At 38.7% G+C, this 72,089-nt stretch overlaps 1 protein-coding gene across 1 annotated transcript; it reads right to left on the bottom strand.

The window, feature by feature from the left end:
• Window positions 1–42,107: 42,107 nt before the first annotated feature.
• Window positions 42,108–68,541, bottom strand: ZNF644 (zinc finger protein 644). The gene is made up of 5 exons (XM_015823997.1): window positions 66,505–68,541; window positions 65,528–66,074; window positions 64,741–65,346; window positions 45,841–45,943; window positions 42,108–43,725 (listed from the first exon to the last, which is right to left on the bottom strand). The coding sequence occupies exons 1-5, from the start codon at window positions 68,506–68,508 to the stop codon at window positions 43,533–43,535; spliced, it is 3,453 nt and encodes a 1,150-aa protein (XP_015679483.1). The 5' UTR covers window positions 68,509–68,541; the 3' UTR covers window positions 42,108–43,532.
• Between the last annotated feature and the right edge of the window lie 3,548 nt (window positions 68,542–72,089).

Below are 72,089 nucleotides of genomic sequence, written 5' to 3'. Positions count from 1 at the left end.
GTGGTCTCAGCCTTCTGGCTTCCAGAATAAGGGAAAAAGCAGTAAAAGTGCTAGAGAAGCAGACAACGATGGCCTCAGCATGCCTTAGTCAAGTCAATGAACCTTTATACTGCTATCATATCTAGCCACAGGCCCAGCTGTCTATGAGACCTCTATCAGAGGTAGAGGTTAGACATCAAATTTGAAGTGTTCAATGGATTAGAAAACACTAGAGCATTAAAAGTATTATAATAATGTACCATAGACACATACCATTAAAGGAAATTTCAAGAACTGCTATGTATTGCCAAAGTGATAAAGATGCATTTCACGATAATAGAGAAAATTATGGCCAGATGTACAGTATCTGCTTCTAGATGCTATTATATTTTAATAAAGGACTTTAAGAGCTCTGGGTCTCGTCTCTCAGGGTCCTTTTTTATTAAATTGGATTTGCACTTCAAATTGAGTATGTCTCTACAGTAGGACAGATGGCCCCCTTAAGCTGAAGTATCTATGTATCTATATCAATTTTGCTATCTATAGCTATATTGAACAAATACATTTTCCTTCAATCAGTACTATAGAATGTGTACTTCCCGTTACAAATATAATGCATAGCGGTAATTCCTTTAAAATGGTGGTTTAAAAATTATCAGATAATTTTCAGTTTAAAATATATGTATACACGATAGCATTTTTTAAAACCACGTACAATATGTTACATTGCTTTTTTGGATTGTGGGCGATGTGCGGACTTAAGAGAATTTTTCCAAGTTCAATGTAAGATATGGTTGTTAGTTGCCAACAAGCTCATGGTTTAGGGATGGAATTATATTATCAATATACGCTTATATGATAGGTGATCTACTTGAATGAAACATTCGTGAGAATTTCTTCAGCAGTTGTCCCATAGATATCCAATGTGAGAGCTGACTCTTTGAAACAGGAAAATCTACCCTGTGTACAATATTTATTTATTCTGTGTTTGCTTCTACTTAGCATTAGAGATTATTGCAATCAGTATTAAAGATGATTGCCTTGATTCATCATTAGCTGAGTTCAGTTGCGTATCAATAACCTCAGAAGAAGCTGTACAACTCCAGACACATCTGTCACATTCACTAGATATGATTTGGAATCAACAAGATAGCGCCTTTTGACCGAGATGCATGGTTTTTAAAAATTGAAATACAATTCTGCAGGCATGATTAAATTACTCATATAGGGTAGTTTGTGCTTTTTTACAGGGCAATGCACTTTATTTGATGCTGACCTTGTAATTCATGCATTACAGTCAATACAAAATGTGACTGCTAGGATGTAACCAAGAGTAATCAATATAATTTTGATCCTGGAAAAAAAAGGTCTGTGTTCATTTCCAGGATCAATTCAGTACTGATGTTGACATAAAATTCTAAACAGGTTTGGACTAGTTTATAGCCTATATATGCCTGCCCATGTTTTTATGATCTGAGGTACAGGGTGTATTTTAATGTCTTATCGTGAGTGTGTGTAGATATATAGATATATAGGACAACATGTGATACAACCATAGCTATAGGCATCTTTCCAACATAGAATGCCATCCTCCAGGTAAAGTTACAGGTGTCAATTCTACTGACATTTGGCAAAGTGAATACAAAGCAGTCATCCCACTAGTAATTTTTGGTGCCCGTTGTAAAAAGTGAAGGGCGGATGTTCCCCATTTCCCTGATAGTAGTTTTAAAGGTTACATATATTTGTTTGTTTAATAAGTAATTGCTTCTTTCGCAAAAATGTGTACTGCTGCAGTAATGGAAGTTGTAAAATTTATAATAATTGTAAGAAAAAATGTGGGTGGCTCTATATCAGAATTCCCCAATGTTTCTGGCTTTGCAGACCAGCGGGGGGGAGGGAGAGGGGATGGTTCCGCGCGAACAGTCAGCCGTTTCCGTGGCCCAGTTGCAAACCCCTCATGACCCACTAGTGGGCTATAGCCCTCTGGTTGGGGACCCCTGCTTTATATTGTGGTTATCTGCACTGCTACTACTATTTTTATTATTTTGAAAGGATGGGGTACAGATAATAGAAAACAATTTCACAAATCTTTACATTATGATCAATCTATATGTGATTAAAGAAACTTGCAATGTGTGTATATTCAATTTACAAACAAAGTGTGTCTGTGCATGTGTCTGTGCATGTGTGTGTGTATGTATGTGCGTGTGTGTATCTATATCTATATATCTCAAGTATTATTTATCACCCTATTTACCCCTTTTACTCCATTTAACACCCAGAAATTTAAGACTTGCCTACAATTAGCAATTCCTCGCCTCTTCTCCCTCTAGATTTCTGCAAACCAAACTCTTAATAAAGGCAATATTGTGTGTTGATTGTGGGCAAGGTTTTAAGTTCTGGGTGATAAATAGGCGACAAGCTTTCATTAGGAAAGCTTAATTACAGAAGCTTCTTAGAAGGGGAAAAAAGCTCTGTGGGCTAATATTTCTCAGGCAACTTCTCAGTCGAAAGGTGTTCTTTTATAGTTGCTGGCACGGACAAAAATAAATACCCTATTTCTCTCTCTCTCTCTCTCTCTCTCTCTCTCTCTCTCTTAAAAAAAGGAGAAATGGGTTTCTTTGTGAAGCCTCTTAATATAGATTTAGTAATGAAGTGAGTGGAAGATAAGCAGTGATTGGATTGGGCCAGGAAAGTGGGGAAAAAAACAATTTTCACACTTTCACACATTTGCTGATTATTTCTTTGCATCCAGAGAGCTAGAACAGTTTTATTTATATCATGTCATTCCTGGCATAGATTTAAGGTCTGATCCAGCACTAAAAGAAAAAAGAAAAAAAGATCAAAGACATTGTTTCAGAAATTTTTTTTAGCAGGAAGAATTGCTCTCAGTTATGTTGAATCCAACTGTCTGAACCCATTCAGAAGTAAAAAAAGTCTTTGTTCATTCTTGTTTACATATAGACCTACATTACGTGCTCTTTTATATATTCCTTTGCTGCCTGGTGGGTATGTGATCTGAGTCCACATAAAAAAATGTTTCATATAATCTGATCTAATAATCTTATTCATGACACATGCAAATCAACCCTTGACATTGCATTGTTAAGTGATAAATATCTATATGTGAATCAGCCACGGTTGTCTGTGAACCATTTGAATTTCCTATTTAGTACACAGACTTCAATTCATTTATTTTAAGCTTAGCCTTACTACCTATAGAGGGAATAATTTTAGGACTGGGGCCTGGATTTCTGAAAGTTTTAACAAAGCCTTCTTTGTTTGTTAAATTTATTTGCTGTGGGGATATTCTAGGAATGCTGGGTTTAGCAAGACTACTAATCAAGAGAAATTCATACTAATTCACTGTAACTTAGTCCCAAGCATTAAGATTGCAATTAATAGTTTACATGAAAAGTGGCACTCCCATTTGACTTAACTATTGTCATGGAATGTGGATCCTGTAATAGAGACAGAGGTATTTTGTTTAATCTTCTCTGTTATTTTCTATATCACACACTGAAATTGTTACAGTTACAGATCTTAAGTAGTCTAGTACTTGCTGGGATAACCTATAAACTTCATTAAGAGGGAAACAGAAGGGCTGTCATAAAGTATCTGAAAACATGTTCATGTATATACAGGTATCCCAGGTATATTTCTTCATGTTGTATTTGTATAGTATTGTTGCATTGTATTATTGAACATTATTGTATTTAGATGCAGTGGATTTTGCATGGATTTCAACTTACCCAAGGGAGCTACATTTTTAATGCTTCTCATTAAATTTGATCAGCCAAGGTATTACAAAAAGGGTCTATATGTCATTCTCTTCCCTCTTCCTCTCAAAAGAGGTCAATTGGTCAGTTTCTGACCAAGATTGTCCCTAGCTAATGTCTTGTCTATCATCTTTAACTTTCTCCCATCTCAACATACAGCTATTCAATCTATGGAAAAAAATGGGTTGTTTTTGAAGATCATTCTAGTGGAGGTAAAATATACCCTGTTGACTTCTATTCAAATCTTCTGTTAGAGTTGGAGGAGTTGTTTGTACAGTACTCTATTCCACAAACCTCAAACTGTGTATTGCGATCCAAAAGTGAGTTGACAATTCAAGCCAGACTACTTGAAGCATTGTTATTCTCCCTCAAAAATCTGTTCCTAAGTTTGGAGTGAGGACATTCACTTATTGTGGAAAAAGGTCAGTAGTGGAACACTTGTTTCATACGGGGGGGTGGGGGTGGTCCTTGACTTATGACAAACCTCCCAAATGCTACTTAAAACCCAGATTTGAAATTCCAATGGCCACCCTACTCCATAGTCAAGTGATTTTGGGCACTCAAGCAAGTACTCTACATTTACAGCCATTTGCAGTGTCCCACAGTCATGTGACCACAATTCATGATATTTTTTTGCTGGAAGCTGATACTTCCCTTTTCTGGTAAAAAAAAACAAACAGACCTATTGTAGACAATGGATTTGCTTAATAACTGTGGCTTTCGCTTGACAACTGCAGTGATTCACTTAACTCAGTGGTTCTCAACCTATGGGGTCGCGACCCCATTTGGGGTCGATCGACCATTTCACGGGGGTCGCCAAGCAAGGCTGTCCGCCATTTTTTTCCCTTTTCCGGCGGGTGCCTTACCTCCCTTGAGCTGGGCCAGCTGGTGGTCGGCCTGCTCCATCTCCGCCGCTTGCCAGCTACGCCTCGGCCGGCGCAGGGGGTGGAACCTCGCATGCGCAGCGCTCCTGGGCAGGGAAAGTCCTCGACTTACGACTGGTTGGGTAGTCCTCGACTTACGACCGGTTTAGTCCTCGACTTATGACCGGTTTAGTCCTCGACTTACGACCGGTTTAGTCCTCGACTTACGACCGGTTGGGGTCGCGGCATTAAAAAGGTTGAGAACCACTGACTTAACAATTGCTGCAAAGACGGTTGCAACATGTAGCATGATCAATAATGATCCACTTAACAACCGGCGTGACTTATGACTGTGATTCCGGACTCAATTTCGATTGTATGTTGAGGTCCGCCTGTAGGCAATAAAAGCCAAATTTGATCGTTGAGGTATTCAGTCTGAGAATGAATCTCTTATCCGTTTGAGATTCTAGAGCAGGGGTCTTCAAACTTGGCAACTTTCAGACTTGTGGACTTCAACTCCCAGAATTCCTCAGCCAGGAATTGAAGTCCACAAGTCTTAACGTTGTCAAGTTTGAAGACCCCTGCTCTAGAGAGTTACTGCCCTTCAAAATGGACAATAATGGACTACAGGTTCTAAAGCAGTTCCTATGTTTCTGACGAATGAAAATCCAGAGCCTTCTGTTACGGTCTTTTCAGCAACATGATGAAAGCCTACTATTACAGCTTCTCTAGCAACATGACCCATTGTGAATAGCAGCTAAGTAAGGATAGGCACTTGATAACACAATCGGCACTTGCACACTCTTTTTAAAAAAAAAAAAAAAAATTATTAATTTTTTCAAATAAACATATAAACAAATAATACAAATATGGTGCATTTCATTAGAAAAACAAACACATAAAAAGCCTACTCATTAGGTATTCAGAAATAATCGGCGGTCCCCCCCCCTGCATCCACACTCCCTCCACCTTCCTACCTACTTCCCTCTTCCTTCCTCCCCCTCTTAACCACAACCTCTCCTCTTTCCTCCTTCCCAACTATCCTACACATCCCATCACCTTCTTTTCCACCACCTCGAATGCAGTTTAGGGGTACTAGCCGATCATCTCCTCTTCTTAAAGACAAACGTTTACATTTCATTTATAAATACACCAATTTTTTTTATAATTCTACCCCTTCATCCCCTTCCCCCCTCCCCCCCCCTGGACTTCCCAGAACTGAGTACAGGGATAAGTACATAACATCCCAAGTCTAAATTAAGCTATCCATTCATAATACAAACAAAATTAACATACTTTAACTCTAACATACAATAATAAACTTAAATATAATATATATATATATATTATATTAAATGTATAAAAAATATTAGAAAAAAAATTATTTATTCAAAAGCTATACGATAATTAATCACTTCATACTTGGCACTTGCACACTCTTGGTGGATCTCAAAAAAAAAAAAAAAAGCTAAGCAGAATTTAGCCTCTTTTAACTGGAGGTTAACAGAAAAGCCAGAGAGAGAGGCTACCCTGGGAAGCTTTTTAAAAAACAAACAAACAAACCAGGAGAAAGTAGTGGTGTATTGCTGTTAAGAACGGCCATATCGTAACCAGGAGCTGAGTTCAACTCAAGGGAGTCTTTATGTTTTATATACCTCTGGTTAGAAGTAAAGTCCACTGATTTCATTTGGACTTACTTTCCTCAGAAAGGATCTCATAAAACGCACTGAAATATCGTAGATTTAAGGCTGTCTTCCTGTACGGGAGTCTTGTCACATTTTGGTGGAAAAATAAACCTATCATGTTCTTCACCTTTATATCATATAAACAGGATCAGGGGGAAAAAAATTAAAATCTTAATATATGTGTTGTTATTACTGTCTTTGGCAACTCTTGAGGCTAGTTATCATAGCTGCGGCAATTAATTAGAAGTATTTCACAATTAGCTTGAATTATTCAAAACCAATTATCCGGCATGGCTATTCTTCAGTCAAGAATAGGAAAAAGGAGTAAGTCTTCCACTTTCGTGCGAATCCTGATCTTTCATCATTTATTTGAAATATTAAAAGTCTTAGGTTCATGTGAGGGAGCAACTCTTTCATTGAAATTATGGGCAAGAAGCATCATTAAGCAGCATCTTGAGAGGACCTGGGTGGTCACCATTTTTCTTTTTTTTTAATCAGTGCACATTTGGTGAAAATCTGTAATAAATGTCGGACTGTAAATTTGTGCAATATATTCAGCTAGTAACTAGAAGACCACGAATTCTTGTTTAGCCTTAGACAGGGGTAGGCAACCTTGGCTCTTTTATGACTCGTGGACTTCAACTCCCAGAATTCCTGAGCCAGCCATGCTGAGGGGAAAGGGAGAGATTTCCAAGCTGAGCCATGTTGGCTCAGGAATTCTGGGAGTTGAAGTCCACGAGTCATGAAGGGGCCAAGGTTGCCTACCCCTGGCCTTAGACATGAAAGCCAGCTGGATGAGTTTGGGGAAGTCATTTTCCCTGAGCCCACATCAGTGACAAGCTGGTCAGTCAATTCTTGTTGCAACCAATGGATCAACCCTCAGTTGATCTCGCCCCCACCCCCAAAAAACCAGAGCTGGCACTTGTGGCAAAAACCACTCTGAAGAAAAAAAAAAGATCCATAATAATAATAAACTAATAACAAATGTTAACATTGTTAATCAATTAACAGTACTAATATACCATTAATTTTAATTAGTTATTTCTAATATTAACTGATTTAATATATGTTAATATTAATAAATTAATAACAAAAATACATATCCTCAAATACAGATGGTACAAAGAAGCAGAAGCAGCAGTAGATCATATACTTAGCTCACACAAGGAGATTGCACAAACTGATTGAAATAAATAAAACAGCTACATAATACCAGCTCCAAAATATCCTAAAGGTGCTTTTTCAGGAGGGAACTGGACTTTCTTGTTTTTCTTTGAAGACGTTTCGCTTCTCATCCAAGAAGCTTCTTCAGCTCTGACTAGATGGTGGGGACTAGAGCTGAAGAAGCTTCTTGAATGAGAAGCAAAACGTCTTCAAAGAAAAACAGGAAAGTCAAGTTGTCTCCTGAAAAAGCACTTTTGGGACAACCGTGACCTGGATGACTGAGAATCTCCGTTGTTGTTAATTGCGAAGTCGTGTCCGACCCATCGCGACCCCATGGACAATGTTCCTCCAGGCCTTCCTGTCCTCTACCATCTTCTGGAGTCCATTTAAGTTCACGCCTACTGCTTCAGTGACTCCATCCAGCCACCTCATTCTCTGTCGTCCCCTTCTTCTATTGCCCTCGATCTTTCCCAGCATTAGGCCCTTCTCCAGTGAGTCCTTCCTTCTCATTAGGTGGCCAAAGTATTTGAGTTTCAACTTCAGGATCTGGCCTNCAGTCCAAGGGACTCGCAGGAGTCTTCTCCAGCACCATAGTTCAAAGGCCTCAATTCTTTGTCACTCAGCCTTTCTTATGGTCCAACTTTCACATCCATACATTGCAACTGGGAAAACCATGGCCTTGACTATACGCACTTTTGTTGGCAGGGTGATGTCTCTGCTTTTTAGTATGCTGTCTAGATTTGCCATAGCTTTTTTCCCCAGGAGCATCGCCAAAATAATTTACTGGAACTTCAGCAGCAGCCACAATTTGCTTACTGTATTTATTAAACACTTTGCAGTCTTTTCATCCTACCCCTACCAACAGTAAGTGCTTTTGGATCATCTATGATTTTCAGCGAAATCTCCCACTTTAATTTTCAGCGCACTATCAGAAAGCAACACTGATGTCATATTAAATGGGAGCGTAATTTATTTGGGCTTGTTAACATAGTTTGCACTGGTCCCAAGCCCTGCATTTGCAAAATCATGGCTTACGCCTAAGGATGCTGGGTGAACCCAGTCAATTACCACTGAGTTCTCACACCACAGTTGAACAAACTCTACTTTAGCATATGTAAACATAGAAAAGTATATTGTAATTAGGAAACCCGGGGCCAAAAACAACAACAACAACCCATTACATGAGTGTGAGTTACAACTTTTAGAGCTGCAAAACAAAGAACAATGGTAGGATTGAGGTTAAGGACTATAATATCTACGCTAAACGTATTTTAATATTTAATGTGACGATTCTGTCTTTTAAAATTATGCTTTCATCAGAAACAATGTCGGCATCTTGGAGTTTTTCTTTCCAGGCGTCTCCCTTCAGATGTCTTTTCCCTTTACTGCTGGAGACCTGGGATCTCCCCTGCTAATGCCTCTTGATCTGACTCTGTCGTGGCGGCTGTTTAAGGAGTCTTTGGAATGAACCGTTTCTTTTGTTTATGATCTGGCAAACGAGCCTTGCTAATCCTTATATTTTATTTCCCTAACATATGGAAAAGCTATTTATTCCAGCCAATCACAATAAAGTGAAAGAAAAAAAACCCCATTTTATGGAAAGGTATATATCACAAGTTTGTTCATCATTAAAGATATGATTACCACGGAAAAGCCTCCAAAAGTGGCACATTTATGATGCGGCGAACAGATGGGGACATCCATTTTCCTTGCAAATACTTTGGAAATTGCTCTACTGGTAGCCATATAAAAATGATATACAGATGCAGCAGCCACGGGACGGGACAAGAGGTCCAGATTTACACAGTAAAACCTTCCCAGGCACCCCGTCAGCTTTGATTGATCTGTCCTCTACAACGGAGAAACTTGTTGAGGTGGGGGAGGAAGCTGGCAAATAATTCAAGGCAAGAAGCTTTGCATGCCTCACCAGATTGGGCTCCTGGCTACAAATCCTTCCTTGCGAAAGGCAAGGGCTAATTTTTCTCTGACAAGAAGGTCAGGGTTCACGGTCTAAGAAAAAAAGGTGATGTGGGATGTGGCGCTCTCTGAATAGTAGGTGGGGTTGTTAGCGATGAAAGTTGAAACTCGGGTGCTCCGAGCAGCTTCAGTCAGTGGTGGGATTCAGCCGGTTCGCACCACTTCGGCAGAACTGGTAGCTATTTTTTTATTATTATTATTTAATTTTTATTTTTTCCAAACTCTCCCCCATACATATACCGTGATATTTATCAGATGTTAATATACATTCTTTTTACATTCTTATATATAAGATACTTTTAATAAAATGAAATAAATACATACACATGACTTTTGGTGTTGCTCGCCCAGTTCCCTTTTCACTGTATCCACACTCCTTCTTCTCTACCTTCTTTCTCCCTTTCTTCCCTACTTCCCTCTTCTTCCTCTCCTCTTCTCTTTCCTTCACCACTCTCCTCCCCTTTCTCCCCACTTCTCCTCTTCTCCTCCAACCTTCCTACTTCCTTCCCCCCTCCTTTACTCTTTTTTCTCTCCTCTCCTGGTAGCTAATTTTTTGTTGCCCAGGCCCAGAATGGACTTCTGGAAGTGGCATCCACACATAGAACTGGTTGTTCACGTATTTGAATCCCACCACTGGCTTCAGTCCAAGAAATTTGGCCACCTAGTGAAGACACACCTATCAAACACAGGAGACTTCTGAAGTTCAGGTAGACATTTATTTCCATACAAGCCAGCATCATCTACCACTTTCTATTGGCTTGTTGGATGCAGAACAGATCAAAGGGTGCTTCCACCTCTTTCTCACCCATAACTCCGTCAGAAGCTCTCGTGATCTGCCGTAATCTCTCTCAGAACCGCCTTTCCTCTTTCGTGAAGGGGTTAGTCTGCTTAAAAACAAGCAAATCAACTAGTAGGGCGAGGTCAGCCTAGAAAATCCGATGGCCTTGCCGTTCCTAGAATTCCCGGGCAGTTGTGACTTTGGCTGGCCTGTGAACCTGATTTGGAGGGAAAGGATTCTGGGAGCTGCAGAGTCAAGAAAAACATTGTCAATTCAGTATGGTTAAAAAAAAAATCTGGATGACCTCTAAATGGCAGCAAGGAGCTAGAGGTTTGGGGATAAATATCTACAGTCCAAATCAGGCACTCTAGTTTAGGGGCATGCACAAAATGTATTTTGTTTAGTGCATAGAGAAAACCAGGGTTGGCTTGGACATTTGGCCGGCTCGTTTGAATTGTGTTCAGTGATATGTGGGTCATTAAAACTTTGGTTTTAATGGCAATAATGGTTTCCCTTCCTCCTCAAAGTGATCTATATGCCAAACCTGCTGGCTAATCTGTTTTCCTCTTTCTTCCATGCTATTCTTGGGCCCCTACTCCATACCGTGTTTACTGCATCTTTCTTTGCCATTATCACTGTTCTCTGTCCATTTATCCCACTTACCCACCAACCCATTATACTTCTTTGCCACATTGCACCTTCCTTGCAACCCACACCCCATCAGTGCATCCATTTGACCTCCCTATCCTGCCTTTCCACCACTCGCCCCTTGGACACCTCTCACCCACTCTATTTTAGTGCTGCTACACACAACTGATTTTCTGTCCCCCTCTGTCTTCCCCATCCCAGAACATGCTTGCTCCAAATCCATGCATAAATTAGTCATGTCTGTCTGTCTGTCTGTCTGTCTGTCTGCCTGCCTGCCTGCCTGCCTGCCTGCCTGCCTGCCTGCCTGCCTATCTATCTATCTATCTATCTATCTATCTATCTATCTATCTATCTATCTATCTATCTATCTATCTATCTATCTATCTATCTATCTATCTATTTATCTATCATCTATCTATCATCTATCTATCTATCTACCTACCTACCTACCTACCTACCTACCTACACATACGCCCTGGATCTCAGCCCAAAAGAACTCCGTATGCTCTGATTTGGGTGCAGATGATTTGACACTTCCTGAATTGAGGCTTAGGATCCTGTAGGCACGGAACATTTTGTGCATTTCTAACCTAAATCAAATGTTGGTGCTTGACTTCAGCCCTTGGTTCCAGGCCTCATATCCCATCCACGCAGACATATATTGTCCATAAGTGCTATTTTATTGAAAATGAAAGGCTTTGGGGTGGGGAGGTTGGTTGGTTGATTGATTGATAGATTTGATTTGATCTATTGTATCTTCCATGTCTCAACGAGACCAACCAAAAAGACATTTCCTAAGTTGAGGAAGATACAAGGTGACCGAGGAAGGCTGGGCACTGGGACATAAGATCTCTCTTTTTCTGCATAAAGAAAAAACAAAGAGGTTCTTAGGGGGAACAATAAATACTAGCCCCTACACCTGTTTCCTTTCAGCCCACCTGTTCTCCCTGTCGCCTTTCTAGGTATACACAGATACAGAGCGAGCGGAGAGCTCTAACACCCCAACTGCCATTATCATATTGATGAAGTTCATCCGAGTGCAGTTTTGGGTTTAACGCAGGCAGATTGGGGAACGGGGAGCAAGGAAGGATCTAAGAAGAGCAGTGCATTCTTACCAGAGGGATGTTTCCCTGTTCCAGTTCATTGATGGAGTTGATTAAGTTTAAATGAAGCAGACACTGGATAAAAGTAAGGGTATTGACCACTGGTGCAACGCCGGGCTGTGCTTGAAAAGGCCTGATACATGCAGAAAAGCAAGATTTGCTAAATGCTCTAATCTTCAATCAAATCTTACATCAATACAGACAAAGTTTGGTAATGAGAGATTCAATGAAGCATGCGGGAGAAGGAATTAATCCTCTTGGTCTAAACTGGGTTCAACTTTGAAGCCTGCTCCGAAAGGCAAGGCAGTTATCTAAATGCTAAATAAGAAACTTATTGTACTTTTCAGGGCAGCCCTAATCTTTTGTCTATTTCATCTCCATGATTTGTATGCTCGTAGATGGCAAGTTGTCATGGTGATTATATCAAGGTACTCTGCAGCTCAGGGGCCTAAAAAAAAAAAAAAAAAAAAAGCAACTGAAGCACAGGAGGGAACAAGGGCTTCCCATCTGGCTAGCCTCTCAAGATCAGCTGTAGTGTATGTACTGTGAGGTTGGGGAGGGGGCTGGGGGGCTTGGGGGGTGGAAAAGCACTGCCTTCACTACTATAAGTCCCTCTTGTTCCCCAGGCTGCTTTAAGGAGGGCCATGTGCTAGAACAGTGGTTCTCAACCTTTTTAATGCCGCGACCCCCAACCGGTCGTAAGTCGAGGACTAAACCGGTCGTAAGTCAAGGACTAAACCGGTCGTAAGTCAAGGACTAAACCGGTCGTAAGTCAAGGACTAAACCGGTCGTAAGTCGAGGACTAAACCGGTCGTAAGTTGAGGACTACCCAACCGGTCGTAAGTTGAGGACTTTCCCTGCCCGGGAGCGCCGCGCATGCGTGGTTCTGCCCCCTGCGCCGGCCGAGGCGTAGCTGGCAAGCAGCAGAGACGGAGCAGGCTGACCACCAGCTGGCCCAGCTCAAGGGAGGTAAGGCACCTGCCGGAAAAGGGGGAAAAAAATGGCGGACAGCCTTGCTTGGCGACCCCCGTGAAATGGTCGATCGCCCCCAAATAGGGTCGCGACCCATAGGTTGAGAACCGCTGTGCTAGAAGGAACCATCCCACAAAGATCCTACTTCTCAACAGCTTTTCGTCCTCCCTATATGACAGAGTATAGAAAATCCTGACTCAGGATACAGCCGATTTCTAAGGATTCCAAGTGCTGGTCTCATCCTTTGACTTAAAGGAGTTGGGAGAAGCTCCCGGCCAGGCAAAGGAAAAGTGATCAAGTGGGGAGCTAGCATTGAGTGTTTGCAAAACCGCGAGAGACTTAGAATTGATCCCCCCTCAAGTTCCACAGGACCTTCTCGGTTTGATCCCAAGAGAAGTCAAGCAGTCTGGGGAGATTCTTGTACTACCTGTATAGGCAGAACACAATAAAGTAGTCAACTTGAGCCCTTTACACGTGGATCTGGTTGCTTGTGGCTGACAAAAGGTCTGGGTAGCTAACCTAAGATTGAGGGCCATGGGGAAGTATGTAATGCGTGAATGTGTAGAGCAGGGGGTGTCAAACTCAATTTCACTGAGGGCCGCATCAGCATTGCGGTTGCCCTGGGGGGGGCGGATAGGTGTGGCCAGAGTGGGTGCAGCCTACTGGGTGGGTGTGGATGGAGTGGGTGTGGCCTACTGGGTGGGCGTGGCCAGTTCTACATCATTCGTGTCAAGGGTGCCTATGGGGGCCTGGGCAGGAGTGGGACAGATCTGAGGGTCTCTGGCAGAAGGGGGTGGGACCGAGGCAAGTGCCAAGGCATGGTCCACCGGGGCAAGTGCCAAGATGGCCACCACAAAATTGTACATTGGCTCCCAGCTGGCTTGGGCCAGGGCCAAGGCAGCAGGGGCCGTTCCCTCACTGTTTCCAGGATGGCTTCGCGGGCCACATGAAACCACTTTGCGGGCCGCATCCGGCCCCCAGGCCTTGTGTTTGACATGTCTGATGTAGAGGCTACCTGTTGTTTGGTAAATGATGGCCATGCCGCCTGCTTCTTCTAGGACCCCTATTGCTAAAGATGGGCATGTCAGGAGATAGTGCTACTCTTTGAGAACAAGTTTGAAGGTTCATCTCCTGCTTAGACATAGCAAGGCAGGTGATTCAAAAAGCCTGCAATTTCCTTGTTCCTTAATTATTATTGTATTCTTTTTTTTTTTACTGTCACCAAAGGAAAATGTCCTTGTGAAATCTGATGCTTTGGGTGCTAAAATAATTCAGCTGGTTTTAAGTACAGTGTAACTTGACTAGGGTAAGAGAAACAAGGTGGTACTCTATATTTGGGCAACGAGAAATCCCAGGTGACATTTTAATAGTGAAATTGTTAAATCAACAGCTCATCCCACACTCAAGAGTCAGTTATGAAAACCCACGTTATTTTGATATATTTTCAATAACAAAGGGAAGGATTCTCTGCTGACTAAATGTTTTTAGATTTTTTTTAAATGCTGACTTTATTTTAATGAATAACTCAAGGCAGCGATCATACCTGATACTCCTTCTTCCTCCTATTTTTCTCACAACAACAACCCTGTGAGATGGGTTGGGCTGAGAGAGACTGATTGGCCCAGCTTTTTCATCCAATCATTGTGTCACCTGTTAGAGAGTTGAATGCAGCACAAGATCTTGTTAGCAAAGGTACTCCTAGGCCAGGGGTAGGCATACAAAGAGTGTGAAAAGAACACTGAATAACTAAGCAAGTCCAACTAAAAAGAATAAAACACTCATAAGTTTGTTGTTGTCTTGGATGCAGAGTGTGCACTTAGCCATCAATTAATTCTAGCAGGCATTCATTATATTTGAAGTTAGATTTGTTAAGAAATATATCAGATAGGAAAGCCTTGATTTTACTTAAGCTACATCTTGAAGACAGGAAAGTCCAAGAAAGATGGGGGTTAGTTTCCTTTTACTCTTTAAAACCAGAGGATGGTCTAAACCAGCATGGCTGGCTCAGGAATTCTGGGAGTTGAAGTCCACGAGTCATAAAAGAGCCAAGGTTGACTACCCCTGGTCTAAACCAACAACAGACCAGACATGGGAACTCTTTGAACTCTTTGCCTTTTGCCTTCATGGTCAAAGCAGGTCCTAGGTGCAAAAATATCGTGCAATCCCCTCAGTCACAGGCATTTCTGACAAGTGGTTTTTCTCAACATTGGCATCTCTGGGACTGCTCCATCTGATGACAGAGATTTGCCTAAATATCACAGGAGAAAATGGCCACAGCAAAGCTCAAGGGTAGGGATACAAGCTGGAATGAGAAAGCTCCTGAAGTTAACTTCTACATCAAATTAAGACTGTTTATGAAACCCCTCCAGAAAAGCCAAATAGCAATGTTCTAAAAATGTAAATAAGACTCCTAAAATCCACCAATGTTTCTTCAGCTTAATATGCATCATCTTTTTGGGTGAATCTTTGATCCGCCAACTATCATGTTGGTATCCACCATCAATTTTAATCAAACACGTCTGTCTTACAACATCTTAAATGCAAAGGGTGGATTTGCATGATTTAAAACCAGATTTAAGGGGGGGGAGGCAGAAAACCAGCCATGCTGAATGCACAATTTTCAATTATTTCCTTGAGAAAAATGAAAGGAGACTAGCTCTGCGAAAGGGACATGAGCATCACCAAAGAAAGCTGTTTCTTTACTGAGGTCATATTTGGTCAAATTTCAGATGCCACACTTTCCTTAACTTTGTACCTTCAAAACTAGAGTGGTAGCAATAGCACTTAGACTTATATACCACTTCACAGTGCTTCACAGCACTCTCTAAGTGGTTTACACAGTCAGCATATTGTCCCCAACAATCTGGATCCTTATTTTACCGATCTCGGGAGGATGGAAGGCTGAGTCAACCTTGAGCTGGTCAGGATCGAACTCCTGGCAGTGGGCAGAATTACTAAAACTCTGGGTACTCTAGATAGAATTGGCACATCACAATCCATTCTTGTGATTTGGGCAGACCAAGGAAGCCTAGACTAAAATGAAGTCACAGCCAGGGCAATGAATTGGGAAAGGAGATTTCCCCTCTGTTTGCTGAAATAAGCCTGGGATTCCTTTGGGGTCCAGTCTGCTCAAAGAGATTCCTTCCTACTCCAAGACCTCTGCTACTTGTGGAAATCTATATGAAATAAATGAAATTCCACATCCAAAGGAAAAAAGAGCTGACCAGAGAGCAACAAGAACTTGTGGGAGGTGGGGTTCCATCTTGTGGGTCTTCTGGGCTCTGATGGAGTCATCTGAGTGCACAAAAGTTGTGCCAAAGCTTTTATGTGTTTTACAAAAGTTGCCAAATTAAGGTGGGATTAAGGTTCCCTTCATCCAGGCTTTGGGAAAGCCGTTGCTTTAGACAGAGGCATGGATCGGAAAGCCTTGACAAAAGTTAATCAAAGAGGTGTGGTGGGGGGGAGAGGCAGAAAGAAAGTAACACGTATAACTCTTTATTAAAAGAGCAGCTTTTAGGGAGGCCCATAGCTGTGAACTTGAATAACAGGTTGAACTTTAAATTTGTTCATTAACAGGATTTGCCCCTCACTGAGAATGTTATTAGTTCCTTTAAAAGTCCCAGGGACAAAATGCAAAACCACAGTGAAAGCGTCTGGCAAAAAGTTAAACGCCTCCTAATTCTGCTCATGGTCTTGTGAACAAGTAAAGAAACAGATGGGGTGGGGGGTGATAAGGGGGACAGGTTCTGGGGTAAGGGCTCACCTCATCTGGAAGGGCCTCCCTGTTGAAATCTCATCTACATTCAAAAGTTGACCAAGAGACTGACGCAGAAAGAACCACCAGGCTTCTTCCAAAACAGGTGATCTCTTTCCCAGTTTCAGACAGACATATATGTATATGTAAGTAAATGGACAAAATCTGACTCAGGAATGTAGCTTCTTCTTTTGATAGTGGTAGGTGGACTCTGCAGAGAAAGATTGAAAGAGGGAATGTTCCCGCTCAAAACATTCTTTTCGGATCCTCCATCTTATAGTCATTTCACAGAAACGGAACAAAGAGTTTTGGGATTCGCTCTTTTAATTTACCCCCAGCCCTGCTCAGTAAATCTTTCAATCCTCTTCAAAAGTTGAAGTTCCCACAAGCCAACAACAATCTCCATCTTAATGCGAGTGATGTCATTTTCATTAAAATAGCATTTCAAATCCTGAATATCAGAAGGGAAACTACATAGCTTATGCTTATAGATTGTGTATTTTATCACAAACGCACACCATGCCGTTGTAGAGCTCTCCTTATGATACACTGAAGTATGTGTATTTCTCAATACAAGGATAACATACAGAGAGCAAACATGGCCGCTGTTAGGGAATGTATTTTGGGAATGAAGATATTTTGGGAGCATCAGGATATTTTCCTTTCTGGAGTAGCTTTTAGGGGTCGTTAATTAAGGCTGTAATTGGGAGTAGAATGTTGTATTTTTGTTTTGCTTAGGGAAAGGGTTTACTGTATTTTAATGCTATATTTTACACTTTTAATTACTCTTAACTGCCTCATGCCTTCAAGATGGAGTGCACAATAAAATCAGTGCAATGCTATAACTCTACTAACTTTAGCTATTATTTATTATTTATTACAGAAATATCTGTACTGCTCTTCCGCAGAAATTCCCAAGGCAGCTTCTATTTACCCCCCCTCCAAAAAGAAATTCAAACACAAACTACAAATCAAAACAACCAATACTGGAAAATATATATATAAAATTTTAAAAGCTAAATAAATAATAATAATAAAGAATCCGGAAAGCTAAAAGGCATGGAGAAATAAATAAAATAATATGCTTTATCCAATACTGGAAAAGCTACAAAGAAGGGACCACACAGACCTTCCCAAAGATAGAATTTTACTAGTGGGAGAAGAAGGCAGAGTATCCTGTTTCACTATCCACCACCCTCCATTGGCCAAGCTTTCAGTTAACTACCTTCCACTGACAATTTTGTTAGCCAGAACAGAACAGAGCAAGCGGTATTTATGCACTGTATGACCAATGAGGTTGTGCAGGATTTGCATCTAATATTTTTAAATGAGATGTAGATAGGTTGATCATCAAATCTGCAAAAGATGCTCAAGGATCAGTCCTTCTTATTTGGGGGGGAAGAAAGCTGCATTGGCACGGTGCGGATCCTACTAGCAAATGCTCCAGTGATTGAGAAGATCACGCTGCATTCTCTCAGGTTTTTTTTTTAATGACATCATCTTTTCTTCTTTACGTTTTTCTTTTTTCCACAGCAGGAGAAGCCCTGTCTTATTCCTCCCTTTAAAGTCCTGAGTGAAACACGGTGTCAGATCTCTGATCTCATCTGCATGTTTGTATCGTAAACTGGGCCACTTTCAGCTCTTCTTTCTTTTTCTGTCTCCTGTGCCGCATCACACAAACAGTCAATAAAACACGGGAGATGCAAAATAAAACAAACTCCACAGAAAGCTGGTGACTTTGTACTGATATGTTTGCCTGTGAACTCAGAACTGGCTTTATTCAGTGATTCCCTTCTTGGTGTGTGTAGGTGTGTGTGTGTGTCTGTGTGTTGTATCTGTCTTGTCATCTGCATCCTCCCTCAACGGGAACATACAAGCAGGTCACAATTAAATATACACATTTGGGTGTTGTTAGCAAGATGTCACCCTTGCATTCCATTCAGAGGGCAGCCTGGATGGATTATCCAGTCTCTTGTACTTTATTGAGCTTAAAGGAGAATTCAAACACTCCTTTGATATTCAGTTGCTTCTTGTGGCAGCGTCCTTTTGCCATGGTCTTCTTTTGCAACAGTATTACACTTCATTTTCCGTCTTCCGTTTGTTACTCTTGACAAATAAAAACAGTCATTCAACTTCCTGGGAATCTTTTCTTTCCTCATAAATAATTTTCTTTTCTTTTCCAAAGCAGCACAACTGGGAAGGGAGGGGCACATAAAAGTGCACCCAGATGGGAGGAAAGACAGCAGGATTCGGCGGTAGTCCTGGGTATCAATATTTTTAACCAGAGTATACAACTTGAAAGCAACTGGCAAATATAAAGAGATATAAACTCAGTTAATATCTAGAACTGGGCATAAGAGAGGAACATTTTTTAATGGGCTTGCTACCAAATTCCAATCTAAATGGAACTAAGTGTAACATATAATCTTTGATGAAAAATGCACCATCCATTGATACCAAAGATGGCGGGTGAGATTTGTACCTTGCATTGATTTTCCATATTACATCGGTTCGCAAAACCCATGGCGCTTCTGCTGGCATTCCATGACTTATTTTAGCACAGGGACAGTTCAGGTTCAATGTTATGTTTTTTTTTAACTTCACTGGTTGGATGAATCCGGATTCTCCCTTGCCATGGTGAACCCGAACCACTTCCGGGACCTGGGAAAATCCCTATTGATCTGGGTTGAATGCAACAACCTGTTAACAGAGGAGGAATGTCCGGAGCTAGGCAACCACACTGTAGTGCAGAGGTGTCCAACTTTGGCAACCTTAAGACTCGTGGACTTCAACTCCCAGAATTCCCCAGCCAGCCCTGGAGAATTCTGGGAATTGAAGTCCACAGGTCTTAAAGCCGCCAGGTTTGGAGACCCCTGCTGTAGTGCATAACCAAGACACTAAAAGAGAGAAGGGGGCTCTTTGTTGGGAAAACTGGAAGTGCAGGAGGAATTCTGGGCCAGATCACCCGGAAACTGACTCGTTAGTGCCTCAGCATGGGAATATTATCTTGTCATCGGCAGCCAAACTCCTCCCCTTCTGGAGACCATGCTCTGCGGGGGGGTGGGAGGGAGAGTGGAGAAGAAGAATCCGGATGATCCTTGAATATGGAAGCCGGAGGGGAATTTACATATGCAAGAGATCAGAGAGTGGAGTGTGGAGAGAAAGGCTGAATTATTTATTTAGAAGAGCCTGAATCATCTCTCCTTCTTTGCTCCAAAGGGAGGAGAAATGAAAATGCTCACTCACAATGTAAAAAGATTAAAAAAAAAAAAAGAGTAATTACAGAAAGGAATTTTAATACAGCAGCATCCAATTAAATCAATTAACTCCCATCAACCAACTTTTCTTAACATTCAGGCTTCTTTAAGCAACTTTCAGAAAGAAGTTGCCACGCTGTTGGCCTTAAACAGCCTTACATGGACATCGAGTCACACCAGCCAGCCCTATGGATGAGATGGAAAGGAAGACAAAATGGCTGGAAGAGGCTATTTTGCTTTCCCATGTACAGCTGACACCACAAGGCAGAGCATACTTGTGTCCTACTACGCTTTGCTTCCCGAGGACTGGAACAATAAGCCAAATTCTAAAAACTGTACATTGGCAAACAATTTTGAATAAAATGTTTCATTTCTGCTGCTGATAAAGAGGAAGGGGACACTATTATCAGCACTAAAACGCTAAAGTAGCAAAACAGGCTGTAAATTTTAACAGGTGTAGCCTTTTTGCTTTTGCTAGAGCTTTAGTAATCTATTTTAAAAAGCCGAAATAAATTGGGTGCTAAATGTAATTACAGTTCCAACTGTACAGAGAAAAATCACAATACATTTTAATACATTTTGAAATATATTTTAGAATGTTAACAGTGCACTGCCAGCTACTAAACAGAAGACCAGGGTATTGTTTTTTTAATGATCGGGGGGTTTTTTTTGAAAAAAAAAATGTTAAGTTTGGATCTAGCAAGTCCTTGGAGGAATGTAATGTTAAGTGCATCTGCACTAGCAATTTAAATGATAGTTTTCATTGTCATGGGTTTCCTTGGAGGAAACAAGGAGTTGCAGTTTTTTAAAGAAGGCTGAGAATTATTTGTTAAAACCCTTAGCAGATGTACAGACCTTGTTTCCCAGGATGATACAATAGCATCTCCTTTACATATCATGTCAGTGTGACATCTTATAATTATGGCATATCCAAATTATCTGAATTTCAGATGGTTAAATTTTTTTCAGATGTACCAAAAACCCTCTACAGAGTTTCCTGTAATATTTTTTTAAAACAAAAGCACGACAGAAGAGATGCAGGGAACTTTATAGCCTCCCAAATTAAATCAAATTCTGTTTAATTTCATTTCTTTCCTTGAGAAGCAGAAAAACGTTAAGAGCCAAAAGCTATGTTTTAAAATTTCAGTGGATGGGTTTTGTATTAAACATGGGGGGAGATCTTTTTAATCACATCTATATTCAATCCTGCAACAAAACTGTAGAAGGAAGAAGAGAGAAAATTTAGAAAAAGGGGAAAAATAATATTCGCTTTTGAGGGGCAAATTTGGGCATATGGCTGCCTTCTCCTATTTGATTCCCTCCCTCCCAGTAAGATTGCAAATCCCATCATCCCCAGACAACATTGTCTTTGGTACAAGGTTGGTAAAGGCAGCTGCAGGTATGCCTAGGATTGTCATAACTGGATGATTGGGATTCTATAATTTTTGACAAATCCAAGGCCATGTAAATTTGAGCATTAGTTATTTTCACAAAGAGATTTTTCTGAGGAAAATTAAAAGCGTTATGTTCCTTTTGCTCCTTTCCTAAAAAACAGGTCCTTCTTGTGCAGCTAGCTGATATTTTCCTTTTGTAAGAGTACATTGGATTGTTCTGAGGATATACAGAGTGCTAGCCTAGGTCTTAACATTATTTTGGAAAGGAAGGAAGGAAGGAAGGAAGGAAGGAAGGAAAGAAGGAAGGAAGGAAGGAAGGAAGGAAGGAAGGAAGGAAGGAAGGAAGGAAGGAAGGAAGGAAGGAAAAAGAGTGTTGACAAATTTCTCTTTCTATATCCCCAACAGAATTTAATAATATCCGCAGCTTTGCTAATTTTACTCGCTAAATGTATATTTCCACTAATTAATGTAACAAGAGAAAATAAGCGAACCCTCCCTCTCCTTCATTTATTCACATTTGCTCACCTATTCATTTATGCTAAGTTTGCAAACACTTTTATCTGTATTATCGTTTAGGTGCAAGCAGGTAATATAAAACTATGCCGACACAAAATGTCAGTGAATTAGTTTGAAGATGAAATTGAGGCAAGATATATTTCACGTGATGCGTGTGTCATGCAATGGACCTTTAAAATATACATCTGTGTTTACTACAACAGTGATGTCTTTTTCTCTTCTTCTGACAGGGAATTTCGGAAACTTCACTCAGATGTCCTGGCTTTCTTTTCTTCAAATACATTTCGTTATGCCTGTACAAAAATTGTGCAAAAAGGTTTGCATTTTCACCGTGGCAGATTTTATGAGTGCAGAATTCTAGGTAGACTGTATATATATATAGTTCCTTTTAACCTTAAGGGCATTTTCCTAAGAAGAAGAAGAAAAGAAAAAAAAATTCCTGAAACCAATGCCCTGGAGTTCTTGCATTTTAGAGAAGGATAATTTCTCATTAGCACAGCATGAATAATCAGTAGTGGAATTATGTGTTTTGGCAATTCATACTCATAACAGCAGTCTTTTGACTGAAGTAAATGTTAACACTAACCTCAGCAAGAGTTTGCCTGAATAAAAAATGAAGATAAGTGCTGATGGTATGCTCTGAATTATCTTTACGAGTTCAGGCATTTTTATATTTAGATACTATTTTAATGGGGTATATTCTGATTTAGTCATGTTTAGATGTCTATGGAGATTCTCAGTCATCCAGATCATGATTATCCCAAAAGTGCTTTTTCAAAAGGCAACTGGACTTTATTTTTTCTTGAAGAAGCTTGAAGCTTCTTGGATAAAAAGCAAAATGTCTTCCAGGAAAAACAAAGTCCAATTCAAAAGTCCAGACTTTTGAAAAAGCACCCTTGGGACAGTCATGTTTAGAATAACTCCACTGAAAACTGTGGATTTAGGTTAATTATGAATATATTGTTATTCCAATTTTGGTCAGACCAGCCACTCACATGATATGGAAGTCTTTCTTTGTATCACTCTCAATAATAACACTCAATCCAAGACTAGATTGATACAATACTATAATGGCAAACTATGGTTTGTTGAATAAGCCACAACTGATTGAATCTATCCCTTGTGTTGAACCATAAATCAGATTTATAATCCACAAAGGTTTGGTTCATGCCTTCTGAACCATAATCCAGTTTGTTTGATTTTAGATTAGTAAACTGTGTGAGCCTACCATTATTTCATAAGTGATCTTCACAACAGATTTGATTAGGTGTGTTGTGGAAGAAAGAGGTACAAGCTTCAATAAAAAACAAGGATGTGCTAATTAAGAAAAACTGTTATATGTTTCAATAATGATAAGTTAAATCTGATTTCTATAGAAAGTTCTTGCACACGTATTCTTTTTTCCTCATAATACAAGACCACTATCATTTCAGCTCTTTGCAAGACTGCCAAAGAAATACCTGATTTATTTATTCATCTCAAACTTTCAAACACTTTAGACAAAACTTTCTAAATTCAAACACATCCAGCATATTCCTCTACTATAAACATGGTGAACTAGGTTTACCTGAAAATTTGTGTATAATTTATGCACAAGTATATAGTTATATATAGGTATTATACACAGGTATAATTACCTGTGAATTTGTATATAATTTGAAGCAATATACTATGTGTTGTATCTATTTAAGAAAATCATTGATTTCTCACCAAGTCTTTGGAGATAAAAAATGGTGCATTTAATTAAATAAAAATATTAATTCTTCTGTATTAATAGCATACTCCTAAATATATTAGTTTATGTACAAAATATTTTTTACTTTATATGATAGAAGCATTAATTTCAGATGAAGTACATCTTGTGGCTTTTCATTTTACCATTAGATTACATGTATGGGTTTTATTAAATTGTTTGTATTTGATATGCACTAGCATCCTGAGATGTACTTTTAAAAAATATTACTTATAAAGAAATAAGATCTAGACAGAAACACAAACAATTCCTTTCTAAGTGTTTAAGGGGCTTACTAACCCACAATTAACTCTGCTCGTTTGTTCCCTCTTTGATCATTAAATAAAAGAGGACTTAAAAATTGAAGAGTGGCGATAGTGGGAGGAATCTCATTAGAATTTCTCTCTTGCTAATTTGAGATAGTCACTATCTCGTACAATCCTGGCTATTTATAAATAATCCAGAATATTACTAAATCAGAGTTTCAGCCTTACCCGTTCAAAACTCAATCCGGTGTTTGCAAAAGGATGCAAATAGAGCGCCCTCCTGTGGCCATCGTCGGTAGCTGAGAGTTGCTCGATAGGTCCATCCAGTTACAGCAGGAACGTGGTTGATTTAACAAAAGACAAGCAAGAAAAGACACAGCCGGCATTCTACAAGAATGAACTGTGATATCCTTTTGATGGCTGTAATTTATTCTGCATAGTCCCCGGACTGAAACGATCAATTAGCAGCCTGAAATGCACTGTGAAGTAAATTGTCACACTCCCTATTACAGGATGGTTATCATATATTTATAAGGTGCATTTTCTGCAATCAGAGCCAACAAGGAGAGTTGAGTGATAAAAGCAGTTCTTGGGGGGAAAGAGGAGGTGGGGGTGGGGGTGGGGGAAGAATCCTGGCATTGTAGAGGAAGATGAAATGTTTATGACAGTCTGATGTTGCGCTTTCTTTCTATGGATGTTACCTTTTATATTTAGGACTCAAAAGGAAAGTTAAAATGGCAGCCAAATTCTTGCCAGGTAGAGATTTAAGATATTTCAGTGGGGGGGGGGCGGAATTCTTGATGAAGAAATCTGATTTTTCTTTGAGAAAGAACATACCTTTAAAAAACAAACTTTTGATGATCAATCTAATCTTTCCAAAGGTTGGGTGGGCTATGGATGATGGGATTTGTAATCCGACATATCTGAAAGATATCAGTATGGAGAGGTGGGAAATTACTGCATTTTTTTGAATGTTGGCTTTCTCCCCCTCACAGTTTATAATACATGGATATCTACAGGTCAGTTAAATGAGTCAAGTGTTGGTCAAATTGCAAAGCACTCCTTTATTCGAACAATGCAGGGAAATGATAATGTTGCTTAGAATAGCAACAATTTTCTGAAAGGCTCTGTAGTCCAGTTCCTTCTAAAAGAATCCCAGAGCAGCGGCCAAAAATCATACAAGTCCCTCCCTCTCCATAAAAACAGCAACAAATCTAGATCCTTATCCCCCCCATTCCTCTCAGGCGTCCATGATTTTTTTTTTCTTCCAGAATTGTTGACTCCACAGTTGTTATTTTAAGTTTGATTCTTACTTCAAGTTGTGTTTAATGCATATGGCCTGAAAAATTCAGAGACTCGTATTTCCAGTTCTGTGTATCCAGAGGGGCTATGCGACTTTAGCAGCAGAGTACTTAACTTGTGGCCAGGCAGCCAATGTTTGAAATGGAGGCAACGGTCAAATCAATTGTATTAAAATATAGGCATGTGGTCTGGTACTCAACGAAAACATTTACAAATTTCACTAAATCCCAATAGGGAACCTGTGTCCTTCCAGATGTCGGCGCATTGTACTTCCACAACTTTCACAAGTAGCGATAGGATGGATGCTTGGTTGTTGTTCAGCTGGTTGTCAAGAGACACACGTTCCCCACCTCTGTGCTACTTAATTTATGATGCATGAATGTAGGTGCTCTTTGGAAGGAATCCGAACATGGCCACTTGTTTGGCCAAATGGTCAAAACCAATCATGGCCAGAGAAAGTGATCTAACCAAAGACAGTGAAACACCTTCCTTAAAATAAGGTACGTTTTTGCTTCATGCGGAAATCAAACCAAAAGCCATTTCCAGATATTCTCTCAAAGAGAATCATATAGTAAGTGGCTGTCTGGCTATCTAGCTATCTATCAACTATCTATCCATATCTATGCCTGAAATGTCCTTGATGCTCTCTGAACTTGATTGTTTTCTTGCAGACGTTTCATTACCCTATCTATCTATCTATCTATCTATCTATCTATCTATCTATCTATCTATCTATCTATCTATCTATCTATCTATCTATCTACCTACCTACCTACCTACCTACCTACCTACCTAATCCAGGGCTTTTCAACCAGTGGTACGGGTACCACCTGTGGTACATTGGCACCTGGCAGGTGGTACGCGACCATCCTAGAAAAATGGTAGTGGGGGAGGGGAATGAGCTGAACCGGTGGGCAGCACCGCACAAGCCTGAGCGAGAGATGGCTGGAGCTGCAGGGCTCTCAGGGCTCAGCAGAAGCGCCAGGATACGCGCCAGGCTCCAGCTGGAGCTCGGCGCTGATTCTGGTGCTTCTGCTGAGCCCAGAAGCGCCGATCAGCTGGAGTGTTGCAACATCTCCAGGGTCTTGTGATTTACATTCAGATGCTTGGCAATTGATTCATATTTATGACGGTCACAGTGTCCCAGGGTCATGTGAAGTGACCAAAACCTGCTGCAACCACCCAGCAGACGGGGGGAATAAAAACCAAACACCCCCTCACCCCACCCCCGCTGCCAATCCTCAACAGAAATGCTCACAACAATGAAAACCTCGGACAGGAGGAAGAGCACCGCCGGGTGGACAGGCAGGTGTCTTGCTCGGCTGTGCCTTGGGGGGCACTTTTTTCAGTGCCATTGTAACTTCGAACAGTCACTAAGCGAACTGTTGTAAGTCGAGGACTACCTGTACTTTATCACTTTTTTCCTTTTTTTTTTGGTCAAGTTTTTGACACCTTGCTAGGCAACTGGTGGTACTCGAATATTGCCATATCCTAAAAGTGGTACAATGGGTGAAAAGGTTGAAAAGCCCTAATCTAATCTATCTAATCTTCAAATATCTATCTTTATTTACCTACCTACCTACCTAATCTATCTTCAAATATCTATCTCCATCCATCCATCCATCTACCTACCTACATGCCTGCCTGCCTGCCTTAAGGAACAAGATCCAGTAATTATTCAGATATGTGTGGCTTTGTTGTTTTTTCTACCATGCTCCACCTGCCATAGGGCAATCCTAAATCTTCTGTGACCATAAAAGCAATAATAAATCTTCTGTACTTGCTTTGAGGCTGGTATTTTATACAGTGGTGCCAGTGTTTAAGGTGGCATTTTATACATTGGTGCCACCAATATGTTTTGCCATGGTTTTCTTCAGAGGCTTTCCCCCAACCATTCAAAGTGCTTTGTTTATGTGTTATGGCGCCCTATTTGTATGCTTTTGGTAATGCTTGCAGAAGAAAATTAGTTTCTATCTGTTTGCAGCTCCTTCAAGTTTCCATTCCCTTTGCACATATTGGGTATTTCAAGGCGTTTGTTTTAAATCACATCATTGCTATATTTTATTACAGATTTTTATTGGCATGGGGGAGGAGAGAGATTATCTCCCCCATGTGAGGCCGCCATGTTTCTACAGCTATTTTTTAAAATAAAAACCTAGAGAGCTAGGGCCGTCTGCTTGGAAGCATTAAATGCTTTTGTGGGATCACATACTGCAGCAGTTATTGATCATAACTGGCTGGACATTTTAGCAGTGTAGCTCTAACATAGCTAGAAGGCACCAAGCCAGGGAGAAATGCATCAAAAGAAAGTTATGATTACCTTGGACTTTAATGTGTAGAGTTAACCATTATAAATTAAGTATCTGGAGGATTAACTTGTATATATTTTATAATCACTTGACCAACAATATTGTAACATTTACCTGTGTGGGCGAGATATCGAAAGTTGTAGATTGCTCATGGAGTTTCTGTATCTTTCCAACATATTTTTTTCACACCTTATACATGCAAGAAAGTCAACTAATATTTATCTACAGAAGTGATAACATGCATATCAAAATTGCCTTGGGAGAGATGAACAAGGAATCCATGGAATAGACATATGAGAACTTCTGGGAAGATTCTCAGTCATCCAGGTCATAGTTGTTTCAAAGATGCTTTTTTTTTTCAAAAGGCAACTGGTGTTTTTTTTTTCTGATGAAGCTTCTTGGATGAGAAGCAAAACATTTTCTTCTTCTTCAAGAAAAAGAAGTGGAAAAAACCCACAACAGTCCAGTTGCCCTTTGAAAAAAAGCGCTTTTGAGACAACATATGAGAACATATTCAGACTGGTTCCTTGTTGAATAACACTGTGGGAATGGAATTGTATCCACAACTGCAAAAGAAAATCTGTTCTATTCCAAAATAACCTGTGGATTAATCATCATCTCCTCCTCGAATCACTAATATTCAGGGTGAACTGCCTCAAAATATGTAAATTCCATATAACCATTTAATTATAGAACTGCCCTTAGTGAACTAAATTTATGGCCACCACCTATCTTTTGATAGTTAACTCCAAATTAATTGTATTCTGTATCTGCCTATGATATATTGCCAACTAATTTTGCTAGAGAATTCCAAGTTATAATATATTATGGATAAATATATGTATTTATATTTAATCTGTTATCGAATACTACCTCATCCACTCTTTTTTCATAAAGTGAAGAAGTCCAAACTATTGTTAAATTATTGGGTTTATATTATACCTTGAGTATATCATCACTGTCATTTGTTGAATGGGCAGAAGAGAAAAGATATGTTTTTCGGTTTACAGAAGCTCTGGTTATTTTTAATTAATTGCTTAGATACTCGTATCCTGCCTATCCATCAGCAACTATGGGAAACAATTGAATATGGCCTTTCCCCATTTCTCCCCAGAACCACCAGCTGACAAGGTAAACTGGGCTGAGAATGATTGGCCCAAAGTCATGCAGAGAACTTCAGTGACGGTAAATAGGCTAGAAGTTGAATCTCCCTCCTCTTGATTTGGGTATCAACTTTCTAGGGTCCTTCTATGCATATGATGGAGGGGTCAACAAATTTTGGGATGCTTGTGGCTCACAAGTGTATTTTAATAACAACTTCTGAATAGAAGAGGACGTTAAAACCAATTCAGTGAAAACTGGGCATGCTCATGGCCCATATGAGGGCAGAGTAGAATGGCAGATGGTGCAACATTTGTTCGCGCTTGTGAAGGACTAGCTACATCAGTTGCAACATCCACTTGCCCTCATTTCCATTTCTTGGTCCACTTAAGTATCTTATGAATCCAATTCTTTCATTTCCTTCACCTGCTGTCTAAACCTTTTGAGGCCTGCCAGTTATAGAAAGCTTAGTGTGAAAATGAGTGAGTGGCCAGAGGGGGGGGGAGTAGGATAGGGCAAACATCACCTTCCTCATGTATCATCAAGAGCTCTAGGAAAGGACTTCTTAAAGGAATGTCAATTAACATATTCATGGATGCTGAAGGAACACGGAGAGGCTCTGAAACAATATCACTGTTTGTAGTAGGTATGGGTGTTCTCAAGGCAGTTGACCTGGGCATATCAAAAGGCATTCCTGCAAAGTGGGCTCAACCTCCAGCCTCTTTGAATGCTGACACCAAATTGCCCACTTCCCTAAATGTTCTTCTAATGGATTCATCAAGAGACACTGCCTTGCTCCTCCTGCCGACCCCTCCCCCCCAGAGCAATCCTGCCCCCCAATTCATTTTTCTCAACTCTGTAATCAAGAGCCCAATTTTGTCATTTGGAAGTACTAATTATCTAATCACGCCATGCTGCTGAAACGCACTTGTCTGCCCAATTAGCTAGGACAATTATTAAAATTCAGAGGCCTAATTATGTCTCTATTTAATGCTGGCAAATCCTGCGCTGCAGCAGTAATTAAAATCCCTCTCTTTTGCCTCTGCCTTAAGGGCAGTGGCTGATCAGGGAACCTGTCAGAGGCGGTGCTCAAGCACAGCAGCCGAGCATACGGTGCAACATGACCCTACATTGTTAAGCTTGTCAACATATTAACCTGAATTCCCTTCAGCCCAAAAGACTCACATGGGAGGAGGAGGAGGAGGGGCGGGGAAAGGGGGGGGGGATAAACTGTGTATCATTTTATTTTAAAAAGTTCTTTTTAATTAATACTGTAAGAAACCTGATGAAGTTTGAACCACGAAAGTCACAGGACTACTTCTCATTATAACTTCTGAGCAAAGTGCTTTACAGCTCTAGATTTAAAAGAAATTTCATTTTTATTTCCTTCTCCCTCCCCCAATTTTTCTTTTTTCTTTCTTTCCTTCCTTCCTTCCTTCCTTCCTTCCTTCCTTCCTTCCTTCCTTCCTTCCTTCCTTCCTTCCTTCCTTCCTTCCTTCCTTTCCTTCCTTCCTATTAATTGCTGAGAAAGCCAATGTAATCTGAATGTTGAAAGACACAGAACCAGAGTCATAAAATGTAAAAATATGGATGTAACATTTTAAGTTTATTAAAAGTTTAAATATCATCATATTAGGATAATTCCATTACCTTTATAGCAGATTCCAGATTAACTTGGAAGTCATTATTAGACAAGGAGTCAGGCAAAATTAGATGGCAAACCTCTCGGCTCTTCAGCCAACGTTTGAACTTAAAGGAAGTTCCCTCAGGGCCCATTTTAAGTCAGAATTTTCAAAAGGCTCACATTTCTGGGATGTCACAATGAACCTGATCAGGAGAGGAAATACCAAGAGAACAGCCTTCAGCTGTGTGGGCATGTATCAGGTTGAGGTTTAGTTCCAGAGTCACCCTGGTACGTGCCCTACATCTTGTCAATGGCCTTGCTGCTCTCAGCCTCTTTTGATGAAGTGCAAATCTGCCTTCTGACTTGCTCTGTTGGTGTTGGCCTGTCAGCATGTTTTCTTCTTGTCAGCAGCAATTGACTGGTTAGGTTCACCCTTGGACGGTAATTGTAACAGCTCATTGACAGGCTAGTGACCCAGCCAGACCCGATAATGGAAAACTATTGATTTTTATGGGGCTCAGCAGATCCGGAATGCGTGGCCCATGTAATGTCATCAATTGCCTTGGAGTCTGATAGACGAGAGAATCAACAATCTTCTTCTTGGCCTGACAGTTTTCCGGCGAAAAACACAAACTGGACTTTATCCGCTTTCCTCAGAAATCAGCTAGCAACAATAAGTTCTCAGTTAAACAACAAAGATAAAGGAACACGTTACTTTTTGCGAAGGGTAAGCAATGAAATTGAAGGTTTCTCCTGTGTTACCTTGGGCAAAACGTGAATACTTGTCAGAACATGCGTAAAAGAACCCTTTGGAAGAAATCAATTTAGCGCAGACATGGTATTGAAATTGTCTAGATGTGGTAAACTGGATTAATTTGAACAGGAACACTTGGCAAGACAAAATTTACAGCCCGTGAAGCTCATTTTAACCCTACCAAATGGTCCAGTGCTGAAGCTTGCCTTTATATTCATTGGAAATAACAATGGCAATTCATCGGAGGTAACAATGGGTTTGATCCTACCCCCAGATAAGATTATTGTTGTGGGGAAAATAGGAGGAGGAAGGAGTATTATGTACATTTCCTGCCTTGCATTACTTACAAAATAATAAAGGTGGAATAAACATCAAATAAATAAATGATCTTGTTCACAAATGACTCCAAACAGAAACAATTTTTTCATATGAAGGTTGTTGCTGTAATTATTTTTGTTCTTTTAAAATAACTATTTAGGTGAACAGCCATGTATAGCATATTAAAAGAATACAGAAATTGTTAAGTGTCAACTTCATTGCCTCTTGATAATGTGCATCATCTAAGGCTACACTCCCATTTTTCTCCTGATTTTTTTTTCAGCCACAACATTAGCAGTTTACCACAGAGGGGAATATCAGAGGTTTTTCTTATCTAGAGTCCATTCTGTGGACTTGAATGATCATGTTTTTGACCTTTGTGGCCCTTAGATCTCCATTAAGAACAAAAATAACTGCGGGCAGTGAACTTCCATTAGATGGACTTGGGTGACTTCTATTCTTTAGCATTGCAAACCATTGTGAGATAACCTGGGTCAAGGGTAGGCAACCGTAGCTCTTTATGACTCGTGGACTTCAACTCCCAGAATTCCTGAGCCAGCATGGCTGGCTCAGGAATTCTGGGAGTTGAAGTTCACAGTCATAAAAGAGCCAAGGTTGCCCACCCCCGACCTGGGTATTCAGTCTTAACTGAAGGAGGCTTTTCCTTGCTGGATTCACATAGTGTAAATGGAACTGTGCAAAGAATATCTCCTCACATCTGGTACAAAGCCATTGTTGTTGGATCTGAAGCATGCCAATTGAACTAAAGCAGACATGTCAAACTTGCAACATCATGTGACCTCATGTGACGTATCGGAGCTTTTTCTCCCATTGCCGCCAATGGGATGGGTGATGCGTCCAGCCTGTGGGCTGCCAGTTTGACACCCCTGAACTAGAGGGTGAGCAACTCAATAGCCTATAGCTCGCCCGTGGCCCCAAACACACTTTCTGACCATCAGACTCTCCAAAGATGGTGCTTGTGAAGTTTAGCAGCCAATCATTTGATTAGCAGCAGGATGACTTTTCAGGTTAAGAAAACCAAACGTTATAACCTCTGATAGGGTTAATCCATATATTTTGCTTTAAAACAACCTCTACTAAAAGCATTTTTAAAAGGAAGGCCAAAAAAAATGTAGTGACACAGCTTCTGGTGATGTCACTGCCACGACCTCTACAACCCTCAGAGGCCTAAAACAGATTGACAAGGATCAACTCCTGACTGGAGGAAAGATGTTCATTTGTGGCCTAAAAGATGACCTACGTATTCATCCTTAACAGTGCTGACTGCTTATAGCAGGGGTGTCAAACTGGTGGCCCACGGGCCAGATGCGTCACTCACAGGCCACACCCACCCCGGCTCCGCAAAGGCAAAAAACATCGCGATACATCAACACGATCGAGTTTGACACCCATGGCTTATAGCAAGGGGGATGAATTTCAGATTTCCATGATTCTATTTACTGTAAAAGTAGTACTAGTACACTACTGTTAACTCCATAATGAAGAAAGCTATGAATGGGCTGCTCCTATGACTTTTCATAAACACATCGTAGTGAAAAGTGGAAATGTGAAAGATTTGATTCTCAAAAGTGCTTTAGAATTCAGAAATACTGTCAGGGCTGAAAATTTGTGATAACTGCTATTTGTGAAGCTTGAAGCAATGCACATGTAGAGGACAGATAGACCAGGCTTAAATTTAACCCATCTTTTGAGATTTGTTTTCTTGTGTTTTCTTTAAATATGGCTATAATTTCATTTTAGTAGCTGCCAAGATCTCAAAGTGTATTAGATTGACATCACAGTGTTCATACTCTATTTTATAAAACAACACCTTGAGCAAGTGGAATTGTAAAGCCAGCAATTTTTTTCACCCCTAATTAAATCATTTGCCATCTGCTCCATATTGCAAAGAAATTATCTTAGCCTGTAGGTATCTTAATTTATTTGCTTCTAGTATGAGTTTATCTGGCATGTTTCCAGAAAATAATCAGAAACTACCTTGAATTTTTTATGAATATTTTGGTGACATCTTAAACATTCATTTTTAAGTAGAACTTCACTGTTGGGCATTTATACACATACTGAAGTGTTTTTATTTAAGGTTTCCCAGTAAGGACAGGATTAGGGGACATCATCTAGCTTAGTAGGAACCAAAACTTGTCCAAGGAAAGGTAGTGGTAAGTAATATTCTTGGTTCTTTCTTGATTAACTATGTCAACTATTAATTCAGCTATGCCAGCAAAGACTAACGTGAGTATTCATAAAGAGCTGTCTTGCATGCAAGCACACATAAATACGTATCAGTATGCAAGAAATACTGGCTATTCAATATTAAAATGGCAGTGAGCCTTTTTATTACTAATAGTGTTTCCAGCCAATATTTTCTAATAACTTTGAACTGTATTAAATTTCAATATAATTGTGGAAGTTTATGATCTATATAGCTGCTTAACTGTGGGATGAACAGCAAATTAATACAGTAACAAGGTTGATTTTTGTTGTTGTTGTTCCTGTTTTTGCTACTCAAGTTTTAATTGTGTTTCTTATAGCTTCTACAAGCAAGTAGTTAACTCTACATTTTACATGATATTACTGACTTTTTCATGGAAAAAGACATAAGAAAGGGAGTTCAAGTAAGTGGTGTTACGGTACATTATGTCGGCACAATCAGTTTAATCTTATCAGTTCATACCTTGCTTTATCTGTCTTTCCTTTTCACATTCCAGTCAGAATGAGCAGAAATGAAAATTGTAGGCTTTTTTCCTAGCATATATAGAAGGCTAAACAGGCTGCATTGGGTTGAACTTCAGAGAACATAATAATTTGTTTTTGTTAATTAAGAGATATAGCAACAATGCTAATGAGGGCAGTTACTTTAAATTTCTCAAAATTATGCTTGTAACAAAACTCCAGAAAAACAATTTCTCAAAATGTAGTTTTACATCCTGTTTCTCTAATAAAATATCCTGCATCAGCAATAAAAACAATAATTAGGTATCTGCTAGCTTTCTTTTATTTTAAAGCTTCTGAGTGTCAGATATTAATAATCAAGACCTTGTGAATGGCATCTCAGTAGTAATAGTAGTAGTTCTCTCTCAGACACACACACACACACGGAAAGCATGATGCATGCTATACAATCTGTAATAAGATTCTGTACAATAATAGCAATAACAAATAGCACTTAGACTTATATATCACTTCACAGTGCTTTACAGCCTAAGTGGTTTACAGAGTCAGCCTATTGCCCCCAACAATCTGGGTCCTCATTTTACCAACCTCGGAAGGATGGAAGGCTGAGTCAACCTTGAGCCGTTCAGAATCAAATTAGCCTGCAATACTGCATTCTAACCACTGCACCACCACGGGTTTTAATAGAATGTTCTGTATCCTTTCTGAACCATCATGAATTAGAAATATTTATAATGCATTTTTCTAATTTTATCTGATTCAGAAAAATAATTTACCATTCCTAACTGCAAGCTGGATCAGCTACTAGAAATTATACATTGCTATAAGCACTTGGTAACCTCTTACAGATTCGGTTCTCTCATCATGTTCAACCATATCACTGGAAGAAGAGAAGGATAACCAGTCAGACTGGAGCAGTGCTGATCCCAGCGCTGCTCAGGAGACTGAGGTAAAATGGAAAATCCACCAATGGGACTGATCTACCCGCCTATGAGCCAAACTTGCATGTCTGTCCTGGGCAAGATCAAGTCGAGACTGGGGCACCCTAGTCCAGGACAGGCGTAGCAGGTTTGGCTGACTTGATCTGATTGGGCAGGAACACAGTCTAAACCCATTGGTGGATTCTCCATCTCCTGTGCTGGAGAAGGATAGTTAGTATATCATTGAAAAGGAACATTAATTGATCCAGTCAACTTTCTATTCTCCCTCCAGAGCAGGACTGAGCCCAAAATACAACCAGTCTTGCATAGAGTTAAACTGTCTCAACCTCATCCGCCAATAATGGAAACCTCAGAACCCAGTTAATTGTCCCATTCTGTCAATTTAGCTCCCCAAGAAAAAAAGCTGTAGAAATTACAATGTGGATGCGGCAAAATGGGCATTAGCCGTCTACTCTTCAAGAGATCCACACATTGTACAATTTAACTCAAATTGTGCCACATATCAATGATAATTATTAATATTGGGTCATACTATACAAGCAGGTTCAGCAACTGGAGTCACTTGCTACATTTTATAAAAGTTCAAGTAAATTCTTTTTCTAGTGAATAAGCAAATGCCAAATCCTTGCATTTCCCCCCAAAGCAGGACGAAAGTGCAGTAATGACAAGTAGATGAAAGAGAGCAAGGCTTCAGGCAAGAAACCCAAGGGAAAAGTACAGCTCCAACCACAACCTACAGAACATGTAAGAAAATGTGAACAACAAGGACACTGAGAAATAAGGCTGGTCGAAAGGATGGGCCTAGGAACAAATCTCTAGCTCTTGGAAGGAGTTAGAATTGAAATCCTTTCAGGTGAGGATAGAGTCATCATTATATGATGTCAGCTCCAACCCCAATCGGTAATCAAATAATAAACTTCTAGGTGCATACATATGCAAAAAACTAGCCATTGCGTTCATTGCCATTTCATTTAAAAAAAGCATTAATTCCGTCATTTTTCCATCTGAACAGCTAATCAGTACTATGTCTTGTTACTTCCCTTGGCTGCTACACATGTATAAAGAGGAAGTAAATGTCTCTCCATCTGAATGTGAGTTTCCTGACACCAAATCCATAAAAGGTGACAATAACTGCAAACATGTGTGATTGCTTAAATTAATCAACATTCTGCACTGGCAATTGGATTTCAACCAGATTAAAAGCTATATTTATTTTATATCCTACAGCACTGTTATCAGAAGATAAGATTTATTTTTCTAAAATAAAACTTGATAAACACGATACATTTATATGGCTACTAATGTTTTAAGAAAGCCAGTTTGTGGTTGTAGTGGCTGAGGCATCAGGCTAGAAACCAGAAGACAGTGAGTTCTAGTCTTTGGGCCAGCCACTCTCTCTCAGCCCTAACAAGCAGGCAATGGGAAGCCACCTCTGAAATCTTGCCATTAAACTGCAAGATCATGTTCAAGCGGTCAACAATGACTTGAAGGCACATTCATGCACGCACCTACACCAACATACACACATCTTAACATCAATTACACATTTTACTGTCTAATTTCCTAATGCCTTAACTTCAGTTAGAACATTTCTCTAAAAAAATAAGCTTCATGTAAGTTAAGAATAAACTGGCAATTAATTATAAAATGGCACGTGACTTACCATAAAAAGTTGTTCTGTTCTCTGGAAAATGGATCTGATAGGAAAGAGCTAATTCTTCTAGTCAGAAAGCAGAGCTTAAATTTCCATATCCTGTGGAATAGCCCCACCTAATTCAGTGGCCTATTAACTTCATCTACAAGAATAACCATTTCAACAATTATCTATAAGCCAGTAACACCGAAGTGCAACAAAGAAAATGAGTTATAAGAACCACATATTTATACTGCATATAGAGGACAATTCTGCATGTTCTAACAAGCTTTTAGATTGGGTCCAACTTCTGGTAACCAAAATGGTGCCTCACATTAACTGCTGTTCTCAGGCCCTGAAGAAGGAGCCAACAATGAAGCTATATTAAAACAAATTAAAGCAGAACAAAGATGGAACGTGGGCCAAGGCTTTATAACTGCACCATGCATCCAAAGGAAACTTTCATGGAGACAAATGCTTGATAAAGGTATATGTCTCATGCCAAATTATTGCTCAGTTGCCAACACCATGGAAGTTGCAACTCATTTGGAGACCATTCTCAGGGTGGCCCCCCAAATTACTAAAAATGTCTTCTCTCTTGTGATTTCTAGCATTAGTCTGAATTTGATACTTCACCTTGGGCATCATCTATCCTTACTGAACTGAGATTACTTTCTGAAAATTGACAGATTGGAAGTTCTGATGGTTATAAACTGGGTCTCCCACATGACTGTCACAATTTTATAACCTTTTTTGTGATGGTCATAACCTTTTTTGTGATGGTCATTAAGCAAACCCTGTGATTGTTCCTGAAATGTAGTCATGTGACCACGGGAGGGGGGGTTGTCATAACTTTGAAAAGTTGCTAAGCAAATGGTCACAAGTCAAGGACTACATGTAGTGTCGATGGAAAGTTCATCTGAACCACTCAAAATTTAACCTCTCTTTATACTGTAACTAGTGTCTACTTTTAGGTAAGTTGAGAATTTTAGGTGCCAAAATAACACTCCCAAAATTGGGTTCAAATTATCTGCAGATGGGCTTATCCAAAAGTATATACCAGTGGTGGCGAACCTATGGCACGCGTGCCAGAGCGGGGCACTCAGAGCCCTCTCTGTGGGCCCGCGCGCCTTGGTCTTTGGCTAAGTTTTCGCAGGAAAAAGCCATTTCTCAAGACTCTTCCTAGCCAAAACAAGCTTCCGGAGTGAGCACGCCTCGCTCTTTTTAAGAGCAATCCTCCGAAAACATAGCCAAAGAGCTTGTAGTCTCTGCCAGATCTCCGTTGGGATAAAGTCTTTTAGCTCCTATAGAGCGCTTCCAAACGCAGCCAGTCCCTGCGTTTGGAAGCACTCCATAGGTGCGGAAACATTTTTTTTATCCCAACAGAGATCTGGCAGAAGGCTCCATTTCTCAAGCGCCCCATTCCAGGCATACGGAGCTTGCAGTCTCTGCCAGATCTCCACCAACTTATCGTGAAAAAAAAAAAGATCTCGGAAAGTTGGAAGGTCTGGTTGAACTTTTTTTTTTAACCGGTAGTTCCACAAGCTTATTTTGTTACCCTGCATGCAGTGGTGGAGAACAGAGCTGGAAAGGAGGTTAGTGAAGGGAGGCTTTGGGGAAGCGAGGGGAGACGGGGAAAGGTCTGCTCTGGCCTCCACTGCCTCACTCCGCCAGCATCAGGGCTCGGAGGCTTGTTTTCACCAGGAAAAAGCCATTTCCCAAGCCGCTTCCTGGCGAAAATGGAGCCAAAGCGCGCCTCGCTCTTATTGAGAGCAATCCTGCGAAAACAAGGATGACAAAGGACAGCAGAGTTAGTTCTGAAAATGAAATTCTTAACGTGTGGAATTCTCTGCCAAATAATTTCAAGTCAATGAAAGTACTTGGGATTGCTTTTGTTACTTTGTTTGGATCATCTTATGCTTCTGAGCAGCTGTTTTCAGCTTTGAGCTACATCAAATCTGACACCAGAAACAGACTAACAGATGACCTGAGTGCTGCATGTGTTGCTCTCAAACTTACAAAGTATGAGCCAAGGTTAGACAAAATATCAGCATGCATACAACAGCAAAAATCACATTAATTGTTCAAAAGCATGCCAAATGCAAACTTTTACCTTTCAATAAAAAGTTGTTTATATCATTGAAAGCTTTGTTATTGTGTTTTTCTTTTAAGACAAAAGATGTTAATGTATAAGTTGTTTTTTTCTAAACTAAAACCTCAGTATTCAGGTTACATTGCCACGTTGGCACTTTGCGATAAATAAGTGGGTTTTGGGTTGCAGTTTGGGCACTCAGTCTCTAAAAGGTTCGCCATCACTGGTGTATACAGTAGGTTTTCCCCTGGTTTTGTTAAAATCCCATTTATCCCCATCATATTGGCACATAGGCCCATCTGTAGATAAGCAGATCTTCAAATTTTTAATCAAAATACCATGAAAAATGGGCCACCCATAGATATGCCAATTGTGAAAATTAAAACAAAAAATGTGCACATGCACGCACAATGCATTTTCTGCTGATGACAGAATCTTTGTAATCTCTTAAGACAGTTTCATATTTCCAAATAGTGTAAATTATAGTTAGACTTTAACAATAATATTACAATAAACTGATTTATTTAAAAAAACAACAAATTCGTTTCAGTTTATGAAATTGAACCAGAAATAGGTGTTTTTAATAAGTCTGGAATAAGGCACGCAAGCCTGCACTTAGATGAGGGCATTTATAATTGAGCATCCATTCATTTATGGATATTATCAGTTCATTAAAGACCTAGTCACATGGGAACATTCTACACAGTGCAATCCTTAGGCACTAGAAGAACAAAAGTCTATTCCTCAAGATAATGCATAATTATATTTCCTAGCATTTCTCATCAATGACCATACTCAATGAGACTGTTGACAATTATATTTCTATAATATCTGGAGGAAAAGTTTCCTCATTCCTACCACATATCACCAAAGCCATTTAATGAATTGTACACTTAACATTAATCAAGAGCACAGGTCAGGAATTAAAATGTGGCCATAATTCTATGTTTTATAAACTCAGCAACTCCAGTCATTTGACTGAAGTAAATCCAATTTTCCATTAATTAACCTGCTAGATATTGTCACCTAGAGAATGCAGATAGAAATTATATTTACTCAAAATCTACTAGTTACAAAGTTTTCTTAAAGCACAAATATTTGTATAGCTAATTATTTTGTATTACCAAATATGTCTACAGGAATGCATTCTCCACATTTCAATATGCTAAGAATACTTCAGATATGCAGATGAAGGACGTTAGAATTTAGGAAGTACAAATTTGTCATTACTTTGAATGACCTAATAGGCTGGAAAGAATGAATCCCTACAGCCAAAATGGGATTGTGATTAGGTTGCGAAGATAAAACTGGATACTACCTATGCTCCTTTGGGAGAGTTAAAATATAATTGTAAAAATCAAGCCATTTGAAAAATGTTAACTAAATTCCCCTGAAATACTAGTATATTCACACACACCAACCACATTAGGACAAGAAAAGGTCTAATATCAGTAGTATATAAAATGTTGAATGGGAAATCTATAAATTGGCATGCACTGAATAATTATGAAGTGAAATCTAATCATCATCACCATCAATTAAAACTGTATGCTACCCGACTCACAAGAAACAAAGAAATTATAATAAAACATTTAAAAAGGGGAAAAAAAGATGACAAGCAAAAGGAAGTATGGAGTCTCTCTCTCCCACGCTGCCGCATTTTGGACTAGTTCAGGTATTTCAAACTTGCGACATCACTTGACGTCTTGGGACTTTTTCCCCGTTGCCAGCAATGGGGTGGGTGCGGTTTCGGTGTGACGCATCCGGCCCGTGGGTCAGCAGTTTGACATGCCTGGACTAGTTGAAGCAGTCTAGGTGATCTTCAAGAGCAACCCCATGCAGAGAGCATTGTAGTTGTCAAGCCACAAGTTGATTAGTATGAGCTAAAGAGCCCCCCAGCCCTCTGATCTAGGAAAGGGCATAATAGCTGCATCAGATGGAGTTGTGCAAAAGCCTTCCTAGTCACAGCTAACATCTGCTCTTCAAGCAGAAGCTCTCAGTTCAGGAAGACCCCCAAGTTTCATACTGACCTTGAAGGGAGAAATGCAACTCCAAGGCAAAAGATGGTATCTCTAAATCTGGGCAGTTCAGACACTTACAGCCACTCAGTCTAGTAGGATTACATCAGAGACAGTTCTTCCCCATCCAACTTCCATGCACAGGGGCAGACCTGACAGCCTCACTCATCTGGCCCATGGTGAAAGACAGAATTGGGTATCATCAGCATACTGATGATACCAAATCCCAAAATTATGCATAATGTAACTCAGTGATTTCATGTAGAAGTTGGAAAGGAGGGGAGAGTGGCACCATCCCACACAGGAGGGGCTTAGGGAATGATCTCTCCCCCACAACCACGCCGACTGGAATTGGAGAAAGGAAGAGAACCATTATAAAATGGAGATTCCAATCCCCAATCCATGGAGCCGGCTCAGAATCCTGTGGTCAACAATAAAGTTACAAACAAAGACAGAACTGGACCAGAGCAAAAGTCGCCTGGGTCGAGCCAAAAATAACATGCCAACATGCATGTTGAAATTTTTAGGAACTGATATACTGATACAAGAGAACCAGTTCTTTTTAGTTCTAGATTTTGATCAGAACTGTAAAGCTCCCTGAGTTCAAAACTGTAGTAACATAACAATATATATGAATTTTTGCTCTGAATAGACTAAGTAGTTTATAGTGACTGATAATGCAGAGAAGCACACATGCTACTATTAAATGTATTTGGTATTTCTAAAATATAAGGGAGATAAAATAAATTTTCTTCCATTTAAAATTTAATTTGCTAAAGCACTGGGTTACCCATAACTCTAGCAATTTTCTGCTTTGTAGTTTATACAATGGACTATGAAGAACTCTGTAGTTGTCCCACCCACTTCTCTCTAATCCATATATATGATTTGTCTGTACTGCGATTTTTCATGCCTCAGTCATGTGAAATATTTTTCTACTTATCTTCATTGCCTGGTCTTAAAATCACTATCAAATTAAAAATAACACAATTTGATTAAAATACATGATATTCATTTTGATAGATCTACTAGAGTTATCCCCAACCTGGATTCCTTCTAGATGTGAACTTTGGCAAGGCTGTTACTGAGGATTCTGGGAGCTGATGTCTACCAGACTGAAAATTCTCCAGGCTGGGTTGGTTTATTTTAATCATTTTGCAAGAAATCAAATCAAACAGAACAGTATCTATTCCTCCTGCCATCTTAACGGCACTGCATTGGTGGAGTTTTATTCCTGTGGTTTCAAAACTTCCTCTGGAAAAGTGGAATTCTGTAGAATATGGTGAAAAAGCAATTTATACAACAGTGGATTCTGTCCAGATATTGGTTGTGAATATTTTGAACATATTTTGCTTTCTCTAGTATGTATTTAGAAGAGACTAATCAACTTTAGATCATGTACTTAATGCAGAACAAGAATTACTTCACAATACAGACAAATATCACATTTTCTTTTAACCTTTTATTTAGAGAGATATAGTCTTGGTATGGAGATATACCATGAGGAACACAATTTCACTGGCTGTGAGGTATGTATATTCTCCACCAAAATACTCCTCACATCTCAACTGTTTTATAATTTTATTTACACGCAAAACAATATCAATGCATTTCCTTGGCTTAACTACAGTATTAATCACCCTACATGAATAAAAGGAAACATTACTTGCATTACAGAACCAGTTTTTAAAGAGGAATTTGCTTATCTGCTGAAAAGTGACATTTTTGTCAACAGCCAATATTAATTTTGATCAAGACACTTGCACCATATTTTTCTATCCTCACAGCACATTTATTTTAATAATTCTGTAAATAGGTCCTTAGCATGAGCATAGTGTTACAGTTTTCATACATATAATTACACCCAAAACAAATTCTAAAATTCAAATTGTAAACATTCTCTTCATATGTGGAAACTTTTCTATTTGTGTCCAATGATATTATGATTTATTTAAAAACAACTGCAAAAAGGCTAGTTTAACCTAAGCCATGTAGTGAGCAATGCTTTTAATACATTTCTATAGTATTAAATAAAAGGCAACAAAATGACTTGTATAAGCAACATACCTTTAAACAAAGCATAAAGAAACAATGTCATTAGCGTGTTCTACAATAAAGAAAACCGTAAGTATGTGATGCTACAAATGGAAAGGGTAAATACCATTACTGCTGACAAAGTTGGAGGTAGCATGGATGCACCACTTTATTGTCAGTGAGAAATGCAAGTGAAGTAAAGAATCTTTCCTTACCACAAATAGTTTCCAGTATTATGTACATAGGTTTTAGAAATTTGTTAAACAAGTCCCTCCACTTTTAGTAAAAAAGTCTTGTGTGATTAGAAAACACATACACAGCTAAATAGTACTAATTGCCCTATTTGAATGGAACAGTCTCCTGATCTATGAAGTCCATGATTTTTAATGCCCTAAATTTAATAAATTGCATTAGCATTTCTTGGTATTGTACAAAACACTACATACATACAAACAAAATAAAATATTTTACTAAGCAAGTTTTTTTTTTTAAACAAAGCATTGATTCTGGTAACACTGTAAAGAATGCTTTCATTTCATAAAACTTATCTTAAGATCCCATGTGCAACAATTTAAAAACATCTTCTTACGTGTGATGGGTTTGTATCAATAGTGAACACAGTAATTGACCCAAAAACATAGTAAACTTTAAAAATACATCTTCCACCCTATATAAAATATAAAGACTACTTACGGTAACTGTGTTAAGTACTCAATTGTTTGGATGTTAACTGTCTCCTCCCCCTCCCGTTTTCTTGCTTCAAATTTTATAAAGATAATTTAACTTTAAAAAAACTAACAAAAGGATTTCAAATGTACATCCAATGCAATATGAAGTGTTTTCATATTCTATGAAGCTGCTTCAGCCATCAGGAAAGAAAATGAAGTTTCAGAAATTGAGGCAGGTTTTTTAAGCAGTGATGTCACTTCTACCATGCCAGCCCCAGTCCGAGGAAGATTTGCGTTGACAATGTGGCGTTGAAGGTGCTTTATCCAATCTTCTTGAACAGATAAGGGTCCTCGAAACACTAGACCACAAAACCTATATAGTTTTTTTAAAATGATTCAAACAAAGTACATTAATGTTGTTAAGCAACTCTGTAACCGATATAGTGATTGCACAAAGTAACACAAGGAAAGTTTGCCTTAGCACACAAATTGTCCAAATATGGATCTTTATGTAGGCTAATACAGTGATTTTTTATTCTGAATTCAAATTGTTCTTGATATACAAATTGCTATAATTTTATATCTAAAGTTTATCTCTGTACATAATCTATGGTTAATGGCTCATTAGCAGTGATAAGCTTTCTTCCCTAAAAATTTCATTTTTGGATACATCAAAAACACGATAGATCTACGTAAACTGTGAAACAAGGTAAAAATATGCAGGAGTGAAGTTTGTGGCATACTGTAATATGGGTATTGTACATTAAAATGCCCAAGCTGCAGCTGTACCCATGATTTGATTCTTTTCCTCAAGATGAACAAAAAATATCTCAGCAGAATATTGGGTATTTCTACTAACTAGCTAGAAAATAACTAGTGTACAAAGTTAAACCATATTTAGTGCAATATAGTATCTTCTTCACTATGTATTCTTTGTCTCTAGTGAGAAATCACTTAGTATTATTACCTTTCTCCAGATAATACTACACACTTCATTCATTCATTTGTTCGTTCAATTTAAATGGCTGCCCATCTTAATAAAATTCTGAGTGGCCGTTAAAACATAAACATTCCACATACAGAATAAACAATATAAAAAAGTTTAATAACAACCAAGATCAAAAGCATGAATAGATAACACCTCCTGTAGTCAATAATCTCCCCAACCTCTTGCCTGGGAAAACCGCCAGTTCATTAAAGCTTTCCCAAAAGCCACCAGGATCGATGCCAATCTAAACTTGAGGTTTCCAAGGACAGACATTGTGACAGAAAAGGTCCATGTCAGAAATCCCTGTTTTTCCAATGAGAAAGTCCAACATACATACCTATTATCATCGATAGTGTAACAAATTAAAAAAACCTTTAAAAGTGTATCTTTTGAGAGAAATTAAAGAGTTTATCCCAGTGATGGCGAATTTATGGCACACGTGACAGAGGCGGCACTCAGAGCTCTCTCTGTGGGCACGCGTGCCGTCGCCCCAGCCCCACCTCCAACGGCCCCCTCCTCACCAGCAGCCTCCCAGGAGGAGAGTCGCCCCCGGTTGTGGCCTGTGCAGAGAAGCGCAGCCAAGGACATGGCAGCCAGGCAGCAGGTACAAGACTCTACCCCCGCGCCCCGCAGCATCATCTGCTGCGTGGCCGCCATGGTGCTGCAGGGCTGCCTGGGTGATCTGCCGTGGCAAGCCGTGGAGGCGGTAAGTGGCCCTGCAGGGGGCGGGGCAGAGTGGGTGGGGCAGGTGGGGTGGAGTAGGCGGGGCAGGGGGCAGAGCAGAGTGGGCAGGGCAGGGGGCGGAATGGTTTTGGGCACTCGGTGTCTAAAAGGTTCGCCATCACTGGTTTATCCTATGTTGGATAAACATTCACTGTTGATGGAAGAGAAAGTGAACAATAGAATTCACTAACCTGAGATATTATAAAGTTGTAATGTTTCCTGAGGTATGCTAGATTCAGAATTTAGGGTTTTATATAATAAATAACTAGCACTTGGAATTAAAAATTAACAATTTAGTTGATTTGTTGGAAAGTTTTGTTTTGACATGAACAGATACACTGCAGCACTCCACCATAGCAGATTTCACCCAATACAATAACAGCACTGCTCCATCCAATAAAGTTAAATAATGGTGCAGAAAACTTATACAAAATTACCAAAATTTTGGAAGATTCTGGCAAATATGATGGTGCTTAAGTATTGTACTTGCTCATAGCATTATTAGTTCTTCATGTCCTCTTTGGTTCTCACCAATATAATAACTGAAATCTGTCAGCAGTTCAAGTTTTCTGGTTTCACAAACATGAGTTTTTCAATGACACGTCTATGGGACAACATGCCACAGACTCAAAACATATTCCAGTGTTCTTTTGTTAAGGTTATATCTGTATTATTAAAATAGTGAAATTATTCATTTCAAGTACATACTCAGAATATAGGTCTACTCAAATAAAAACTCTAATAAACTATTATTTCTTATTATATGTCTATATATACCTGCACCGGAGTATGTAAACTTCATCAGCACCATGAGGTAATGGTAGTATTTTTTTCTTGCTTCCAGATCTTGATCTTGATTTTTTTTGCTTACAATCTATGGCTATTGAGAGAGAAAAAAGCCCATATATAGATATAAGTATATATATATATATATATTGTTTTGACAAATCTATTGCCCCTGAAAATACATTTAAGTTTTTTTGTACTTTCCATTATTTTACAAAGCTGTAGAAAATATGCATGTTGTATTTCTTCATAATGCTGCAGTATGTTTTCTAGTTTCATGCACAACTATAAACATATGTTTGAACTTGCTATTAAACTTTCATTTCTCAACATACATAATTCTAAAAAGCACTTATACTTTTAAGCTATTATCACCGATCACACAAACATCATGCTTTGCTTGTGAACAGGGTCATTTTGAAATGTTATTTACTGTATTGGAAATGTTACAATTTGTTCTCAGCATGCAATCATAATGCAAAAGGATCAATGATTAAATGCAAAATATGTTTTGAGAAACTTCATAACTAGAATGTTTGTATATATTAGTTTGAAGTGTTTTCTGTTCTTCATGCTAAAAGGAGTCTCATATATTGGCTATAGTTTAAAAACTTGGAAGTTGTTGAAGACTTCAGCCATCATCTATAGTCATTGCTCAATATTTCTTAAATTAGGTGTACCACAATAATGCAGATTATTGCCTCACATGGAGGAGAGAAGAAAAGGAGGAGGAGGAGGAAGAAGAAAGAAGAACCCACAGGAAATTCTGGTTTGGCAAAAATAAACTGTTAGCTATATACTGTATTTAAATATCAAATGCATAATATACCTAGATTCCTTCTTTCCAAATAATTTGCCTATTATACTCTCTTCTTTTTTTTTCATCTCCAACTCTACCCCAGGTGTCAATATCTAAAATGCTGAAAACAAAGCAAGAATACTACTTGCTAATTCCTACATAAATGTGCAAACCTTCAGAAAAAATGTCAGCTATAAAAAATGGTCTTAACACAAGAGACCATGGTTTTTCTGCCAAAACACTTAACAAGAATCTATGAGCAGAACCATTTGTAATTTCAAACTAAAAATCTGTACATACTACTACAGACTAACATTTAGGCACTTTGTCAGATTAGTAGATTTGATAGAATCAAGTGTGTCAAAAATATCTGAAAATCTTAAGGACAAGCATCTTCCATGACGTGAAGAAAACTTAAGAAAACAGAAAAAGGAATGTGAATGCTGACTGATAGTATCACAGTAAGGTTTTTCTACTACCTTCTAGGTTATTGAAAAAAAGTAAAAAATAAAAAAGCAGAAATGTATTGGGCTGTGTGCAGATATATGAATATGCAGATTCTCTTGTCAGAATGAAATATGAACTATATTGGTTCCTAGGGACAACATACCATGTATGCAAATTGTATTTTTGGACATTACTACAAAGACAGACATTGACAAAAAAGTAAAGAGGCATAACTACATGTATATTTTGTCTCAGGGATGACAATGGTAAAACATTAAAACTAGGCTAAAGTATCATTTAAAATGCTATTTGAAAAACACAGAGGCAAGTATAGAGGCAAATCCCACTACTGCGCACTGATTTATTCCTTACCTTTTCTTAAACTTGATTTCCCAAGATAGCCAGCTTCCAAAGCAAATTTTCCACCCTGCTTCCCAACTCTCACCAAATGATTAGATTTCTGCCAAAGCAAATACTCTAGGGATTTAAGATTACGCTAGTTATCTGTTCTAATGCAAGCTTCTTTTACACAGATTACTGAGAGCTAAAATATTTCTGGGACTCTGATGTGAAATGTTCTCCTAGAGGCAAAAAGCGAATGGTTATGTAGGTTTCCATAGGCTAGAGATTCAAACTGCTGGCCCGCGGGCCGGACGCATCACGTGGAAGCCGCGCCCACCCCATTACCGGCAATGGCAAAACAGTCCAGATACGTCGCGCAATGTCGCGAGTTTGACATGTTTGCCATAGGCCATACAAGAAAGGGAACCATGAATCGGAATGATTCACAACACTTGGTCTTGGCAGGGTTCAAACACAAAACACTAGAATCTGATTTCAAACTCAAGTGGTATTGACACCTGATCAGGAATTATAACAAATTGACATCTGTATCTGATCAACAAAGCTTATAAATATGAATCTAATTGATTGTGTTTACAAAACAAAGATTAATCCTGACTTCCATATATCTATCTTCCATATCACAGGTCACTAAGCTGTCTTATATTCTCTGGAATGAGGTTCCCCACAAGATCCAGATGGACTCCATTCTGCTGATGTTTAGAAGTCCTATGAAAGTCTTCACCCAGACCTTCAGTGAGGGAGAGGGAGACCCTGTCACTTCACTGTGCTTGCACGGTTGTTGATAGAGAGGCAACTATACCAGTTTAATAAATTATTATTATTTTCACTTGGTGGAGTCATATTAATTGGTGATAGTCTGCTCAAACTTTACTAACATAAATTATGTAGGATAACCTAGAATAAAACAGTATACTAGATATTCCTGGAAGAATAAATGTAAAATTTGAAAAATGGGCTGAAACATTATTACACAATTTTGAAATTTAGTTTATAAAAGCCAACATAATGGGAACTGAATAGAGCCATTTTGCAGTGACCAAGACTTTACATGATCTTTGCTGGGACTCTACTTTTGGAGGTGGATTATTTTTCACCATTAAATAAGCGTATTCTATATAGTTTTGAATTTATTGTTAATTCATGAAATAGTTTAAATTGTTCAGGTAAGTTACTGTAAAAATTGCTATATTTATTTCTATTCTATTTCTCGCTTGCCAAATAATTTATATATAGTGAGGGAAAAAATATTTGATCCCCTGTTGATTTTGTACGTTTGCCCACTGACAAAGAAATGATCAGTCTATAATTTTAATGGTAGGTTTATTTTAACAGTGAGAGACAGAATAACAATAAAAATCCAGAAAAACGCATTTTAAAAAGTTATAAATTGATTTGCATTTTAATGAGTGAAATGAGTATTTGATCCCTATCAATCAGCAAGATTTCTGGCTCCCAGGTGTCTTTTATACAGGTAACGAGCTGAGATTAGGAGCACTCTCTTAAAGTGAGTGCTCCTAATCTCAACTTGTTACCTGTATAAAAGACACCTGTCCACAGAAGCAATCAATCAATCAGATTCCAAACTCTCCACCATGACCAAGACCAAAGAGCTGTCCAAGGATGTCAGGGACAAGATTGTAGACCTACGCAAGGCTGGAATGGGCTACAAGACTATCGCCAAGCAGCTTGGTGAAAAGGTGACAACAGTTGGTGCGATTATTCGCAAATGGAAGAAACACAACATAACTGTCAATCTCCCTTGGTCTGGGGTTCCATGCAAGATCTCACCTCATGGAGTTTCAATGATCATGAGAACAGTGAGGAATCAGCCCAGAACGACCCAATGATCTCAAGGCAGCTGAGGTCATAGTCACCAAGAAAACAATTGGTAACACACTATGCCGTGAAGGACTGAAATTCTGCAGTGCCCGCAAGGTCCCCATGCTCAAGAAAGCACATGTACAGGCCTGCCTGAAGTTTGCCAATGAACATCTGAATGATTCAGAGGAGGACTGGGTGAAAGTGTTGTGGTCAGATGAGACCAGAATCGAGCTCTTTGGCATCAATTCAACTTGCCGTGTTTGGAGGAGAAGGAATGCTGCCTATGACCCCAAGAACACCATCCCCACTGTCAAACAAGGAGGTGGAAACATTATGCTTTGGGGGTGTTTTTCTGCTAAGGGGACAGGACAACTTCACTGCATCAAAGGGACGATCGACAGGGCCATGTACCATCAAATCTTGGGTGAGAATCTCCCAGGGCATTGAAAATGGGTCGTGGATGGGTATTCCAGCATGGCAATGACCTAAAACACACGGCCAAGGCAACAAAGGAGTGGCTCAAGAAGAAGCACATTAAGGTCCTGGAGTGGCCTAGCCAGTCTCCAGACCTTAACCCATAGAAAATCTGTGGAGGGGAGCCTGAAGGTTCGAGCTGACACACGTCAGCCTCGAAACTTTAATTACTTGACGAGGATCTGCAAAGAGGAGTGGGACAAAATCCCTCCTGAGATGTGTGCAAACCTGGTGGCCAGCTACAAGAAACATCTGACCTCTGTGTTTGCCAACAAGGGTTTTGCCACCAAGTACTAAGTCATGTTTTGCAAAGGGGTCAAATACTTATTTCAGTCATTAAAATGCAAATCACTTTTTTGAAATGCGTTTTTCTGGATTTTTTTTTTGTTGTTGTTCTATCACTATTAAAATAAACCTACCATTACAATTATAGACTGATCATTTCTTTGTCAGTGGGCAAATGTACAAAATTAGCAAGGGATCAAAATATTTTTTCCCCTCACTGTATTTGTCATTGGACAGAAAGAGCAAGCTATGAGAGATTCAGTATCTGAAGGCTGTCTCGCAATGCATTTAAGAAAGTACTCTGTATAGATTCACTTTATTTAAATCTGGGTTTAAATGATCCTACCTGATGATGAAATTTAAGATATCAGAAAGTATGAAGCTTTGATAACATTTCAGTTGACTTTCCTTTGTGGATCTTAGGTTTTTTTTGTTAAGGCCAACACCACCTCTTTGCTTTATATATTTTCATAAAGTACAGCTAGTCCTCCACTTACGACTCTAATTGAGTCCAGAATTATTTTTGTAAGTCATGTCAGTCGTAAAGCGGGTCGATTTTACAACACAATTTTATATTTTTTTGCAATCACTGTGAATCTGCAGTCATTAAGTGAATCCATTATCTGCAATGGGCATTTTTTTCTGGAAACTGTAGGTAAATGTTGGTTTCCAGCCCCCCCCCCCCAAAAAAAATGGAGCAGGAGGGTGATGGCTAAAGGAACTTCAAATCTGAGTCACAAGTATCTTTTTCAGGGTCCATTATAACTCTGAATGGTCACTAAGCAATTGGCTGTAAGCCGAGGACTACTTGTATGTGAACATATGTATACCTTTTTTGAAGTAAAAAAGTACAGCAGAGATCTCTGCAACAGAATAAAGATACTTCCATCTGTAGACTTCCAAGGCAATTCTAGTTGGAAAGTTATAGTAACGTCTTTTAAATATGAACGAAGGCAAACATTTTTTTTAAAAAACGTCTTTATCAAATCTGCAAGACCACTCAACCCCATTGTACACTCTGGACAGTGTACAATGTTAAAAACAGATGGAAATGAATATGCAACAAATAAAAAATGGTGAACATCCATAAAAGAACAAAACAAGTACTTTTTCAAGCACAGTAGCATTCTCACAAGGGGCCGGCCAACTAAATGAGCCCAAGGCAAAAACTGATTTTAAATGAGTCAATTAGGGGCAAATATGAATCTCTGGCAAGACAGTGTTCCAGAGGACAGGCACTCCCAACAGACAAGGCCCATTTCCTGGGTCCCATCAGATAACACAGTTTAACTGACCGAACCCAAAGCGTGCTAATTATGTCATAATTAATAGAATGGGCAGACACTACAGCATAGACAGGTGGTCCCTCATATTTAGCCAGGTCCTATACCACCAAAGGTCTTGTAGGTGATATTGAGCACCTTAAACTGTATCTGAAACTCTACGGTAGTATAGCTCCTGGTATTACATGGGCACACCATGGCAGGCCTACAGCTGTCCACTCTGCCACATTCTGGACTAGCTACAATTAAAAATGTTTCCCCTTCATATAACTGCTTGCTAGAGATATGACTCCCGGAGTCAAATTCAAACCTTACTGATCACATAGATATCTCCACAAGGAGAATTTTCGGCATCCGTACTATAGGGGCTTCTCAGAGCTTTCTTGTGGGGTGTTATTTTTGACTTTCCAATTTAGTAGCCCCAATCCTAATCTGACCCTCTTTAGCCTTTTTAAATCAACCAAGGACAGACAGGCGCTGCCATCTGCTGTAGACAATAATTCGCTACAATGAATTATTAATATATTCATTTTTATGTGAGAAAAATAATTATTGCAAATTAATTTTTTTATTCTAGACCAGAATAAAAATCTTTTGCTAGGCAGTCAGAATGCATAAATATATTTTAAAATAAACCGTATAACATTCTCTCGGGTAACCTGAGAAAATCTAGCCCCAAGTTTCAGTGACGTCAAATGAAGGTAAACCTCATTTCTTTAAAAATGCTGTGAATAAATTTGGAGAATTGTTCTATGAAAAATGCAAAAGATTTACATGCTATGAAAATAAACCACTAGAACAGGAATCCCCAACCCCCAGGCCACAACCGGACCATGAGCTGTTCAGAACTGGGCCACCGAAAGCAATGGTCAAACACAAGTGCTCCATATGCGTCAACGGGGGGCGCGTGTGCCTGCTGCTCATGCAAATGGAGCTGTGTGCGTGCACACATGTGCTTGCCCATGGCTCATGAGGAACCATCCCCTTTCCAAAGCCAGAAAGGTTGGGAAACTCTGCTCTAGAATGATAATGAAAAAGAATTATATCAATAAATGCAGGTGTTGGAATGGTATCTACTATTCAGTACAAATTAATACCTTATAAAGAGGTCAAAGCAAAACAAGCTTACATCTTACTAAAAAAAATTTTTTTAATTAAAAGTATTGGTTTGATTACTTGTAATGATAATTAGACAATTTCCTGATTTGGATCTCCCCTTATTCTGAAATAAAGGGTTTGATTTTATACACTTGGACTTACAAAAAACTTAAGTAAAACCTATTATGCCATTGGAGCTAATGCAGTGGTGGCGAACCTATGGCATGGGTGCCAGAGGTGGCACCTGGAGCCCTCTCTGTGGGCACACGTGCCGGTGCCCCAGCCTTGCCTCCCCCCACGACCCCCTCCTCTCCAGTAGCCCCCCTAAAGGAGAGTCGCCCTCGAGGGTGGCCCACACGGAGCAGCGCAGCCAAGGACATGGCAGCCAGGCAGCGTAGACAAGACTCTGCTCTCATACCCCATCATGCAGTTGATGGTGCAGGGCGCAGGCAGAGGGTGTGGCCGCCATAGTGCTGTTGGCCTGCCTGGGAGATCTGCGGCAGGCCCTGGAGGTGGTGAGTGGTCCTGTGGGCAGGCGGGGCAGGGGATGGCGGGCAAGCGGGGGCGGGGCAGGTGATGGAGCGGGGGCGGGGCCAGTTTTTGGGCACTCGGTCTCTAAAAGGTTCGCCATCACTGAGCTAATTGTCTTTAAACTTTTTTTTTCTTTTTTCTTTTGTATCCTTGCTGAATAGGACGTCAGAAACGAACAATCAGCTCCACACTTGCAGAGGTCAAAATACTACTTTATTGTTCTATGCCAATCTCCCAAACTAGCACATTTGCCTGGGAAAGACTAGATAAGACTCGAGGTACCAATAAATAAGAATAATTGCAGCTCAAGGTTCAAATGAGGGGTCCTTAGTTGTTTTCTTGCAGATGTTTCATTACCCAAACTAGGTAACACCATCACTGCTCTGATGATGTTTCCTAGTCTGGGTAATGAAATGTCTGCAAGAAAATAATCAAGCTCAGAGAGCATCAAGGACCACTCAAGGCTCAAAATGTTTGGGAGCAGAATGGGGCAACTCCCTCCAGCCGACTTGCCCCAGTCATCTCACCACAGTGATTTGCTCTGGCCAACTTATCCTGGGACAACTTGCAATGGCCAACTCACCACAGAACAACACAACGTGGGACAATTCAACATGGAATAACTCAAGAGAGGGACAAGTAAAACTGCAGCTCCCTCCAGCCTCAATGACTTTTAACTTGAGTAGGTTCAAACCTAAAGCAAGGCAAGGTCCACTGCAATTCACTTGTCCCTCTCTTGAGTTATCCTGTTTGAATTGTCCTGCAGCAAGTTATGAGTTCAAGCTTAATCAAGCTTGAACCTCTTCAAAAGATGTTTCCCAAAAGATGAGTTTTTGAAGATCTCTTTAAAAGATGATTTCATTGTTAAGTTTAAAATGACAGAAGGGACAAATAATGAAAACCATGCAATCAAGTTAATTAATTAGTCAGTTGCAGATGTCTGGACTTTCAACTGCTAGCTGGGGAATTCTGGTACTTGAAAACTGAAACCTTCTGATGTTGAGTCATCCTGTATTAAACAATTTTTTGCTATTATTCTGACTCCAACCATTTTTTGAGCATTCTAATATGGCCAATAGCTCCCAAATCGTTCTATGTATTATGCGCCACAGTGAAATTTTTGACTTTTTCAACATATTCCAATGTACAGATATTGATATTCATTTCTTCACTACTCATAAAGGAGATATAACAAATGTTATGCACCATTTACATTTTGTGATCAATTGTATAATTTAAATACACATAAATGCAAATTTTACACGATGTGGTAAAAATGAGTGAATTCTTAGGGTTTTCACTATTGCAAATACCTAAAATTAGAATCGGATGCAGCAGATTGCCTACCCCTGGTATAGGGTTTCCTGCCTGAGCAGGGGGTTGGACTAGATCTCCAAGGTCCCTTCCAACATTATTATTATTATTACTATTACTACTATTGTTGTTGTTGTTGTTGTTGTTGTTGTTGTTGTTGTTATTATTATTATTATTATTATTATTATTATTATTATTATTATTATTATTATTATTATTATTAAGGCCTTCAGAAAGAAGGTTATAGATACCTATGAATCTAAGAACAGATTTAAAGATTCTCAAACAATTGGACATCAATCATTTCACTATCTGGAAGATCATCTACAAGTGAAAAAGATTTCAGACAGTTGCCAGGGAAACCATTTCAGCAAGTTCAGCCCAAGAACAGATGCATTTTCAGAAGTCTCTAAGAACCCCAGAATTTCATGAAGTGGTCCATAGGTACCTCTTGCCACTATTAATGTCAAAGTGTACGAGGCTACCATTAGAAAGTGTTTCTAAATTAATTTTATTTTGGGATGCAAAGAACAGTGCAATACAGATGACTACGGCATTTGCTTAGGGCTCAGCATGTCCTTTTACTATTACAAGCTCTTACTTTTTCTAACCCCAGCCAAGAATATACATTGCTACCTAGATCCAACTTCATTTTCCCAATCTAAGTCAACAGGATTCAATAATTTGTATTTTACTGAAATACTTTTCTCTGTATTATGCCTAATTTCTGTTGAGAGATATCACCAGCTCAGCTAAGATATATTGTTTAGCAAAGACTATTAAACCAAAACCATGTCTAACAATCATTTTACATTTGGAGCTGAAGTAAGTATTACTATCAGCCATTGGCATAAATTGAGGCTGTAATTTCCTTGAAAACATGCTATCATGCCTCACTAATTTTGCAAAATTCACTCATTAGTTTATACAGAATTATCATAAAGTTTTCAAGTATAATCAATGCTATGGTATTATCAAATGTAACCTTTGAGGCTTCCACTAGAAATGTAGCTATGGATTTTGGAAATATGTTCTATGATTAAGACTAATTATTGCGATGGGGTTCAGGAAGCTGCAGGAAGAAAAGGAAATAAAGTATTTTCCTATCACAAGCTCAATTCAAACCTAAACTTTATTATCAGACTTTAATTTGGAATGTTTTTGACTAATTTTAATAACAGCTGCATAAAAATAAAAAAACTGCAATTTAATCTTTCATCTAATTCAATGTTTACTTCCAGAAATTAAACTCCTTTTTCTAACTATTCTAACAAAAAGTATTTCCTTGTGACAATAATTATTACAGAGAATATTTTATTAGTCTTTTATGAAATACTAAATTTTACACTAAATTTAGTGTGAAATGCATTTGCTCACATCTTGGACAAAAATTTATGTCAATGATGACATAATGAAACAGTTGCAAACAGTTGCATAATGAAACAGTTGCACAGCAAGCTATAGGAACTCTACAAATATGTAAAGCTTTCTGATTTGGCAAATATTTCTTGGATAAATTTTTAATATGGGTAGTAGTTATGCTTATCATGGAATATTTTTGGACAAAATATTTCTGAGTAAGATTATTCTGGAAATGTCCTGACACTGAAACAGAACATTCAAGCTCAGACATTTCTGGATTCCCCACAACAGACTATTTCGGTGTCAGAATATTAAAAAATGACAGAATGTTTGGCTGCATTTAATGGACAAAGCATGCTAAGTTCCTACTATAACACTCTGGCAATCCCTAAATCTCTACGAATTTAGAGGCCAATCCCTAAATCTCTAGGGATTTAGAGGGCAGAAATGGGAGAGCTAGCCAAAATGCGGTATTTTAGGAATGGGAAGCCTTGGGATCCAACAGATGCTCACTTTTGCCTGGGCTACAGTCTGCCACATCTTGTTTTGGAGCTGTTTGTGGTTAGAAACTCCAGATCTTGGAAATATTCTGGAAGCTTATGAAATGTCAGAAAGAAAAAACCAAACTATTTGCCAATCAAAGATCAGAGACCACCCCAGCAATGGTTCGTAAAATTCAATCTATCCTATGACTTCTGGAATCATTGTGCCAAGAACTATATCCTAAAACACAAATGACATTAATTGATATCAATGAAGAATATCCCTCTGTATCTATACTTAATATATTTCAATTCTAGTTTAAAATGCCTCAGAATTATCAAACCTTTTCATGTATAATCTTCAACAAAACATTAGTGATTCACTAAATAAACAATGAATATCATGCTCTTATATAACATGGGTGATATGTAGTATAGATGTAATCATCCTATACCAGTGGTGGTGAACCTATGGCACAGGTGCCAGAGGCGGCACTCAGAGTCCTCTCTGTGGGCACATGCGCCGTCGCCCCAGTCTTAGGCCTTCAGCTGGGTTTTATAAAACCTTTTCGCTTTAGGCCTCTGCCGCCGTGTGCAAAAAAAAAAAAGGTTCAATCAATCAGTCAATTTCAACTTCTTGCGGGAAAAAAAAGATCTTGCAAAGTTGGAATTGATTGAACTTTTTAGTCCCACCCAGTCTGCCGTTACCACTGCAGCCACGCCCACCCAATGGGCCACACCCACCCAACCCGGCACCCGACGATGCATAAATGGGTTTTGGGTTGCAATTTGGGCACTCGGTCTCTAAAAGGTTCGCCATCACTGTCCTATACTAATGATGATAAAATGAACCTGGGAAAAGTACAAAGCATCATTAATGTTATCTCACTTTCCAAAGCAGATGAAATTTGGAGATAGATTATGGCATGTTAGTATTAGAAATACAACTATGATAAAATAGAAATTATATCTTTGATACTAAGTGCTCCAAAATCTACCAAATGAAACTTTTGTAGAATCATAGTTATTTTGGAATTCAATATCCTGCTGAGTATACTCAAGTAGAAAATAGTAGATATTTTTATTTTATCAACGGTTGTAATGAAATATAACATGGTCTCATTTAGTACTTAGCATTTAGATTAATTGAAGCTATTGATCTGTAGTAGCAAATCATAAGTGCAACTGCACTGTACTTTGTTCAAACATCCCACCCCTACTTTTTAAAAAAAGAAATGTAAGCTTGATCAAGTTCTTCAATGGGCCATGAGTTCCCCTTTATCTTTTTTATTTATATTACATTCAAATTTCATTTTTTAAAAAGTAGCTTGCTTCACTTGAAATTTAAAAGAGCTACTTTTTTCTTAAAAAGACAGTTCTAATATTGAGCTTTACTCAGCATGAATTAAAAAAAAATCAGGGTACTCATTCATTCAGTCCCAGACTGAAATGGTAAGCAAAATAGCAAGAACTTTCAGCTCTGCTAGTTCTCTCAACATCGAACTTGCAAAAGGAGTATCATCATGACTGGAGAGGCCAATTCTCTAAGCAGCTGGCCAGGGACAGTGCAATGTTTGAGGCTGACACTGACAGCCCTTATTTTAAAAGCTCATCCAACTGTAGCATCTCTATCTGCTACTGGTGTACTACCCATTAAGAAAAAAGGGGCATACTGATATTCTTAACAAGCCACAAAATAAACAGACAGACAGTAAAAAAAATAAAAAAAAAAGCCAGTGTCTTGCCAGAAGCAATTGTAGCCCTGGGAAGACATTCCATTCAGCATCAATGACTTTGATAGTTGATAGCTCTTCTTCTGCTGAAACACAAAATATAAAAAGCTCCTATAGCAACTGTCAAACAGAAAATAAAGGTCATTTATGCATACAAATATTTAACTGGGGCACAAAGTAACAGAATGCTCAAAGGGACTTATGGCCATGCTTTTTTCTTTAAAAATGTGCAAAGAAATCAAAAAGTAGTACAAAATGAAGAAATTATAAAAGGCAGAAACCCAGTGTGACCTTTGATGCCAAAAGCATTATATTTTCATCACAATCAATGGTTTTTCTTCAATTGCGACTGAATTTGCAGATAACATTGAAAGTATAAAATAGTCTCAAAATAAATTGATGCCAGAGGAAGGATAGATCTGCTATCAGCGGAACTGATGACCACAGCAAAAGAAGAGCTGGCAAACCGATTGGTGCCTCATAATTCTTTCTCTGGATAAAGGGGAGGTCTTGGGATCACCACACACACTCCATGCAAGGCTTCCCTTGAGGAGACCATAAAACAGTGGTCTTTGGTAGGTTTTACAGTTCTGGGAGAAGAGGGAAGGTTAACTTTGCCCAAGCCACAGTTCAGAACTTTCAGACACCAGGTTCATCTACTTCCTTTTTTAATCACTTTTGGAAATTGCTTGTAAACTACTTTTTGGATATTAAGAACTTTCAGAACGACAAGATCCTTACACCAGGGCGATTCTCCTTCAATCCTGAGCAAAGTTTAAAATTCATTTTGAAATAAAACAGCAAACAGAATTTTTAGAATATTGATTTTGGAAAGTTAAAAAATGGACTAAGGGGCCAGGTAGATTGGAAATAAGATTCTGATATTAATTATAAGAATCCTTCCAAGGTTGTTTAAAATCCTATTAAAAATAAATGAAGATTCTGAATCTAAGTAAAAGAAATTGATTAGAAAAAAACACTACAAAAGGACTTTGAAGGTGGGACACTAGAGGCAATCAGAAAGAACTAAAGTTAAAGGAGAAGAGACCCACGAACAGAAAATGGAGAAAACTATTTTAACTTTGAAAGGAGCCAGTTAGCAGCTGTTTTACCCTGCTAAAGTATTACAGTGAAATAAAGTCCCCCCAAGACCTGCATTATCATTAGTCTTTAAATCCTACTCTTCCATGCTACTACCATCAATGTTCAAAATCTGCCAATTATTAATGAATCAGTTAATTTAATATATTTCTGTATCATCTTTCATAAGCAAGTAATTCATTTAAATACTTTACATAAGCTATATTCATTAAAAGTTGGGGAAAGAAGAAAAATAAAAATAGCAATCCTATTCATCCATATATGGCAGGGCTCCCCAACCCCAGGTCCATGGACCAGTACCGGTCCACGGCATGCCAGCAACCGGTCCGCACAAGCAAGCAAAGCCCCATCTGCGGGATGCAGGTAGCACACACAAAATCACGCCCCCTCCGGTCTGCAGAAAAACCTCTCTCCATGGAACCAGTTCCTGGTGCCCAAAAGGTTGGGGACCTCTAATATATGGTGTTCATCAGTGATACGATCCCGAGTTTCCGGTGAGAAAGTTAATTCTAGGAGCTCTCTAAAATGATGTACATATTCTTGCTATGTACATTTTAAACAAAGAATCCCTACTAGTTCTCACAATCAAGGTATCACTTATATGTAATTCCAGATTATTAAGGTTCTTCCTCAATTTATTAATTAAGCTTTATTACTTATATAAATTTACACATATAATATATACATAAATATTAAATTACATATATAATAGATATGTAAATATTATGTATATATTAGTTATACACCCCATAATTTAGTTCAGACAGCAGTTCAGATATGCATAGCTTCTCCCAATGTTATAAAGCTGAATGTCACTGGTATATTAAAGACATCTTGCCCCCTCTCAAATTGTCATTTGCCCTCAAGAACTTCCATTAGATATTAAACTGCAATAGTAACAAAGTACAAGTATCTACTGCAAAGCTGCCAGTATGCTGCAAGCAGGAATTACTTTAGTAACTTCATCCTCCAATTTAGGAAATAATCTAGGAGAATATTGTTATCAACAAAATCAAAAGCCTCTAAAGCATTAGCAGCACTCTAAGACTTTCCCAGAGAAGATCATCCATTGATGAGATCAAGGTTAACTATGTTCCAAGTCTGAAAAGGGCTGAGAGAATGACTTTCAAGAACTTGCAGCAGTTGTAGAAACCTTACTCCCAAAGTAGTATCTATGACTCCAGTCAGCTAATCCTCTATGTTCAAGGATGCAGGCAGGAACTAGTAGCAGTATTTAAACTACTGTATGTTCCTTGCCAAACAACTTAGTTCCTGTGAACAAACCTACTAATTTCTACGTGGCATGCTGGCACTTTACTTAAAGAAAAAAGTATTCATATCCTACACATCTGCTTATTCCAATACAGACAGTCCTTGACTTATAACCAATTGTTTAGAGACTCTTTGAAATTATGACAGCATTGAATGAAGGCACTTATGACCTGTCCCTGAAGCTGTGGCAGTGCCCCTGTAATCATGTGATCAAACTTTGGGCACTTGCAAACCCATCTGCACTTACAACTGTATGGATGCTGCAATTCCTGCCATCTGCTTATCTGCCTCATCTATGCTCTTTGGGCCACCTGCTGTCCTGCACTCTGCTGTCCCAGCTCATCTTCGCCATCTTCTTGCTCCTCCTGTTAATGAGGAGCATCCAGCCTGGGGCTGGCTTTGCACTGTGAAAAGGTGTGTGTGTGTGGTGGTGGTGGGGGGGAGACAACGAAAGCAGCCTTTGAGCCATACCATCCCTTTGCAAAGAGTTCTAGGGCAGGGCAGGGTCTGGCTTCACTCTGTGAAAAAGGGGGTAAAAGGCTGCATTGGGCTTGCACCCCTTCCCTTTAGGGAAAAGCAACTGCCCCTCCCAGGAGTCTTTGAAAGGGGTGTTTCTTTGCAAACAGCTCCTGGATGGGCTGGGGTTGGCTTCAAGCTCCAAAAGGCTGTTGGCAAAGAAGCACCCACATGTAAAGAGGTACTGGGTGGGGTTGGGGATTGGCTTTGTGCTGAGAAAAAGAAAAGCCAAAAAGCAATCTCTCCCCCATCCCCTTTTCATAGTGTGAAGCCAGACCCAGGCAGGTGTGCGTTATCATCAGCAGGAGCAAGAAGATGGCAACATTGAGGTGAGGCGATGGAACACAAGATGGCAGGCCTCTCAGAGCGCAGGGTGGCAAGGATGACTTGGACTGAGCTGGGGCAGCTGCAGTTTCCAGAGTGGGGCAAGCAGCCATGTGTTTCTGGGGTTGCTTACCACCTTGCAGCCAAAAGAGCAGAGATGGGGTGGAGATAGATGGATGAGGGGGGGAGTTGGAAGCAATCCCTTACCTTACTGAGGCTTGGGGCTGGGATGGACCAACCTCATAATGGCTTGAGTTGGGATGAGTCCTTGGCGAAAGACTGGCAATTTTTGCTTAATGATGGCAACAGGGAATACTGGAATTGTGGTCACTGGTGCAGTCGCACAACATCCAATGTTACGACTGCATCGCTTAGCAACCAAAATTCTGGTCCCACCTGCGGTCATAAATTGTACCTGTACTTCCTGAATTTTGTTTCCTTTTATTGTAACAGTCTAATAGTTGGGTTCACAGGAAATTCCACCAAATTTAACATCCAACGCATAGTACAAAGTATTTAAAACAAATCCACACACCAGATGTAACTGTGTTGTGACTCTTACCTGCCTGTCCAACAGATTTAAATATACACATATATAACAAACATGAGAAAGGAATTGAGTTTTGATTGAACGTGATGTACTCTGACAATGGTAAAAACCACGTAACTGCCTGTGTTTACTTTGATATTAATTTACCTAAACAATGAGTTGTAATAATTGATAAAGGTTCTTGATCAAAACTTGGCAAATTGCTTTAATTAAAAAATCAGCTCCTTTTGCATTTAGCCAGAAAACAGAGCATTCATTCCTGAACTGTTCATATACATGGAAATAATGCTGGATAAAAAAAAATAAAAAATAAAATGAAACAATTCATGAAAAAAATGGGATAGCAACATACGTTTATGCGTTGCTATAATTCTAAATTCAACTTCTTCAGAGAATTTTAAATGTCAACTGAATTATCATATGAATTGTTCAAGTCTGATGAGGAAAATGTAGAGTAGACAGACTTGAATTTACATCTGTAACAAACATACCTGTCCCAGTCAAAAGTCCAGCACTCTTCTTTCGTGCATAAGCGCGTAAGTGGTTGGACAGGCTAACAGCACTTGTAAACGCCGTATTGCAATGCACACACGTTCTAAGCTTCACAGGCATACCTATCATTCAAAAGAAAACTATAATCCAGTTCTCTCTTTAAAAATGAAACTCTCAACTCGTTTCAAAAAATCCCGAATTAAAAGTTGCTTTAAGTATGTTCAGTGCATCAGTGCAATTGTTTTCATAAGGAAGCAATCTAGCTCATGGCTATTATTTTCTTATCTGGCACAAAACATCCTTTTGGGTAAGAAAAATGAAATGCGTGATCGGAATCCCTAAGCTTTGCTGAATTTAAACAACTATTATCACTTGGCTGCTGGATTTTCGCATTACACAGATTTTCTTTCCTAACTCCAAAATACAATTCTGCAATTGGAATAGCACAGTTCTGTTAAGAAGTTTGAAAGCTTGCAAGGTTCCCAAATAAAGAGAATTAGAAAGTCTAGTTGACAAAGTGGTAATTAAAGTGTTTTACCCACAAGACTGTAAAAGGCTCAATACTAAATTAGGTTGCTGATGAGGGCTGGGAGAAAAAGGTGGTAAAACACACCACTGCACAGCTGTTAGACAAAACATTTTCTTCGGTGCATTTTATCTTCATTACTCTGAATGCGCAATCAATAATGAAAGTTAATGATTTGTAGTTTTTGCTAAAATCTTTGTGCTAAATAAATGATCAACAAACATCTTAGTTATCACAGAAAAGAACACATAGTGAAGCAATACCAAACTGCATCAGAAAAATATATATACTGCCAATGGTTTCTTAACTGTATTTCCATGCACGTATAAAAGTTTAGTCTTGGACAATACCGTCAATATTTTTTTCCACATTATTCATATTTCAGTGTGTTAGAAAAAAATTGGATGCTTTTAAGATATAATTTTTAGATGTACGCAACACAAAAACCAATTTTCAGGTATTTTAAATATTACTGCTTAGCAGCAAGGTTACAAAAGTTTAAACAAGTAAGTAGTATAAATTAACAATCAAATCTGATATTAATTGGAATTAAAAGTTCAATTAATAACAGTTGGTATTATGCAATTTCTTTTATTATTTTTGATTGAAGTGTAGAGGATAGCGCTAATCAGTATTAGGCAGCATAACACAAATATCAACTACTTTATTTTTAGTGAACTATTATAACTGACAAGCTTTATTGAGCTACCTCCTATTTTAAAGCAATTCATTGCATTATTCATGCATTTCATATTAACTCATCCTTCTAGCCCCTTGTAGTTAGTTAATATAGGCTTTCCTGTAAAGCTAGGTTATCTACCTAGATGAAAGTCAAAGCATAATCAGCAGTCTCATGTACTGTACATGGTGAGTTACTATATGGTTTCAGACTGCAAGTAGAGAATCAAACACTTGAATGCTTTCCCATTTAAAACGTATCATTTTAATTGCAACAAGTTTTATATGAGGATGCATTTGATCCATATAAACATTAGACATAAGCAGATCCTTCAACAGGACTCTTCACGTCACTCATCCAACATGGATCCAGAATATAATAGTATCCATATGCTCATAAAACCCCAAGAGAGTGTCAAGCTGCTGACCTCAGCCTTTTGAGTGATGCAGTTTTTCATAATTTCATGCCACAAATCCAGAGAGGCAGTTTGTTCACTGAAAGATCTGCACAGGCCTAATAAACATTTGGTTTCCCTACCTGCAATCTGTAGTGGTACAACAAGCAAATCACATGAATCTACTGATCATGTAAATGTCTTCCAGTTGACAGTCTGACTGCTGCATCATACTGCACTCTTGAAAGACCCATAAAACGACATCATCCATTTTCGCCGCAATTACAAAATAATTACTCAAAGTAGAGCAAGATATTATAGTAGCTGGAATACACATTATGCAGAGATATTGGCAAAGAACTCCAGCATAATCTCTGACAGCTATGATTGAAAGACATATTTAAGAAGAGCATTCTAAAACTATACTAAGGACTCTGAAATAAAGACTGAAATTACTGACTGAATTTCTAGAAAATCTTCATTCAAAAAGAGTCTTGAGATTTTGTATCAGAACCCTGATGGAAAACAGAGCTATGGCTACCACAGATGCATTCTTAGGACATATATAACCTAACAATACTTCACATATAATCACACATCACCCATTTAACCAATCAGACATATATTAACTTAAGGGAAATTCTAACTTTTACTACGGATAAAGGAACAACGATGGCTCAGCTATTTTTGGTTATTTGACTGTCAATACATTATATCAAGTATTAGTTATTATGTATTTTGTATCAAACATAACAATAAACATAAAACAAAGAATTAAGGAGATGTTCACATGTAACTATTTCTATTACCCCTCAGTAACTACAGAGCAAAATTGTTTTCTATTCAAAACTTGGCCTGCACGTTCAAAATATAGGTAATTTTGGGTATGAAATTATTTTTTTCCTGGTAAGAACTTTGCAAAGAAAAGTTTCAATAAGAATTGATTTTGGAATAAAGAAATACATACAGACACAAACGTGCGCATCGACATAGATTCCAATTAAAATCTAATAGAATAGCAGTTACAAAAACAATCTCTTACCTGATTGTACAGTCAAATCCATTTTTTGTGGTTGATACATCAAAGGGCCATCTTCATCTAATGGAAGAACACATTTTTGAACAAACCTCTTTCTTGCAGTTTGATTATGAATCTTTTGAGGGGAGATATCAAAATTTCTTTCTTCTCCCATTCTTTTATTTTTCAAGAGTTCTATCAGTGTAAGTGACTGGTTTTTTTTTTCATCATGCAGTACTGATTTTGCTTCATCACATTCATTGAGGCAATTCAGCCTTTCTTCCTCTGATGCAGACACCGATATATCTTCAGTCTTTAGGCCATTGCGGTATGCTTCAAGAGGTATAACATTTTGAGACAAAAAGTCATCATTGGATGAAAGTTTCTGAGCGACAAATGGTCTGGGAATAACGCGACGACTGTTCAATGCCTTAAGGATTTTTTCATATTTTTCTTCGTTTTGCATCATTTCATTTAGAACACAGATTGGAGATTTATGCGCGTCCCATTTGGTTTTACCAAGCCTTTTTAGGTGTCCTCGCACATGATTAGATAATCCAATTTTAGTGTCAAACCAACCTCCACAGAGCTGGCATGTGTGTTCTGTAGAACTTTCAGATTTCTCAATTGCTACAAAGAAAAACGAGTGATTTATCCACTTGCCAGACATTAGGATGCAGCTTACTTAAAACATACAAGTCAAAACATTCAAACAAGAGAACAAAAAAAGTAGTCAGGATACTATAAAATGAGGTAATATTCATATTAGTCTACATTTCTTATATGCTGAAAACCTGAAGAAAAATCTTACCTTTTCTAACTCGTTTCACTGGGGTTCCCGTCACAGTTCTTTTGAAATGCTGCATTTTGTCACTTGTAGCTATCTGCTCAGGTGAGACAACATGGCGCGCCTCATAACTTAACCCAGCTCTGTGAAGATGTCCACGGACATGATTAGACAATCCGACACCAGTTTCAAAAGTTGCTGGACAGTATGGACAGTTTTTTTTCTCAAGTGATAAATCAGTCCAGTGAAAAACTGAATTATGCTTTGGCAATGTTGTACCTATGTTTTCCAAATTATGATGATCTTGGAAATCATGCAGATAATTGTTACCTTCACCATCTTCATAATATTCAAAATAAAATCCATCATTTTGTTCATATCTAAGAGACGATTTACCACCACCTTCTTCTTCCATTTTACCTTTAAATAAAGGGAACAGGTTTACATGGTCCTGATTAATATCACTGTAAGAGCCATCCTCCACAGACCGTGTAGTGTAATCACACAGTTCAACATTATCCCATGAACTTTCATCGTCCGTTTCATAGCTGTCTTTTTTTCCAGCAAGTCTCTGCAAAACAACAACAGTCATTTTATGTAGAATGCCTGGAAAACTGTCCAAATTATCTCCTGCTACAGATCCTCCCCTTTTGGGTCTTTTAATCATTTTTTTTACAGTTACATGCTTATTTTTATAGACTCTTGGGTCTTTTTTCATCAGTTAAGAGAATCCACAATAAACCTTATTATGAGAATTATTTGAAGACAATAAAGGTAACAACCTGACAGATCTCGTAGCATCCCCTTTTAAGTGTAAAAAAATGACTGCTAGATTTCTTAATCCTATGTATGCCTCTGTGTGTGCGTGTATGTCTATATACACAAACACATACATACACCGTTGTTAGATTTCCTGCATGATGCAGATCTTTAGGATTTGGGCCAGTGCTATTTCTATTCAAAATAAACCTGTCTGCAGAGCTTTGACTAAACACACTTACAGCTGACTGTGCAACGCTTTTCCGAGCCTTCTGTATCCTGGAGGGTCTCTTGTGGAGTTTTGCAAAGTGACTCGTCTGGAATGCAGAGCCAAATGGTCGTTTCATATCTTGTTTTAAAACAGAAGACTTTGGAAAGGCAGATGCTTGTTTGATGAAATGTTTAGTCCTGCTACCGAAATCTAAAGCTTCTTCTATACCGAGCCTTTTTCTTTTATCTAATCTAAGGCGGCTGCCAAAGGGATCTAGGCAAGCTGATGGATGCAAATATTCCACGTGTTTTTTTAAAATGCTTCGGGCCGATGTAGTAAAAGGACACATTTTACACATATAGTCAGCTGTCTTTTTTGAGGATTCCATATAGGAATCTTTCATCAATGCCTTTTTGTGTGTTTTTCTCTGTGTAATGTTTGTGGCGATCATTGCACATTTCACTACTGCCCCATGAGCAAGCCCTCGATGGCATTCAAGTTCATTCTCGGTCACAGCCATAAAGTTACATTCTTCACAGCAGTAGTATCTTTTATCTTTTTCGTGGGTTTTAGCATGCTGCACAAAGGTTTTGGGACAATTGGTACCAAACACACATTGTGGACACTGTAACCGTGCACTCCTACCCTCATCCTGAAGTTCTTTCAATTCCCGAATTTCCTCCATCAATTTCTGTCTTCTTTCCTGATGAATTATCATATGTTTAAGAAGGGAATTGCGATCTCTAAAGGTCCGGCCACATTCCCTACACGCATAAGGCCTCGAAACATTTAAATGACGAAAGTGCCTATTGCCATCCAAGTGATACATCATGTGCCTGTGCAGATGCTTTTTTTCCCTAAAATTCACATTGCACTTTGTACAGGGATAAAAAGACGGCTCATCAGAACTGAAATTAGATGGTGATACTAAGTCATCTTGTTCACATTTGTTCAATAAAGTATTAGAAAGAAAAGTGCTACTGTGAACAGGGGAAATGTCATCTGCACACTTATTACTTGGATTATAAATCAGATGCTGGATGGCATCCACAACTTCCAACTCCTCGTCTGTAGATTCAGGCTTTACTCTTGCTAATGAATATTTTTGTGATTCTATCATTTGCACATTCTCACTCTGCTCCAAAAACTCAACGTCTACCGATTCAGAATTGTCGGGAATATAATTTGATTCGTTAAAACAGTCCTCAGTATAGCGAGTTATTTTGCTAACATCCATCTTTCTTTTCCTCCTTTTCTGTATGCCAACTTTAGGTTGAACTGGCAACTCTTCTACAGCTTCTTCATTTGTCATGAGGAATTCTATGTACTCTTTCTGTGGATCCCAGCTTACATCACTTTCTGATCTGAAGTCGCCTGCCGCTGAGGAAATCCCCGTTAGTGATTTGTTACCATCCTCTTTGCCTAATGAACTCCTGCTATCCTCACACACATCTTCTTGGCTTACTAAAGTGCTATCTGATTTGATGCTTTTCCCTATTGATGGTTCTAGGTCACAAGCAACTGAAGCAGAGGGAGGTAGATTTTTCATGGAATGTGATAGGTTCTTAGCATGTGCTGCTTCAGGTAACAAGAACAGAACTGGGCTTGAATTTTGGACTGATGGTTTTGTGGGAAGTTGAAGATCATGTACCACGGTGACAGATGAAGAAGAATCTGTTTGATGGCCCACAGCTTGTGCATTAGTTAATGAAATGCTGCCTTGTTTCATAATGGAAATCTTAGTTAAACTGGAGTGTGGGACTGGTCCATTAACAGAAGTTTCTGTAGGCAGAACAAAATTTTCACTAGAAACAGCAGGAGCCCCAGTATGTATAAATATAGATGATTGGCCCCCACTTAAGGCGCTTTCAGACTTGTCTGTTGATAGGTCTTCAGGCAATGTTAATGTATTATTCTGAAATGATGTTTCACTCTCTTCTAATTTGGGAATGCCACTCTTCTCAGAGATGAAATTACTGTCATCTAGCAGTCCTTTAGCACCAATGATCTCAGTGTTGATTTCTGCCTCATCCATACTGCTGACATTCTCTGTCCATTAAACACATTTACTCTAAAGTAAAAACAAAAAGATCCATATTAGAATGCACATTAGTATAACAGTTTTAAGATTAAACATGATCATGCAAAAATATTCTTATGTCACAGAAAATCACACGTACAAAAACATACTATTAATGAAGAGATTAATGATTTCAAAAGTGGACCTAGTTCTAAAATTCAAATTCAACGTAGAATTATAAGAGCAGAGATGCACAAGTCATTCAAAAGAGATACACTGAGATGTATACAAAGCTTTGTGTACTACATATGCACTTTGTTTGGAAGCATCTCTTCAGATGGATTTTGCCCTATTACAAACATTTAACAAACTAAAATCAAGAAAGATTTTTTGTTTACCAGAATAAAACACCATATTATAATATACATAGTTGAGTAGCAAAACATGATTCATTTTATATACTGAAGACACCACACATTTTCATTAAAACAATACTTTTAACAAGCTGATGTAAAAAAGGTAGTTTACAAATAAAGTTGAAGTTTGACAAACAATTCTGTATCATGATGTAAGTAGATGATTATCTCTAGTCAACAGTCTACTTCCTGTACCTGAGTATGTAATCACATTTGTAAGTCCATTATAGGCCAATATATGAGATTAGATTTTTTTAAAAACTGCGAAATCAGCTAAAGTGCTGACCACTCTTCCCCCCCCAAGCAACAGTACATGAGAAATAATCTTGTTGAAATTTCTGCATGTAATAAAAAGAGTTGAGATTTCAAATGCTACTGATACATACACAATCAGTGGAGAAATCTTGTCCAAATTAATATTTGTAGGCACAATGAACATTTTGGAAAAAACAGGAGATAAGACACTTAAAAGAAATATAAAGGATTTGCACTATATCTCCTCCTATCAAGGCTACTGTACACATGCAAAACAGTTAAATAATTTCTAATACAAATTAAAAACCTGCAACCCTCCAGATATTGCTGCATTATTAATGTAGTAATACTGTGTGTATTAATGTACATATTAATGTATGTAAGGGCAAATGTTCATAAGGTTACTGAGAAAAAAATACTATCATTCAACAATGTCTAGAAGATTCTCAATTCTCAATTTCAAATTATATTTGAAGCACATACAGAGAGTCATTGATTTACAATCATTCATTGAAAAACTGTTCAAAGTTATGATGGTCCTGAATAAAATGATTTATGACTGGTCCTCGCACTTACAACCTCTACAATGTCCCAGTGGGCAACTGATCTAAGTTCGGGCACTTGGCAACCAGCGTGTAGTTGCAATGGTTGCGGCATTCTGGGGTCCAGTGATGGCCATTTATGAGGTCCTCTTAGAAGGCTTCTGACAAGTAACGTCAATGGGGGAAGCTGGATTTGTTCAACAACTGTGGCAAAAAGCTCGTAAAATCGGGCATGAATCACTTAACAACTGTACTGTTTACTGACAGAGGTTCTAGTCCCTATTGTGGCCACACACATAGAGACACACACTCTACAATACTCAATGACTTATTATGTGAACCAGCCTGCTTCATTTTGCACTGACTATGGAAAAGGGACTTTCCTTCTACAATGAACATGAAAACTGCATAGTCTGGCAGAGAAAGGATGAGTTACTAGATCAGTGATGGCGAACCTTTTAGAGACCGAGTGTCCAAACTGCAACCCAAAACCCACTTATGTATCGTCGGGTGCCGGGTGGGCGTGGCCCATTGGGTGGGTATCGCCCATTGGGTGGGCGTGGCTGAGGTGGTAACGGCAGATTGGGTGGGACTAAAAAGTTCAGTCAATCAATTCCAACTTTGCGAGATCTTTTTTTTCCCTGCAAGAAGTTGAAATTGATTGAACCTTTTTTTGGGGGGGCACATGGCGGTGGAGGCCTAAAGCGAAAAGGTTTTATAAAACCCAGCTGAAGGCCTAGGACTGGGGCAATGGCACATGTGCCCACAGAGAGGGCTCTGAGTGCCGCCTCTGGCATGCGTGCCATAGGTTCGCCACCACTGTACTAGATTCTTATGTTTATCTTATACAGGTAGTCTTCAGTAAGCAATCACTTATTCAGGGACTTTTTACAGTGCTAAAGATGGAGACTTACAGCTGGATCCACGAGGGTGTGGCTGTTGCAGTGTCTCTACGTCCAGATGATCATGACTCGAGCACTTGGTAACTGTTGCAATTACAATGCAGTCACATGATCACCTTTTGCAACTTTTACTGTGGCTTCTGACCAGCAACGCCATTGGGGAAACTGGCAAGAAGTTGCAAATCACAGTCATGTGACATCACACTCAATGATCTCATGATTCCCTTAACAATTGCAATTAGAACTGCCATCGTAAGTTAATCGATTTTGCCTGTACTCATTTATGCCCTCTTCCTCGTGCAGATACCTTAAAATCAATCACTTCACCTTCCTGTATGGTAAGCTCAATCCTGCCTAAAGGAGCTTGTTGTTTCAGCTTACCTGATAATATAATAGTCTGTGCTTTAATTTGAAAATATTTGTAGACAAAACAAATAAAAAAATCTAGGAAAGGTTGTAAATAGATTTTAAATCAAATATGTTAACAGTATATAAGCAATAGCTATGGCAGAACTATGCTTTAAATCTAGTCCAAAGGTTGAATTATCCAATTTCCATATGAAATAAAGTAATACAAATACAAGGATGAAATATCCATTAGATGAATGGATACGGCTGCATTAGATAAAATTGCTAAATATTTTCACTTTTAGAATTCCAATTTTATAAGTCTACAAAAAGAATAAACATCGATTTCTAACAAATTATGTATAGAGCGTAATCACTATAACACTGACGAAATGTAGCATCCCAACTAGTAAATCATATGCACAGAAATTTAAAAATGAGAACAAACTCAAGCAACAGTAAAATATGGCAAGCAAAATAAAAAGTGAAATCTAAGGCATCACATTTCTATTCTTCAAAATACAAATAGAGAAATTATTCCGATTTCTAGAATACTTATGCTGTAAAAATATTTGTATTTTCTCCAGCTCATGACATTCACAGATCTAGACAAATATATGCTCAGTCAATTTGAGAAACTATATTAGCTTTTCTCAACAGGAAGCAACGTTGTTAACGAAGTGGTAAATTCAGTGTTAATGAGTGGCTTCACTGTTGCCACCTCTGAGGTAAAACCTTTCATGTTCCATGTTCCATCCATCTGTTCTGGTGTTAGGGGTTCAAAAAAAGAACAGACGCTTTCCATTTAAAACAATTTTATTGGTGCCCCCTGGATAGCAGGGTGATAAACTAAGAATATTATATTTGCTTCAAAAATACAATTATCATTTTCAGAATGACTTCAAGAAAAACTTTCTCAACTGCATGAAAATACCAAGCTACACTAGTAACTCTAATACAACAATTGTTTTGAATGTAAAATTGAAAAATACAATGGACAATATTATTCTTTTGGATAATTATTCAATTATATTCTGTAAATATTAAGTAACATTTTGTTCATACACAAGGTTTGTTCAGTAGACATTAACTGGATAAACTGTTCTGAAGATCAAACAATTAAATAAAATAGT

This window comes from Protobothrops mucrosquamatus, unplaced genomic scaffold, assembly GCF_001527695.2.
Source record: "Protobothrops mucrosquamatus isolate PMUCROS unplaced genomic scaffold, P.Mucros_1.0 scaffold2070, whole genome shotgun sequence".
NCBI classification, from domain to species: Eukaryota; Metazoa; Chordata; class Lepidosauria; order Squamata; family Viperidae; genus Protobothrops; species Protobothrops mucrosquamatus.
This window is presented reverse-complemented; position numbering and strand designations above follow the sequence as displayed.

Excerpts from the sequence above, each read along its gene's own strand:
- ZNF644 (XM_015823997.1), bottom strand. The coding sequence starts at position 68,508 with ATGGATGAGGCAGAAATCAACACTGAGATCATTGGTGCTAAAGGACTG. Across the intron at positions 65,347-65,527 it reads AGTGAAACGAGTTAGAAAAG|CAATTGAGAAATCTGAAAGT; the intron begins GTAAGATTTTTC and ends TTTTCTTTGTAG. Across the intron at positions 45,944-64,740 it reads GGATTTGACTGTACAATCAG|CCATAGATTGTAAGCAAAAA; the intron begins GTAAGAGATTGT and ends CTCTCTCAATAG.